Here is a 60,948-nt window from a genome sequence, read left to right as displayed (position 1 = left end):
CGGCCACCGCGCGGGAGGCCAAATGCTCGCCCGCAAAGCAGGTCAGGGATGGGAGTCGTAGAGCGGGGCCTCAAAAAAGGGAAGGATGCATTAATGAGACCCCGCCAAATCAATGTAACAACGCACGCCAGTCGAGGAGCGATCGGTAGAGTGTGTCGTCGGTGGTGTGCGGCTGAGAAAGCTGACGTTGAGACGGCCTGACAGGGTCTGTTTCTGTTCATGGCAAGACTGTTATCCAGAGTGACCGTGTTGTCTTCCCTTCCCTCCACAAAGGTTATGCCATTGCCAGCAGTCCACATGACACAATGGATGAGCCAGAGTCGCTGGAGCCGACAGACGCCGGTCGGGTCAGTGTTGGAGTGCGTGTGCCCGACCCTTGCACTCGATCCATAACGCATCCAATAGTCATTTATGGGTAAATCAGCATTGAATCCCAATAACCCCCCCTACACACTCACTTCGTTTACGACCTATAGTGAGGCTACGGCTGTGTTTTCTTCAGAAATGACGTGCTTGGTAATCGGGTGTGTTGGGCTGTCAGCTCAGGGTGCATGATCTTGCCAGCATGACTCAAGTCTGCCCGTGAGCTGCTTCCTGTGCCTGTGCATCTACTCCAGTTTGCTTGTATGATCTATTTTAGATTCTTTTGCCCAAGGATGTGTGTGTGTGTGTGTGCATCCTCGCAGCAGAGAGCCGGCGATATAAGAAAAAGAAGAGAATGAGGAGGAGGGGAATAGATCATGTTCAAATAATCTACAGGCAATCATGCAAATTCCCCAGACGTTGTGCACTCGGGGTTGCTGCACATAGGGGGTGCGGCCTCGCACAACAAATTTGGAATTATGCAAACGAAAAAAGGACGAGATCTCTATCGGCGCCTCTGTAGAGGCTAACACTGTGGGAGCTAACGTGTGACACGGCGAGGGCCATTTGGCTCGTAGTGAATTTTTAAAAAAAAGAAAATGATCACATGTATTCAATGGGATGAATTATAACTCAACCGTGTTCAACACGTGTGCGTCTTGACCGTGTCTGAAGGCGAGCAGAGAGCATCCCCGAGCGCCCGGTCCCTCAGATGCCACGCTCCTCGTGGCCCTCGCACACCAAGAGGGGCCAAGTCGAATTTGGCGTGACCCCGATGTGTCGTGTCGATTTAGACGCTAGTTCCCACGTCGGCCTGATATTCGCGTGCGTGCGTTTGTGTGTCTTGAGCGTGGATCTGCGATTGTTTGTTTTGTTTTTTTTGGTGGGGGTTTTATGCACGCAGAGAGAGAAAAAAAAATGTGGATCTCCTCTACATAATCCCACAAGAGCAAGCAGGCTTCCTTGGAAGGAACAGTGCAGCAGAAGCATTGTGGTCGCTGAATGGCTGGGTCTAATCTCGTGGAGGCAGTGGTCTTATTGGAGGGGCTTTTGAGCAGATTTGAGCCTGAGGGGTGAGAGCGGCAACGACCAAAAAGAAAGGAGGAGGAGAGGGGAAAAAAAAGAAAGATCTTTCTGTTCTAGTTTAAAGATTTGCGTTATGAATGGTGCTCAACAAATTCAAATTAGCCAAAGTGGAGGTAGACTCATTTCCATTCAGCCTTTAAGGGATTCTATTTTAAAGCTTTTGAATGTAATCATGGATGTATGCTAATCAGATACAATGTTACAAATACATAAATGCATCGACATACAATAATTATTCTTTTAAAAGAAGATATTATGTCATGCATCTGCAATGCATGACAGCAATGTCTTGCTCCCTTCACGTGCACGGTACATTTTCACATCACTAACAGAAACATTGAAAAAGAAGAAAAATGCTGCATCCATATCAATCTTCCCAGAGTGATGACGCTCATGTCTTTTGTTTGATCTCCAGGGACAATTTAGAGGGAGCCCGTAGAGTGGTTCAACGCCGCCATCTGCTGGTTGGGGAGGAGAACAACGAGCTAATCTCTGATCCAACTACAGCCTCGTCTCACAAGAATTATCAGTCACATTATCCCATTTCCATATCACATATTAATGCGGAGGATGAATGCTTTCTAGACCAATGCTTACGTCTGAATCAAACAATCCTCGTCGCTGACAATCCACCCTTTTCTCCCCGAAGAAGTAATGGCTTTCTCCCCGGCAGCAATTATCCCATCCTTTGTCGCCATGACGCCGAATCAACCGAACATCTAAAAAGGCCAACCGAGTCCAAAGAGGCTTCGACTGTGTAATGTCTGCGGGAAGACGTCAGCTGCTTGTCAAGAACACACACTCAGCCATAGGATATATCACACACACACACAGAGAGTAGAAATATAAAGATATTAAAATGTTTTTAAGACCATCGTGGAAACATAAATGTGTGATTCACAAAGAGCAAATAACTGCATGTACAAGACCAGAGGACAGAGACACCGGGACAAAGGGGGGGTGACTCATTACAGGAATATTGCAAAGAGGATAACATTTAAATATCTAGTATCTAAAGAGCAACAGTTCCTACTAAAGCCACTTTCCACCACACTGTAATCACAGATACAGTTTCATTCCACTCAACGTCCAATGCAGCTTTCTTTGAGACAAATAATTAATATGTTGATAAATCACTTAATTGTGTAGCTGTGGCAGCGCTGGTCCAATGGCGGTAGAGAGGGAGCTGTGACTCCTGATTGGAGAGCTCCAATTAGTGGAACCACTTCATTATGGACTCAAGGGTCCGCCACAAGACGGGTAATCTAATTTACCAATACAGCAGCACTATTGCACAATTTGAGAGATAAGCAAATGAAAACAACAACCAAACGCCGCCTATCTATCCCGACTCATTGTCTGCTAAATTAATTTCACTCTCATCACAGTCCCGGCATTCATGTCGGTTGATTACCGTTCCCCCTTAGCTTCAACTAAGATGGAGGCCATAAGACTTTTCATTGTCGACGTTTATAAAAAAAAAAGAATTAAAAAAAGACCGGCAAGCAAAACAATAATACAATATAGAGTTTTTCATTTGACATGATGACTGCAGTATGTCACATTTTACTTTGGAAAAAGAAACAAAAAAAAATTCTTAAACACGAAGGTAGGCATTTGTTTGTTTATTTGGAAGAAATTAAGTACAAAAAAGTGGCATTTTCTTCCAGAGAAATAAGGACAAAAGTGAACAAGTGTTACTTTTTCTCTACGTGGATGACACCTGAAGCAGGACCTTTCTGCAAACAGTCTTTGAGATACAGGTAGTCTAAATATAGCAATTAAATAACAATGGACTAATACCCCAAACATATTACTGACAAATCTACTTGTGTCAAACAAGCAGATTCCATGATAATCCCTAAAAAAAAAATCCACTATAGTACACACTAAACAAAGCTAAACAAACTCTTTAAACCGATAGCACAGAAGTCTTTGACGCTGCACCGAGAAAGTCTTTGATCAAAAGACTGTTGTGTTCCTGCACGTATTCATCGTCCGACAATTGTGGGAAAATAACCAACTTTTTAGAAAGATTTCTTAAAAACGCATGGTTTCGAAGATAATGAGCATCCATGCTACATACGAGTAAACTATTCTGAAAACAAAATATCTATGATCATTCCGCGCGGCGCAACGATAGTCTTATAAGAGTAAAATATGAAGACAGGGTGGTGTATGTAACAATTTTTAAACTGGAGAATATTAATACAAATGTAGGTAAATTGACATCCCCAAAAAAATAATCTGAATTTACAATACCACATCTTAAATCAGTGTTGACAAATAGGTTACGCTACCATGAGTAGAGGATGTCAGAAGGGTGAGAAATTAATTTGAACAAGAATCGACTGCACAAAAGAAACTGTAACCCAGAAACACTTCTCCAAAACATAAAGGAACATTTTGGCAGCCCCCACCATGACAAAATAAAAAAAAAGGACAAACATACTTGACGTGCTTGCTAAACTCAACTGAAGTGACTGACGAGTGTCAGACAATCACGGTGGAATGTTGTCGCCTACTTTGTGAAATAAGGACACCCATGTTTCAGGTGCATTTAAGTGTTAGTTTTAAAAAAAAAAGGGAAATAAGCCGCTCCGTCATCGAAGCAGCGGAGAAATCCTCCGTTGTTCTCGTTACAAAAAGACACAAATCCACAAAAAAAAGTTAGAATTCTGATGTCACCATGTTTTTGCCAAAAGTCAACATGAAACTATCGACGCGTTCCGAATAAATAAAGCCACTGCTAACAGACTGCTACCGAAGGTCAGATGTAGCTGTATTCAGTCATGTAGAAAGCTAGAACATCCAGGTCCGCAGAGGAAGAAGCCATAAAGCTTTTTAAACTGCATTCAGACAACCTTTCCAGAGGCTGTGATTTGTAGACGGGTGCTAAGATATACACCTACATATAGTCATGAAAACCAGATACAAAAAAATATATTGAGTACAACTGTACCAGCAGTGAGTATTTCTAAAATGTTACAGATAAAAAATAAATTCTGAGTAAATATATAGTATAGAATACGGCTTGTAATAGAAACCAGCTATTTGAAACATGCGTTCTAGTTAGACACATCTACTATGATTGATATTAGTTTACGAAGTAATCAGCCACAGTGAGCATATAGACAGGAAACTAAAATTATTCAGTTAACAGTGGATAAGTCCAGTTCAGGATCAGAAAGAAAACACGTTAGTGTCGTGTCTTCAGAAGGAGGGGACAGCCTTAATTGCATTGTCACAATTTCAAAAACACTCTTGAACACATTTGTCTCAACTGAAACAGGTAACCTGCTACCTACACGGTCAGAAACACGAATGAGACCCTGCTGTCTTTTTCAAGTAATATAGATGTTAAAAAAGAATGAAAGACAATACAGACCAGATATCTATGGCTTATATGTTGATGGTGAAATGCAGGGGGTTTCTTTGGCTATCAAGGCAGGTGAAAGGCAGGTAGATGAACTCCTGAACACTTTGTGAATCTCATTATCATTGCAAGATCAAATCTCTGATTGTACAATTTCCACAACTAACATCGTCAACCCAGCGACACCAAACTTATTTTTCTGTTGGTCAATAAAAAAAAGATGTTGCCAATTTCAAGCATTGCTCCTAAAATGCGCATGATGGATAATATGCAGGAGTCAAATGTTGGGTGTATGTACCTGTATGCATATGACCACTGAAGTAAAGTTTAAGTTAAGCTGAGTGTTCTAGTAAAAAGGTCGACCTCGAAGGAACACCATGTGAGCACCATATAATACATTGTTCTTGGCTGAGGGAAGTAAATGCTTGGCAAGAAATGACCGTGGGCAAATCTCCACTCTCATACTCAAACTCTAAAAAGGGAAGTGATTGTAATGTTTACTCCCCTCTGCTTCATGGATCTGCCTCTGGGGTTTGACGACCCCCATCCTTAGCCTTGATTTGAAGCCAGGCGTCTCCCAGGGCCTTGGCAAAGTGGTCGTCCACTGAGCCTGTGATGGACACCGAGTTGGACACAGCCTCCGCTTCCTTGTAGTTTTTTCCAAGGCTGCGACGGAAGTGCTCCTCAATCACAGGATCGCATTCTGTGTTCGCTGAAGCCGCAATATGTGTGGGGGAAGGAGACAAAACCCTGGTTAATACCAAGCAACGTCATACTACTTTGTCGGCGTTAGATTACAGAGTGCATATTGTAATTACCATTGGTCTTCATCTGATCAGCAGGTGGGCTGGGGGAACAGCCGTTCATGTGGCAGTGCGAGAGGTTACAATTGCGGTTGCTCGCAGGCGCACAGGTAATAACGGAGGGACGATTCTATAGGCGGGGAAAAATGCATACAATCAGCGAACAGACTCGAGTGTTGGTTACAGTCCCGTATTGAACTCCTTGAGACTTGGCATGTAAAAATACTCTCAATGAAGATGTCTCCAGGCATGCAGAAGGGGTTCACACATGCACGTTGGCAAACAATGGCGGCGTCACGACAGCCAGAAAAAACATTTGTTTGAACAGGAGAGAAGTCAAAAAGAGAAAATGTGTACGAAATGCCAAACAAAAGGAAATGCAGAAAGATGAGAGGCATACACGAGGTGGGTCATCAATAGCGACCATGAATAGTGCTTTTGTTTATCCAAATGATGAAACATTGAAAAAAAAAAAATACCTAATTTAAAGTCTTGTGCTTTCATTCTCGCCACTGTGACATCAGATATTCGTGCGTTGACGTACCTGCTGCCGCTCCACAGTCCCACTAATGACAGACCTCTCTCTGGGCCCGACGACCATGTCGTGGCTGCTTTTGGTCAGTGCCAGCGGCTGGTCCACAGCGTAGCTAGAAATGGAAGCGTACAGGTGGTTCCCATGGAGACCGTTGGGGGAGGAAGTAATGTGCTCCACGGGAGTGTGGCCGAGGCTCCAGTGCTCATTACGATTGTCTCCAGCAGAGGGACGGGCCCTGGACAAAGAGTACACAATTACATTTTTTACCACCAACGGTTTCACCTTTTCATAGACAATTCATGCACCAGCATGTGTGAGCAGATGTGTCATTTTTTGTGTGCATCCTAGTTTTTATTGTAGGCGTCTCTCACAATTACTTTATTATACGCATGATTTCCATCATGCAGACTTTTATTGTGCCAGTAATCTAAATTGTCTCTTAAAAATCATGACGCTTTAGAGCCTGCAGGTCTTTGCATTCCTCCAGAGTTAATATAAGGTTATGCTCAGACTTTTGTTTCATAATCTCAAACTAGACTAGGTTAGGCACTTACAGCTGGGTGGCAAACAATCTGCTCATTTTGGTAATGTGGTCATCGTCACAGCTGATTCGGTCGTCCATTTGTTCTTCGACATACTTCCGTTTGCTTGTGCAGTGTGGAGGAGGCCCAGTTGTCTTGGGCTGCGAGGGCGTCCTGGACTCATCTGTGGGAAAGGAATCAGCAGAAATAATTATCAATTACAAGTACAACACTTCACATTAAACATACACTACTATATCTTAACATGACTACAGATACATCATGACCGTATGAAAAACGTTCCCCTAAAGTGTTTTATTAATGCAACCGGGCCATACATTCACACACTCATTGGTTAACCAGATGTACAGTTCCTGGAAAAGGAAACTAAACTGTTATCCAGATCGCCCTGCTGACACCCAAAATATGGAAAGGTGAGCACTTCGTTTAGTTTTCAGAAATACAAATCGATTATTTAAGGCAGCTTTGATTGGAAAGTAAAATCAATTTAGCAACGTTTGTAAAATCAATTCCTGAAAATTATGAAATTATTATGTTATTGTCCATATATCTCTCTGGTATAAAAAAAACTGTTTGCAATAACTTTTAAAATATTTGACTGTGCAGTTTATAATTATAAATAAGAGGGTTTGAGGTCAAAACATATAATTTAGTATAGTATTTCCGGTATTAAAACGGTAACATTAAGAGTTACATATACAGATGTTAAACATATACACCAGGATCCACTTTACACCCAGTTAAATGACACCTTGCAGACTTATGTTGCATGAAAAATAAGAGAAAATGTGCGCTCGTCTTCAGCCGAAGAGTTGGAAAAAGTTAGTCGCAAACCAAAACACGGAGGAATTGACGTTGTTTGCGTCAATTACGGAAAGCGCAGCTTGTTAGTTCAACAAATAAGTTAAGTCAACAGAATAAACCCACAGGAACAACGATGAACTCACCTTCGTAGTGCAGTCTCCCGATGTTATTGTTCATCTTGTCCAGGAACTGAGAGTTCAACAGGTCCATTCTAGTGAAGAGCATTTACACGGACAGGCTCGTTGCTAACATCGGTGTTAGCAAGAGACACCAGCGACAAACAACCAGTTTATATCCTGGGGAAAGAGAAAAAGACCGAAAAACGAGATCGTAAACGTGGCTTTTATATGAAGCAAGTTTGATGTAAACCGTCCCCTTGACGTTAGCGGTTTACGTTAGCTGACTGACGTTGACGTTAGTGGTTAACGTTAGCTGGTTGACGTTGACGTTAGCGGTTTACGTTAGTTGGTTGACGTTAGCGGTTAATGTTAGCTGGTTGACGTTAGCGGTTAACGTTAGCTGGCGGACGTTTACGACGCTAGTTAGCAGCTACACACGTAACTTAGGTGTAAGCTAACATCCCCAGTGTTAAACTGCCGCCCTTTACTGCTCGCGTTATGCTATGTTATGTAATATTAGTCAGATAATAAAGTTACAACCGCTGACTTTGATGGCCTTTTACAATAGTTGTATCGTTACAGCGGCTTAGCTAACAAACTAGCCGGCTAACTTTAGCTACTTACGTTAGCTAGCAGTTAAGCTAACTTACTCCCCAACTTCGTAGCAAGTTAACGCAGGTTCGCTTGAAAGGTCCCAAATTCAACCGACGTTAACGAAGCTTAATAAACGTTGAACCAGACGTTAATGCACCCAGCTAGTCCGTGACAATAACAGAAAAACTATTAAAAAGAAGCGTAAGCCTTCAAAAAAAAATGAATGTTCTCTCACTTCATCAACAAAACTTTAGCTTTACGGCCACAACATCACCATGGTTAGCGCAGCTCGCCTTCACGCAGCGTCAGTCCTTCAAACAAAAGAGTGGAGGGCGGCCCGAGCGGGGACGGAGGCGAACAGGTGGCGGTCCTCCTATTATCAATGCAACCATAAACATTTACAATGAACTTAATCCAGCAGCAGAGCACTGCAAGAGTGGATCAAACAGTTAAATATTTAACTGAAACATAACATGAGCACCAACTATTTACCGACTACTATACAAAACATGATGTTTTTATAACTTTTAACTGACATTTTTCTCTTAGCAGCTGTAAGTGAATCGCACAAATGCTAGTTTGACAACGTAACACTTTGTCACAGTATTACAGTCGTATCTTATGTATATTCATTTTGTGTTCTCTATAATATTTTGAAATGTTATTTGTATACAGGTAGAGGCTTCAAAAAAGCCTCTACCTCTTTATCTCTGTTTGTGTGTGTTTTTTAAATTGTGCAAAATTAACTTAACTAAAATGCTTTGTTCTCATCTATCTGTAGACATCTGATTTATAAGTTCACCCAAGTGGAGGTTCAATTGGATGTTCACTACACCACTTCTACCAGCTGATGTCACCCTAGTACTCATGCATAAGATTATGCACATGATGGTGCAGCTTTTCTAAAGCCAATATGCCAGTACTATTTAAGACTGTCCTTATCGCTGTCTTTCATGACCAATCAAAAAGAAAATGGCGAGCATCTTCGTCCTATACTGATCTTCATATTAAAAAGTAAAACAGCATTCATTTTTATCCACAAAATAATCACAAATTTGCCTCAAAGGGTTTTACAATCTGTGCAATTTAGAAACAACAACAAAGACAAAATTCCACGTCTTTTTAACAGGAGAAGAAATTCAACAGATATTGTGTATGAAGAGTAACCAGGCAGAGTGACAGTCAAATTACAATATGAAGACACAGAATGACAATATTACAGTGCAAACATACAAGCTATAATTAACTGTAGTTTGTCATTGTCATGGATTCAACAAAACTCCACTATTCATGAGAGGCTCAGAATTTTTTTATTATTATGTTATGTGTGGATGATTTAATATTGTATTACCAATTCCATTTTCTGTTCCATTTGCGAGAAACAGAAGAGTTTCATCCCTAAATGTGTGATGTTACACAAATATACATGCAGATACATTTATTGGGAAAATATATAAAGTATGTATAAAATGTGCAGCATTAGGTTTAGAAAAAATAGCATCATGGGAAGCTAATTTAGGCAAAACATTAACTTTAATTTAAAGAGATCAAACAAATTCAAGGATTATATTTTGTGGACAATGCATTATATTTTCCATATATTTCAATGTCTTAGCTTTGGACCAAATATTGTTCATTAAGTGTCCACATGTTCAACTGTTATACAGTGTATGCACTGTAGTATCCTGATGCTATATTTACCACATTTTGATCTAATCACCTATTATCCAAGTGCAGCAGTGGCCTGTCAGTGCAGTTTAAATCTCCTGATGTCCGAGGGAGTTTGCTCAAAGATCAGCTTTTTTTTTTATCCTGATAAAACCTTTCGTGATGGCATCTTTCATGGTTGTTTGATCGAAAAATATTCATGCTGACAATTCACTATTTCATTGCCTTAGTAATAAGATGTATAACTCAGGTGTTCCAGTCTGTGTGTTTCAGATTTGCATGAACTGCTTCGACCCTTGACCAGATTTGTGGTAAGCGGGATTGAATCAATCTGTATTGATCCGTTTCCATCTCTTTACTGGAGACTTGGTGCTCTGTGATGGTTTCACCAGAGCGTTAGTTCCTTCATTTTCTTTGAATATACCAATTAAATCGTGAAGCAGCAGTCTATTCATGCATTATAAGGAGGAGTACCAGTGACTGTCTGTTTGCTATTTCATACAAATGTAATGAAGTTGTTCTTAACCCTTTTTCAAAGATATCTGCTTTTCATCTCTTTTTTTTGTGAAATAGCAGATCATTTAGTACCCCGAACATATTGTAAACAGGGACTTTGTGCTACCATTTAGATGTCATGTTTAAATGGAAACGTAATAACAGATAATGATACACTTTGCCATCCTCAGTGGACAAGTGCTGCTGAGGCAAAGCAGGATTTGTTTGTGGTTGGAAATTGTAATAAGTAACATAATTAGCTAAATAGGGATCAATAAATCAATTAAGAAAGAGGGTTTACTGCATGCATTTGTGTCTTGGGGGACTGCTGCTGACGTCCTCTCATTCAACATTGCCCACTAGTCCAAACAGCCATTTTAGATTTCACGGCTGCGTTTCACATGCAGAGAAGCACTATGCGTGGACAGAGGGCAGAGTGAAAAAAAACACGAGGAACAGCGGGAGCCAGGAGGAAGTGCTGATATGATGTAGTGCTCTATACCCCTCTTGCACTTACATTGGAAACTCCTCTATTTTACATGCAGCAGTGGTTCAAACAAGCATGACGCCTGTGAGGCAGTAGGAAATGGGGGAGGGGTGGGGAAGACAGGCACGCCAGTGAGAGTGGAGAGAGGAGAGAGAACGAGATGAGGGAGGAGAGACACAGCCTGGGTATCATGTGCAATGCTCGAGGAAAGACACAGGGAGAAGGGGATTGGTCGAGGGAGAGTGTCGCGTCACCATAGTGAGGGGGAGCTCTGAGGATGCTCGGCTGAATTGGGTGGGAATACATTCGCTGGTGCTTTGCATTGAGAGCTCAGCCATTATCAGCTGCACACTGGGAACGTGGGACTCCTCTCTGCAGAATCCTTTTTCCACACCCGGTGCTTGTTGACTCCTCTCCCCACTGAGCCGCAGCCATGAATTACTTGCGTCGGCGTCTCTCGGACAGCACGTTCATCTCCAATCTGCCTAATGGCTACATGACCGACCTCCAGAGGCCCGACAACGCTCAGCCCGCTGCACCTGCCTCCGTCACCCCTGCCAAGTCTCCCACCACCACCGGGCCCACTCCCCCAGCCACTTCCCCGGCCCCAGAGAGGAAACCCTCGTCGTCTCAGTCCACCGGAGCGGGCTTCTTCAGCTCCATCACCAACGTTGTGAAGCAGACAGCTGCCTCAGCAGGGCTTGTGGAGCAGAACCAAGTCACGACATCTAAGAAGTTCAAGATTCTCCTGGTAATCGACGAACCCCAGCAGGAGTGGTAAGACAATATGTTGCTCTACTCGTCAATTCTGGGCTGTGTGTCGCTTGCTTGCTCATCCTGAACGTGGATTTCTCTCCACGTGACTCCTTTGATGTAGCAGTGAGGTAAAGGGTTAAAGAACCACCACTGAAACAACATGCATCATGCGCCCTGCAGAGGAGAATGTGCACTGCTGCTGTGGTTTGATGGTACAGCATGCCAGTGTTACGGCAATACAAGGAGGCAGACGAATGCTTAAGCAGATACGGTCCATTGATTCTCAGCAGTAATGACATTACAGCAAGATGGATGATTTTTATTGTCCTTTATTCCGTCTGTGGTGGGGTGTGTGCTTTTCTGTGGCCTTGTGTTGTTGTACATATTGGAGAAATAGAAAGTAGGGTTTATGACAGCTGCCTTTAACAAATAAATACAAATGATTGTTAGTATTTTAATGTAATGTGGCATTTTGCCATAAAAATGTTTTAGTTAGATGTTCCACAGGTTGTGCATAAGTGGAATGTCCATTAATTATTCCGTAGCAATCTAAATACTGCAGTGCTTTCCCTTCATCAGTGGGGCTTCCCCCTGCTCGCTGATAGGTCACATGACATGCCCTGACATGGGGAGTGTAGCTGACTGCGGCGCATGCTGCATAGGGTTCCATTAGCTGATCATACAAGTGTGTGTGCAGGAGACGGGTAACTAGAAAATGAAATAGCATCATCCTCATGGTTGTATTTCTCATCCAGCTGGGAGACGGGACCATTGTGTCATTAGTGTTAAGAGTACAGGCTTACATTAAGGCGTTTAAGCCGTTGCACTGACAGGTAATGTCCTGGGGATCTTACTCAGAGGTAGCTTTAAACAAGCGTCTCTGTCAGTCTACTGTGCTGCAGAATTAAAGTGCTCTGAACGAGCACGCACACGGATTTAGAGCAAACTATTTATTTTAAGGGTGGATATCTGAAGTTATCTAAAGTAAAGAATATGGTAATCATACCCCCACACAATCAACAACACTTGTTTGCACAGCAGTGTGTGTGTGTGCGTACGTGCATGTGTGTGCTGAAGCCGTGCAGCTGGATATCACATTTGCCCAATCCGTCTATGTGACTTCCATTGCCTCCCTCCTGTTACGTAGAATTTATGGACATCATTATGCCTTACTTCGTTTATTGTATTTTAATAGTGCACAAGTGAGCAATATGAAAACAAAAAATGCAACACGACCAGCATGAAAACAAACAAGCCGAAACGAAAGAGCAAGCAACAACTGCAGCAGCGGCAAGAACAGGAAAAAAGAAAAGAAAACACACGCATGTGTTTAGTGTTTTGCGTGTGTTTTTGTTTTTGTGGGTGAATGAATGGATTTCCTGTGTGAAATATATATGAGAGAGCACTGTATTTACCATGGAGGATAGGAAGGGAAATAAGAGGAAGAAAAAAAAACCATTAAGCATGGGATGACATCAGAATACTTGGCAGCTGGATCTGAAGTGAAATCAACTAATGGGCCGTCACTCTTGGGATCCATCCATATGCAGGCTCTCACATCAAGGTGAATATGCCATTGCACTGATTCAGATACATATTCAGCTGAGATTGCCCCTAAAACCCAACAAATCCCACACATAGAAGGCTTCGTTGAGACAGGGTTCCTTGCAGTGTCCACTTATCCTGTTTATGTGTGCAGGGCCAGCCATGTATATACCGGCACCGTGGATCGATACTAATAAGATCAGACCGCTCGTCTGCGGGATGGATGCCGGCCTCTTGTTTCACTTGTTCCACATTTGTTGTGAGTGGAGAGGATAAGGATTGCAGTGGTAGTCCTGGCTTTAAACTAAAACCATGTCATTTACCAAAGGTCATTACAATTGAGAATATTGAGTGGGTCGGGCTGTGATTGGTATCGTTCTTTCACACTCCATTGTCCTCTCTGTCGGTATTTAACCACGTAGCGTCTCTGTTTGATCAAAAATGTCAAGTGATTTCCTGCGCTGACATTTATTGCGACGCCTCATCCAACGTGACGGCAGTTCATTGTGTTCACGAGCTCTGCAGACGAGCATCGTAACGGCTTCTCGCTTCCTACTTATATATAACACACATCCACTTGGGAGAAGCGGATAAAATGCCTCGTTCAAAGGGCTTCCTCTGTCTGAGTGATGCATCTATTTTTCATGGCTACTGAGTGGGGATGTTGAACACGAGGTTTGGTTTGTTTTGGTTGCGTTCATGCGACCTTTGACCCAGCGGTTGTAATTCATAGATGTTTTTTTTGTAGTACCGCTGTAGGAAAAGGTATTGTGCCATTAACTCAGTGGTTCTCAAACCTTTTCTGTCACACCCCACTTTGGAGGAAGAAAGATGTTCGGGCCGCACCGCCCCAACACAATTGGAACAAAATGGTCCAACTTTTTGTGACTCCTCCATCTGTGCCTTTTCAATTAATAGAAGAAGAAAACATTGAAACCCCTTTCAAGTAAACCAGATTGCTCCATCAGCCAAAACTAATAACATCACTCTGTTCGAACAATGCAAATAAAGTTCTATCTGTGCAAAAAAAAACCTAATATTTGGCAAACAAAATACTTATTTTGGCTCCAAATAACCTGTTTTGCACTGAATATATCTTCGAGATAATAACAGTAACGTTTAACCTGTGCAAAACAAAATGAGTGCAGATGTGTGAGCATCACGTTGTATCGGTATTATTTTTATTATTACCCCCGCGCCCCACCTGTAATACCTCTTCGCCTCACTAGAGGGTCGCGCCCCACAGTTGTTCGCGCCCAACTGTTATAGAAACATGAAATACCATGTGACTGATTCAGAGGAGAAAACCTCAGAAAAAATACAGACGTATTTCAAAAAGCGACATGCTTTGTATTCAGGTTTCACAGAGGCGGGACCAAAACGCATCAAATGGAGCTGCTGCAAGCTATAAGAAGATGAAATGCGTCTTTTATTTCCATGCAGGTTTTTGCAGAGTACCTATCCTCTGTAATGTTGGCACACCTTGAGTCTGACGGCTTGTTGAAGTGCTGTATCTCATTTAGTGACGGGCTGTGAAAGCCAGAGTGAGGAGCACCGGTGGCCCCGAGACACACAGAATGAAATCAGGAAAAAGTCCTTCACACTAATTGCTTCTGGCAGATGGCTCGACCGTCAACGTCTATTTTTCAGTTCAAATGAGTCAAATCCCAGATGATATGCATATCTAAATATATATTGAGAGAGATTTCCTCCAAGGAAATTACAATTAATTATTGGCGTTGCAGAGAAAAAATGTTACACCGGCAGTATCTTAGTGTCTGAGATGCTTTAATTATTACTCACAAACATGTCCAATTTTCACAGAAGATATCAAGAAAACAGAGAACATTAATATCAGTATTTGTTGTGTAACAGGTTGTGTTGAGCCAAATAAAGAACTGTGTGGTGATGAAATCTAGCGATTGCCAGTTACAGTGCAGATAGAGACAGAAGCCCTCCGTCACTCAGACAGGCTTTTCGCTTGTTAGATGAAGCCGCCTGTCTTCCAGGGAGGTTTGTTTTGTGCCGGGAATCCGGTGCTATAAATTGCTGGTATGACAGGAGGAGCAGATGTTCCACTGTCACCTATCAGACTAATGGCTGCCATGAACCGCCTTCTCATTCTCTCCATAAAGCTGAGCGATTTAAAGGAAGGGGCATATATTCCTTTTATTCAGGGGTCTAAATTAAAAGCGCACAGGGGGGCTGTCGTTGACGGGAATCAGAGCAGTATTTTTTTGCACTGTGAGCTTAACCTTATTCAAATATGACTCTCATGTGAGAGTGAATGTCAAGCAGATACTTAAAATTCTGCACGGACTCCCACTGGCCGAGCTCTCGGGTGAATCATCTGAATAATAAAAAAAAAGGATTTTGCGGTAATAAGTTGATTTGGGCAATTTGTGAAACCTGCAACCGTCAATGAAGTCGCTTCATTTATTTTCTATAGTCGATATTGACTCGTTTTTGTGTGTCTTTTTTGGTTTCTCATCTCATTTAACTCAAGTCAAGAGGACCCACATTGATTCTTACAAATTAATGACCCAAGTCAACGTCTCCATGAGCAGTTAGGCTCAGTGCCCACAGAGGATACCTCTAGTTTTAAGGCCGGTAAAATCAAATGATAAAGGCATGAATTATTGTTAATATAAAACAATAACGTCCTTCGTTTTTGGATGAAAGCTAGATTCCAACCGGAGAAGCAGGTTCCTGTCAAACACTAATGCATATTAATGAAATAGAACTAATGGCGTCCTCTCTGAGCTGAGCTCTGCAGAGTGAGAGATACAGCACCGATCAGACAAAACACTTTCCTCCATCTGCACAACCATTCCCCAATGCTGACTTAAGATAAAAATTTAAAAGGCGAAATAAAGTTTTTAGTGCCCCGCCTCTGTTTGCTTCTCTCGGCGGTGTTTCAGAGGCCCTGTCCCCGTCTACCCTCTTCATCTTCTCAGATGGAGCACTGATTCATATTTTAATGCTTGTTTTCCCTCCACTGCCAAAATAGTTCCCTGTAACCCAATTAGATTGGGAATGAATAATTCATCTTTAGCTCGGCGCTGCTAAATTGGCAATGGGATTGCAGCACACGTGACAGCGATGTGACGCGAGGTGAGAGGAGAGGCGAAGTGAGCGCTCCACGGCAGGTCGTCTAAATGCACATTCTGCAAATCCTGTTTGGGGAAAAATGTCCTTCATCACATCAATTTACACACACGGTTGCACCGCAGCAGATGGCTGTTATGAGCTGGAAGCTGTGGAAGGGACAATAAGAATGAAACCTGAATCTGAAAGTGTTTTTTTTTATACTTGATATTTTATTTAGGTATTTTTACAATTTAACAGAAATACAACCTTCAAAAATACGAAAGAATATAAGAAATGAACCATGCATCTGGCCAAGTAGGGCCTTAAAAAGAAAGAAATACAAAATGTAAGCAGCTAAATGAGTAAAAATAAGAAAACAAAGCAACCAACACAACCATGCAACACTTTCAAAGGCGTCGTCAGTCAACCGTAAATTCAAGCCAACATACGGATATGTTACAAAACAATATATTCAAAGAATTCTATTCACAGGGTTTCATTAACTTAGGTGTACTCTTATATATGGGGTTGCATCTTGATGAAACATTGTGCTTGTCTTTTTAAAGAGATACTGAGCTTCTCGAGCCAACAAAGTCCAGAAACCCGTGAGGTTAGGGAGGGCGAGTCAGTTGTCCATCTAGCTATGTCTGTGTCTTTTCTCAGTCTCAGAAGGAAGGTCATTCTTTCCATCTCGGGGATTTCTTTAATTATTCCAGTCCAGTTTTCTGTTGAGGTTGGGTCAGTTTGATTGCTTTTTTTGCTGTTACTGTTAATATTTTCAAGAGGCACCTGTCATTTCCTGTCATTCCTTCTAGTAGATCCCCCAAATAAAGTGATTTGCATGTAAATGGAATCTGCTGCCCCAGAATATGTTGCATAATTGGAACCTGAAAGGTTTTTGAGGCCTGATTAGTGTATTGACTATAGATTACTCAAGTAGTTTCTACTGCTAAAGCTTATGGTGTCAAGCGAAGAACGACGAAGAAATCAAACTCCCTGTTGACACAGATAATTATTGTGTGGCTTCTGCGGCTGATTTCCACTTCACCGGTGATTAAAGGGGGGAAAAATAATAATTAAAGGACCCGCATGTGTTATTTTTATTCAAGTCAGAAAGACGAGAGACGCTCTTTAGAAAAATGCTGAATCACAAGTCATGAAAAGTGAAGCCATTTTCTGAATAGGAATGTTACCTCACTGCATCGTCCTTCATTAACCCCACTGTGTGTTACTGCCAGTGGGACCAGGCGGTAATTACATGTGTGTGTGGGGGGTATGTGTGTGTGTGTGTGTGTGTGTGTGTGTGTGTAGGCTGTCGAAGGCTTGCCTTTAAAGATGATGCAGCCTGGAAAAGTGTTGTAATATTTTAGCGCTTCATCCTCCTTGCCAGATTGAAGGGGATAAGTGTTGGAGAGGCTGAGCATCAGCAGTTTGAAGAGGGAGCGTTTGTCTGCTCTGTCTACGCACTCAACATTAATTCATATTCCAGGTGGTTGTCAACGATTTAGATTAATACTTGGATTGGTGATTCATTAGAAATCTCTATTTCAGGAATTCCTCCTTCTGTTTTTTTTACACTGCGGTAATAAATTGCTTCTTTATCAGGGCCAAACTGTTCCGGGGAAAGAAGATACATGGAGATTACGACATCAAAGTGGAGCAGGTAGGTTTTCCCAAATTGCTCCCCGTTTTGAATACTTGTGTTACGGGACGTCCTCACACACATCTGGAATCGTTGACTCCTGCAGGCTGAATTCAATGAGATCAACGTGGTGGCTCATGCCAACGGGACATGCAACGTCAACATGCAAGTTCTCAGAAATGGCACCAAGGTTATCAGGTGAGACACACACACACACACACACACACACACACACACACACACACAGTCATGTTGTGTTTCCACCCGCAGTGCTGACTGATTGCCTCCACATTGCTATCATCACTTATCACAGTATTTTTTTCCTCTGCTATGATGTTCCAGGTCATTCAAGCCAGACTTTGTCCTCATTCGTCAACATGCCTTCAGCATGACCCTGAATGAAGATTTTCGCAACCTGGTCATTGGTCTGCAGTATGGAGGCGTCCCATGCATCAACTCGCTGGAGTCCATCTACAACCTGTGTGATAAGCCATGGGCGGTAGGACACTCAGCTGTACTGTTTCGCACTGCAGCGGGGACAATAATAATGACCTAATTATCAGTCTGAATTGATTGAATCTTTGACATGATTTATTCAACATTTTATATGTGATTTATTCACCTTTTTATGTCCCAGTTTGCCCAACTCATCAACACCCACAGAAAGCTGGGTGCGGAGAAGTTCCCTCTGATCGAGCAGACGTTTTACCCAAACTACAAGGAGATGGTGAGAAGACACTTTTCTATTGTTTCAAATGTGTTTGTGCTAAGATGGAAGTATGAAGCAGGATATAAGGCAAGAACCTTCTTACTTCAGGTGAGCATGCCGTCGTTCCCTGTTGTTGTGAAGATCGGACACGCCCACTCCGGTATTGGAAAGGTATGTATTTCTTCTTGCAGTAATATGAAAGAATGCACCAATGTGTTTTGCTATAAATCTTGCTTTTCTTTTGAGAACTTTAACCATATTAAACACTCCGCTAATTTAATTTCAACACATCCCAACGCGTGCGTCTGTCTTTGTGGACAGGTGAAGGTGGAAAATCACAGTAAGTTCCAGGACATAGCCAGTGTCGTGGCTCTCACCCAGACGTACACCACCACAGAGCCTCTCATCGACTCCAAGTACGACATCAGAATCCAGAAGATCGGCACCGACTACAAAGCCTACATGTATGTACACTGACTGACGCTTCTCCTTCTCCAGCTCAACACGTAAATGAGAAACTAAACCGATGCAATGTGTGCGCTTCACTCGCTGCAGGAGAACGTCTATATCTGGAAACTGGAAGACCAATACAGGCTCAGCTATGCTGGAGCAGGTGGCCATGACTGACAGGTGAGTGGAGAGGAATCCGATGGAGACGGAGCACGGCAATATGCAGAAACGCTTACAGATAGCTAAACACATCCGATTATAGCATGTTCAGAAATCTAGTTCATCTAAAACTGACATTTGGAGAAAATGCTTGCTTTTAAAGAATGTAGTTCTTGCTTCTTTGGCATGTAGGCAGTGCATCCCACCACGAAGCAGCTTTCAGGCATTTTTCTGCTTTTTGCTAGCAGACAAAAGAGACAAAGAGGCGCTCTTCACCCAACGCAAAGTCAATGGAGATGCAATGGGCCACTGTGGGCGGGACTTAAATGCACTCTGTCTCTCAAGAGTGGTGCAGGGATGACGCATTTTTGTAGGCCGACCCCAGAAGTCAGCATCGCCTTGGTTCCCTCGACAAAAAGCCAACTGGATTTTTCCCCAGTATTATTGCAGAAAAAAATAGCTCTGTGAGATTGAGTACGCAATGCGTCTGTGAAGGAGGACTAGACGGCGTGATGACGATTTGTAGTCTTACTTGTAGTTTAGCTTCTTGTTAGCAAAGACACGTAAAAGCGTAAAAGTTCAGAATATCCACTACTATTATATTATAGAACAAAATGTTAGAATACCTTAAGCTGGTGTCAACCACAGACTTATTTCAGGCCTCTAACCAAAAACCCATTCAAGTAACCACCGACTTCCAGACTAGGGAAGACAAAATGATTAGCTAACTCATTTTCGGGTTTTAGGATTCATTTCCTGCACCGCTTTCCACCCCAAATGTTTCAATTTGTTGGTTGCAAATGATCTCAGGTTCATTGATTATGTTGCATGTGGAATATTAGCGACTCCTGGTGTGTGTTGATAACTCATAACTCATGATGCTGCAGCTGGTTTTGAGTCATGCGCTCTGTTCAGGTACAAGCTGTGGGTCGACACCTGCTCAGAGATTTTCGGGGGCCTGGATATTTGCGCCGTCAAAGCCATCCACGGGAAAGATGGGAAAGACTTCATCACGGAGGTAGGAGTCTCGGAAAATCCTGTTTTGAAAGCCTGCAATGATTCAACCTCAAATATTTCAGCATATCAGAATTTAAAGAAATGAGTGTGACATCCTCTCTCTCTCTCTCTCTCTCTCTCTCTCTCTCTCTCTCTCTCTCTCCCAGGTGGTGGGCTCTTCCATGCCCCTGGTGGGGGAGCACCAGGCCGAGGACAGGCAGCTCATCGCAGACATGGTGCTGGCAGAAATGAACCGGTCGGCGGAGAAGGAAGCCAACGCTCCCCCGAGACCCACCACCATGCAGCCGTCCCAGGTATAGCAACACACAAGCTAAAAAAACATGGCGGCTCGTGTGTGTTTAGCATCATTGTTGACACACTATCGAATAGTCGAGCGATTCAAGATGCGTCGGTGACACTTTATAATAACTGCAGGCTATGAAGCATTAGTTAAGTATGAGTAAACACTTAATTCATCCTTCATAAATTATGGATTCACCATTTGTAAATGAAGTATTAGCTGTTAAACTAAACCGCATGCGTAGGTACCAAATCCACGGCCCGCCACTGCTCTAACGTGACCAAATAATACAAACACAAATAAACGGTAACACTTTATAACAGTGGTTCTCAAACTGTGGGGGAAGGTATTACAGGTGGGGCGCGGGATGCAGTTTATTTTTCTTTTTTATAATCTTTTAGTTATTATCTTAAAAAGATATTCAGTGCAAAACAGGCAATTTTTTTTGCCAAATATTAGTTATTTTTTGCACAGACAGAACTTTATTTGCATTGTTCTAACAAAGTTATTTGCAATTTTCTGGTTTACTTGAAAGTGATTGCAATTTTCTTTATTCTATTATTTGAAAATACACAGATGGAGCAGTCACAAAAAGTTATTTCAATAAAAATTCAGCATGGACCATTTTGTTAGTTGGGGCACGGACATTTTTCTTCCTCCAATGTGGGGCGTGACAATGAAAGTTTGAGAACCACTGCTTTATAATAACTGCATGCCATGAAGCATTATATAATACTTAATTTACAAATGGTGACTTCATCATTCATAAAGTGTGGATCAATGCTTTATAAATGATGAATTAAGTGTTTGCTCATGCTTAACTAATGAGCGTGCAGTGATTATAAAGTGTTACCGATGCGTTTTCCAACAGTCACGGTTGTAGTTGCGTGACTACATCATCTCTTTGTCATTTCAGGGAGCCGGCCAGAAGGGAGAGATCGGCGGCGATCCCGCTAAAAATGGCGCCGGGCACCCGCCTCAAAGCTGCCTGCAGTACATCCTGGACTGTAACGGCGTCGCAGTGGGTCCCAAACCAGTCCAGGCCAACTGAGCCGGTTCCAGGGGAAGAAAGTGAGGGAGTCTCAAAGTCTAGACAACGACAACGACGTAATACCTTAGCTGAACACAAGCGCAGACGTGTGTGTTTGTGGACGCTAATATAGAATGGGATCTCGGTGGCGTGAGCTCGGCGCTCGCCTGGACTGTGTTTTTAACTCTATGCAGTGTCAAAATGTACTGTCTCCTCGTCGACCTGTTTGTGTGCTTGTATAGGTCGCCATTGTTTCTGGTAGCTGTGGGTTTTTTTCTTCCTTTGGGGCCGTTGTTGATGATGTAAAAAGCAGATTGTGCCTACACTCCAGTGCTGCTCTGTGCTACCCGTCTGACCCGGCTATGAATCTTTTATTTGCCGCCCCTTTGCCCCATTTTTCTGTTTTCTATTTTCGGTGTGTACCTTTTTAGATATATTGTGTATATACCAGTATGTGTACAGTACGTGAGTGTGTATGGCTGTAGTGGTGATTATTTTTCATACTTATACTAATAGATATTTATTTTTGTTTTTTGCATGATTGATACAAAGGAAGGTGCAAAGTCAGTTTAATTAATGTCTGATCCAGTGGGATGTTCATGTTACATCGCTGTGTTGCCCCGGCTGTGACTCATGCATTGTGTATGTCTCATAAGAAATGCATATTATATTTAATATATATATACATACATAATATGATATAGTTCCACGGGATGCACGTATTCATTACCAAACAGTGTGTGTGCACATACGGCACAGACATACAGTATGTGGCCGTGAGTTCATTTTACATCTACATTGTCACAATGTCACCAAAATAAAGATTATTTAGAGCAAGGAAACTAATAGATGGACACATAATGAATAGTACAAATTAGATTTATTGAAGATTTTATTACGTAAGGATGTTGTGCAGGTGTCTGCACACACAACACGTAAATATATTGATCTCATTTTGAACCAAAGAATAAACAATTTTCTTTCAATCAGCCTTTGCACTACAGCAACCCACCATGTAAATACTGTTATTACTGCCGTTTGTCTCCGGGAGTGTGTGATCTCACCAGAACATTCCTCGACAACCCCGTCTGTTGTTAATCACACGGCCGTGAGCGGATGCTGTATTTATTTAGAATTAATTTTTTTGTGTTTGGTTGTGTGTGGAGGCAGACATTAGCGGCTGATAATAATAAAAAAAAGGTGCATAATGTGTGGCCCCCACCACTCTCACCCCGCTGTGGCCCCTCACACTGGATATTGGCTCCTGCTGGTGTTGCCATGACAACAATGCAAGTGTTCTGAGGTTTTCGGGTGGACGTTTGCCCATTCACGAGATTCAACGCTCTTCCTGTGAGTCGATGGAACGTGCAATACAGACCCTTTTTTTTTTTTTTTTACTCAATTATGTGTTTATTTTAAAACCAGATCTTCCATCGGATTAATTCAAAAAGCGATATTCATACGCACACTATAAGGTTTCGCATGAATGTGTCGCAATCACCCGGTTGTTGTCCGGTGGATTTTTCCGGAGGCCGATTTCATGCATCAAATACCCTAAATGGTGAAACAGCTAAAAAGCAACCAAATCAAACTGTAAAAAGAAAATCTGTACCGTTTTCCAACCACTTCTTTGTTATGGTAAAATAATATGTTCAGCAAGCTCTGTGTGCAATTCTTTTTCCAAATTGTTTAAAGTGCCATTGTATCTGTGAGCGTATCCTTGTAAAAGCCATGCCTGCGGCTTTATGGGTGTGTTGTTCTGTTAAATAGGAATTATGCCATGGCATTGATTTACAAGGGAGGCGCGTGCAGAGGAGCCCCGGCTGCATGGTTACACCTTGGCTCAGTGGTCGTGATTTGAATATCTGATGAGTTATATAACTGGACGTGTTTATTTTGGCCATTGTGTGTTGCAGGACTGTAACTATTAAGGGCCGTGGTAACTTGCTCAGTATATGTACTTTTAAAACCGGTGTTGGACTGTTTAAATCAAGATCAGAGTACAATATGTTGTGGAAAGAAAATTCCATTCTGGATATTTCCTCTCTGTCACTGGCAATAAAGCTTCCTTTGCAATATTTGGTCTGTGTCCTCATGTGTGTGATGTTGTGACAGTATTTCTTCAGGAAACACAAGTTGTACTATGCAGTGACCAGATCAACACACATTGCTTCAATGTGCATGAGTGCATATCTGTATTGTGATCATTTATTGCAGGTATGCTTATTACACTTCACATACATACTTTGTTTATCTATTGTTTACATTTAATTGCTTAATTAATGAATACACTCTGCAGCTGTACATATATTTCATTCCCGTTATTTGTATTATATATGTATTGTGTGTATATATATATATATATATATATATATATATATATATATATATATATAAATATATATATATATATATTATCTTTATTTATATCTTCAAGTTGTAAGGTGCTACTACGACAACAAATGTCCCCTTGGGGATTAATAAAGTATCTTTCTATCTATATATATATATATATATATATATATATATATATATATATATATATATATATATATATATATTGCATTGCTTTGTTTCTGTCTTTATTTTGCCGTGTCCGTCTTATTAAATTCCACCTTTACAATATAATAATGTTCCATTTTCGGTGTCAAATGAATATGTAAATATCAAATCCGTTTTGTTATTTAGATCGGCGTTAAGGTTGTGTTGTACTTGACTACATTATATAGAGAGGTGTTTTTCCAATTTGTTGTCCTCTTCATTTACATACATGAGGGGGCAGAATATCAGACGCTCAGAAATAAAAGTATAATTTAAGCCAAAGCTGTTCAAACCGTGTCATATCAGCTCAGCTTTTTCAACTACACAGAGTTCTGAAAAATCAAGCTGGTTTCCAGGAGTTTACTGATGCGGACGAAAAAGGTGGTTACCAAGAACATTGACATGTGCCAAAGCAAAAGCCATCAGACATCAGAGCGCTTTGGTTTTATCAGAGCGCGGTGGATCAGGAAGGGGAAGCTGGGTTTGAGAGAGCAGGCAGGTAAACCGGGGATTGGGGGATCAAGATCAGCCGACAGGTAGGAAGAGATCTGAGCTTGAAGAAACAGATTATTCACTCCGGGACAGAAACCACAGGAAGTCTCACTAAAACTATTTTTGGCCCACGACCGCAGCTACAGCTGGAGGAGAGAGAACGATCTGATGAAGACTGGGAGCAACGCCAGAGTTTAAATAGTGCACAGTTGTTCAGGCAGTGAGACTCAGGAGCACACACACACACACACACACACACACACACACACACACACACACACACACACACACACACACACACACACACACACACACACACAGACCACAGGAGACACGAGGGCAGAGACCATGACAAGCACTACAGTTATGTATTCAAGTGATACTGTGATACTTTTGTTGTGCCTCAATGACTGATTTTCATGGTTTAAGTACATAAACTTAAACTTAAATTATTGGAATATAAGTTGGAAATATTTTAAGGATGCCACAGATGACGTTTCCCCAGAATAAATGGCTCCATCTTTTCCATTTGTCTGTTTCTTAAAATGCCTGATAATATACGTCTAACGCATTAAGTTGGAATTAACACATCACGCAGTAGTTTTCCTTTGATTTTCCTTTATTATTTTTCAGTTACACATAATCAACACATAATGGATTGAAGTGACGCCGTGAGACGAAGCAGGAAATGAGTTTCTGACTCTTAAAGTTAACTAAATCCAATTTGATTAACTTTTTATTCAGTCATTGAAAGAACAAAATGGAAAGAAACAGTTTATTAATCACTTCTCTCGCATTGAACGATATCTCTATTGAATAGTTGCTCAGAAACTTCATCATGATATTATTTGTTCAGTTTTATTGTCTTATAATTTCCTCAAGAGACTTTGCATAGCAACCAAACACTTCCTCCTACCTGCTGGAGGCCGTATTTGAGTCTATTCTACAAAATGTTTAACGCATGATCAAATCATTGTCGGCATTAATAGATTGCTACGTTAACGCATTCATAACGCGTTAACGTGGCAAGACCTAATATATACACATGTATAAATATATAAATATATATATATATATATATAAATATAATATATATATATATATATATATATATATATATATATATATATATATATATATATATATATATATATATATATATATATAAATATGTATATTTAACTTTGGAAGCTTTAGTTGTAAAACTAAGAACAAAGAATATCATGCATCTCCAAAAATGAGGATTCTTTATATGAATTGTTTTGACAAACCGCTTCTCAACAGATAGAATATGCAAAAAATTAAGCTACACAACAGACTTCTTCCATCTATCTATCTATCTATCTATCTATCTATCTATCTATCTATCTATCTATCTATCTATCTATCTATCTATCTATCTATCTATCTATCTATCTATCTATGTATTCATCTAAATTACTGAGGCTGCTAAGACAACACATCTATCCGTGGGTACAATGACAATGTCCTGGTATGTATTATTAAATGTATTAAACTAGGCCATCACACTTAGTATTCAGACATAATTACAAACACCCCGTCTCATCCTTCAGGTGCTGAGTTGGTAATAAGGCATCATCTATGTCCACGGCCTCCAAAAGCTTCGTGACTGTCTCTTACTTTTACGCTCTAAGCATTACAGCGAGCTCAACAAAAATGAGAAACCAGTCCAGAATACACACATTTTGTAATGATTAGATAATCTGTGTTTATGTTTGTTTATTACATTATAAATTGTATTAGAGCTTTGTTGAAAGCTCTAATACAGTCTTCAGCGTTCAAACAAAAGACTGTTGCTAAGGACCAAGTGCAGACTAGACTAGCTTAGCCCGCGAGCATATAGGTTACAACAAAAATACAAAAATTCATAATTTTCCTCAAAGTATCAATGTATTTATTTTGGGAAGTATTGAGTGGGATACTCTTCAATGACTTACTTGGATTGCACAAAAACCTGAGGCTACCAACTCAAGACAACAGTTTCAGTACTTTCCAAAGACCAAAGTAAGGAAAGCTCAATTAAATAGTTATTAGAAAAAAAAGTTGTAGTTTTTGTTGTTTTTTAAGAATCTGCATCCCCCCACCTGTAATACCTGCGCGCCCCACTAGAGGGCCGCGCCCCACAGAATGTGTTAGGAATTCTTCTCACTGATTGGATGCCTTGGTTTACATCCGCTTGTTATTCATGACAGAGGGACCGGTCGGGCATCAGTACACATGAGTGGACTTGGAGGCCGGAGGGTTGACCCCATCATGTGACAGGTCATGAGATGTTATGTTCCCATAACAACCTTTCCAAGATGGCTGATCCAGGTTGTAACAGATCTGAAGGAAGTGCTCAATTTAAAAAGCTTGTTTTTCGTTGTTAAAGGTAAGATTTACCCGTTTAAGAATGAACATGACCTTTAATGTGTTGAACCTTCTGTGAGCACATTTCTTGAAGAAACTGATATAAAATAAATCAGATAAAAATCGTTGTGACACATACATCACATCGGGAATTTTACCTAAAGTACCCAGTGTGACATATATGCACAATACTAAAAATAATTATGATCTGCTCAGTTAATTTGGCTGATTCAATGATATTTAGCTAACATATTTTATATTGTTCAATCCAAAGCATATCAAACCAAATGTAAACCAAAAAAGCATGTTATAATTATGTAATTATTAATAAACACTAACACTTTAATCACTGTTAGACACTTGGACTCTTTATTCACTGTGGACACTTAACTGCACTCACCTGGTGCAATATAAATACATTTAAGTACTTTATATACTCTTATTCCGTCTGTATATTTCATTTAAAATTGGTACTGTACTCCTACTGTTTTTACTACTGTTTATTGTTATTATTTATATTACTTGATTGTATCTCTATTGTGTGCAAGGCTGCTGTCATCCTGCAATTTCCCCACTGCGGGACTAATAAAGGATTATCTTATCTAATCTTATACATTTATTTTGACCATTAACGCCCAATGTGACATATATGTAACATTTCAAAAAATGGGACACTATTTTGAAAACTATTTTGTCAGAAATGTGTTCTACGTGGTCTATGTAGTCTGTATTATGTCCCCCATCATTTTTCTTGAAGGAGAAATGGATCCAGGTTCTTATGGGTTAAAATTAAGAAGACACAATTCAATCAATTTCAATTCAACTTTATTTGTAAAGCCCGATATCACAATCTGTACAGCACACGAGATCCTCTTCTCCTTGGACCCTCGCTTCTGAAAAGGAAACACTCAACAACAAAAAACAGAAAACATTTAAAAAAAACAGAAGGGACCTCAGGGTCAGAGCTGAAGACGACGGCGTGCCAAAGGAGCTGCTCTGCACATGAGACCCGATGCCCTTTCGGTCTGGTCCACTCTCTGCCTCCGGATGACTCATGACGTCGCCGACGTGGCTGCAGGGACCCGTCCATACCGATGGGATGCTGCAGCTTGATGGTGAATCACACTGTAATTGTGCAAATTCAAGCTGTTTGCGTTCGAACAGATTTCTGCAAACATCTCCCACAGATGTTACATCTTCTGGATGCTTCCAGATGGTGCAGATGTTCTTCTTCTTCTTCCACGTGGCCTTGTGGCCAGTAAAAAGTCACAGAAGAACCCGAAAGGAGGGACGCTTCCGGCCCTGGAGCTTCCCCGTCTAGACTCCTCCAGCTGCTGCTCGACGTGAACAACTCGTGGCCTGTGGAGGCCCTCTGCACTGACCATCTGCTGTGGATCACAGAGGAAGAGAGAGAGGGCCTCCATCCCATAAAGAGGGGGGGGGGGGAGAATGTAAAGGTGCATCATTGCATCTCTTGGAATGTACCCGATTATTATTTCTGAAATAACACATTATATAACGAAACTTGTTGTTGTTTGTGGAACACCAAAAAAAAGATGTCAACACTGGTCGTGGCTTAATTCTGTAAACAACCCAGTGGACATACAGAGCTTCTTGCTGCCATCTGCTGGTAGAGCTGAAGCACAGAGGGCCTACATACAATATCTGTGTTATTGTGTTACATAATTAGACCCTTCAGCTGCAGCAGTGGGCCTTTAGTTTGCCACAGAATTGATGAAACCTTTGGAGTGACAATCACAGCACATGTACGTTGAGGTGTAGGTTAGAGTTACAGCATCATGGATGAAGATGCAGCCTTCTGCTGTAGGTATGATATATATGAATATCACCATGATGGGGGTTTTATTGCCAGAAAAAGTTGGAGGCCATAACAGAGAGAGGCAAGTAGCCATCTTGGCAGACAATATCAAATTGATCGCAGGACTCTTTTTATAGATCGGTGCCCAGCATTCGGGGCGTTGTCTTTGTCCAATTGCACAAGTATGGGAAAAGTCTGTTTCTTCCCTCTGATTTGTGTGGTTGTATATACACATTTACTCCATTAGTCATCTTACGACCCCTCAGTTGTATCTTGTGAACCTTCAGAGGGGCCTGAGCCCTAGATTAAGAACCACAGGACAAAACTACAGTAGTTCAAACAGTGAAATGCTGCTTCTTCTGCAGAAAAAAGTACTTTTACTTTTCATATTTTAAGTACATTGAGCCAATACTACTTATGTACCCAACTAAGGATTTGAATGCAGCACTTCTACTTGTAATTGGGGTATTTCTTAAATTGTCGTATGGGTTCTTTTACCCAAGGATGATCATTTAAGTACAGCACAGCCCTTGCAGGAGACTGAAGGAAGAAGGCTGACCCACATCCTGGAGGAACCCCCGCTAGATGGAGCTACAGCAGGCCAGGGCTGCACAGTGTTTTGGCGCCGTTGGTTTCATTTTTTCCAGCCAGAGAGGCTCGTCAGAAAGCAGAAATAGAACAGATAAACACATATAGCAAACCAGCTGTAAAAATAGACGACTAGTGGTCAGCCGATGGCCGTGCTCTCATTACGTTGCACCGCATCAGGTCTATTTCACCCCGTGATAAAGGCCTTTTGAAAGCCACTGGCTTCAAATTAAACATTAAGCTTATTCCCATCTTAGAGCACAGCAAATATTCCTCATATTTACTATAAATGTGCACTCAGGACTGAACCACGTCAGGACCTACACGTTGCAGGTTTACACTGAAACAAAATATAACCGTCCTCTTTCCACCGCATGTCCCTCCCTCGCCGAATGAGTGTTGTTCCACTGAGCCTGCCAGTGGCTGAGCAGCAGGATCCCCGGTGTCTGGACTGGATCCCCGGTGTCTGGACCGGATCCCCTGGGCGGTTACACCGTGTTGCCACTGCGACGGCAAACATTTCACCCTGCCACAAACTCTTGCACATGTGTGGGATGTTACCGCGTTAGTGAGATAATAACCTGGAGGTCAGCTGCCCACCTTGAAATGAAGAACATCACCAATACAGCAATCTGCATGTTAACTAGTTCATGTTTCATAATGAGAAGCAGGAAAACATAACAAACGTCTTTGGCAAAAGAATTTAACTTAATTTTATTAAAATATTGAATAGACAACTCTCTCACCAAAGTACACAATAACACGTTTAACCTCCTGAAAGAGACATCGAAAAGACAACGAATACAAATTAGTTTTCCAAATCATTTTTAAACATTTAAGACAACCGCCAAAATGTCCAGCTCGTGACAGCCTACGCATGAGGCCGAGGGCCGGTAAGAATGTGTGGGTATCTACAGACCGTTTACTCGGAGCCACGAAGCCAATGTGTAGACTGTTGAAACATAACCATTGCTTTTGCTAAAAATGTGCAAATTCAATTTATTTTTCCCGTCATCACTCATGCTCGCTTGCCCGACAGGCTATAAGCCTCCAAAATGACCCCCCAAAAAGTAAAGACAATTAAAGAAGAAGAAAAGAAAGAGAAAAAAAGACGACTTCCCATATCTACGCCATCATCATTTAAGACGATGCAAAATCTACTGTGCAACTAAATGGACTACATCCAACGGCTTTGTTTGTGATGACAAGAGGAGGTGAACTGTTCAGGATCTCAGTCCAGGCTTTGTTTCCTCTTAAGGCATATAAGCTTTTTTTTTTCTTTTTTTTTTTTTAATATATATATATTTTTAAAAAGGTCCTCTTCATCAGAACCCAGGACGGCCGGATAAAAGGGTGTGCTTCACGTCACCGAACCCAAACCAAGAGAGACGTGCATCCGTCTTCCTCTTGAGCTTCCTTCAGTGTCCATTTCCTCGTTGTCTTAGGTACGTGTGCGAGCGTGTATTTACAACTTTTTACCAAATGCATTGCCACCGTGGAGCCTCTGCATACTTCTTAATACGTGCAGTGATAAGCAAGGCGCCGCCTCCGTGTGTCTTAAGCCAGCCTCTTCCCGTGTTCGTCCCACTGGAATCGCTCACTTCCCTTCCTTCCTCATCCCTCCCTCCCTCCCTCCTTGCGTATTCTATTGATTAGCGCGGGTTTATGTATGATTGCGTGTACATGGTTACATCTACATTTTCATCATCTGTATGTAGAGAATTTGGTGCGTCCTGAGCATTTTAACTCAAAAAGGAGGAGGGGAAACGCGAGGAGGAGGAGCAGCTGTGCCGTCTGAACCTCTAGAAAACAGGCAGTCTGGAGGAGGTCAGAGTACAGATATTGATATCCTCAGTGTGAGAGGCTCTGTGCAGGGACGGTTCTGAGGTACTGCGGTTTATCTTAGGTAGGGCATGCTGGAGAAGCTCAATGGTGGACAAGATCTGAACCAAAAAGAAAGATCATCATTAGAGATTTAAAAAGAATAAAGATGAATTAAAGAAAAACCCTTTGTTCAGCTTTAGGTCTACATTTACCTGAGGGAAGAGTGGCCTCTCGTCTTTGGACTTCTTGATGCAGTCGACCACCAACCGTTTCATGGCTTTGGGGCAGTTTTTGTAGAGCTTGCTGAGGTCCGGGGACAAATAGCCTCTTCCCACCATGAAGATAATCTGAGAGAAGGGAGGAGTCAGACAGCAGATGAGACAGAGGGATTGTGTGGAAGACTTGAAAAATACTTTAGCGTTGACCTATTGATCCAAGTCAGTGCAACAGTAAGACAAGCCTGATGAATCCTAAAATCAGCAGTCCAATCTCCGAGATATTTTTAGAAATGCAGCCAGTGAGTCGAAGTGACAAGAGTCTAAAAACCCTGCAGCATGACGCTGCAGGGATAAATGCACGATGGGAGTCCTCCATGTGCTTGCAAGTGTGGCGGTGGATCACGACAGTGTTTATGGGCGACACTTTGCGCGGCGACTTCGGCCTATTTTGAAAACAGACGCAGTAAACAGAACCGAACAAGGAGCCAAGGCGCGATCCAGACCAGGTCTCGCGGCCGTGCGTGAGGACGAATAAGAAAACGCAGACGCACACCCATGCACCCCTTTTCTCACACACAAGCAGGGTTGTGTTACGGGGGTTCTAAAATTAGGCTAGTGGCTCCAGGACGCCCGCCTCTGTTCCGTATTGGGCCTTAGGCCAGCGCCACAACCCCCTTCAGACAGCAACCCAATGTCTTCCCAGAACCTCCTGGCTCCGGCTCGCAGCCCGACACCGGGACCCAGGCGAGGACTAGAGCTCCGGCACTTGTCTCGACTGTGGGTTACTTCTGAGTTTTATCTGACCAGGCCTAACAAGGTAGCAAAAACCTGCAACCAAACTTGCAAGTTTGCACAAATTGATTATGCCAAATAAAACAATTACTGAGTGTATGGAGTCACAGTATGTGGGATCCTCATTAAAGCGGCTTGATGTCACCTATATGCACCGCTGTGTATCCTTTTAATTGTTAAGCAAAGTTTGAATTAGGCGCATTTCCATCAACTAGTTTGGAGCGAATAAACTGGGCTATGGCGTAGTTTGGTCAGACGTTGCCGCTAAAGGCTACGCATGTCTGAAGTCCACAAGTAAACAGAACTGAAGATGTGTTGAACTGTCCACTTGTCGTCATGTACGAGAGAAACCAGGAGAGAGGGCTTCAGGGATTTGTTTCGATTTGGGTACCGTAAAAGTCAGGTTACAAGCCTCTCCTACCTCCGATCAGTGTCCCCACTGTAGCAAGCTAAGAGCAGCGCAAGCTAGGAGCAGCGCAAGCTAGGGGCAGCGCAAGCTAGGGCTGCCGCTAGCTCCCCGCTGCTGCTGCTATTGCCCGCATCCCTTCTGCCCAAGTTGGGTGTCGAGTCGGGGCTGGTCCCGCTACCTTCGGTGGTTGTCGGGGAGCTAGCGGAAGTTAGCGCAGAACTAGCGGAGCACTAGCAGGAGCGCTAGCTGGCTACAGCGGGGAGCTAACGGGGACACTGACCGAAGGTAGTAGCGGCTTGTAACCCGACTTTTACGGTACGTGTTTGGGTTATACGCTCTTTCGTGTCAGCTAGTGTTGGCTATGTTTCATGTCGTCCGGAGTCGAAAACAAGCATATATGCACCTAATGGGAATATCCGAAAAGTACGCCGACAGCAGTAACAGCCGATTGGCCATGGAAGTTAAACATTTCCTACGCCGGAATTGATTCAGCTAAGACGTTTCCACATCAACTATTTTTTCCGACTAAAGCTAAAAGCCCTCAAGCTAGCGTTATTTGTTTTCCCTACACAATTGAGGACGTTTTATCGAAATGTCATACTTCAAAATGAGCATAAACTCTGAATGGCAAACTAAATGGTGGGACTTTACCTGATCTCTCGTTGCTATCAGGGAGTACGGGAGCTCTCCAGTCATGATCTCGAAGAGAACAATTCCATAGGAATAGACATCAGACTGGAAGCTGTAGGGGTTGTTGTCCTGCATCCGAATAACCTCGGGAGCCTGTGAACAAACGCAAGGAATTTTCTTTCATTTTCTTGTCTTGTCTTATTTGCTTTGGTGAAGTCAAAGCTGCGTTTACTCACCATCCAGAGGATGGATCCGGAAGGCTGCTCCACCTGATGTGAGCCGCTCCATCTGGCCTTCACCGTCGCCAGACCAAAGTCCCCGATTTTCACCGTTAGCCCTTCGTGCAAGAAGATGTCTACGCCGCTGTCAAGGACTCACAGCCAAAGCCCACTGACGAAACACAGGTCCTGACAAGTGCGTGGATTAAAGTGCACTGAGTGCTTTTCCCTTTCACACACACGATAGAAAGGATACTGTTGGACTTCATGTCCCGATGAATGATGTTCTTTGCATGCAGATAGCTAAAATTGAGAAGGGAAAAAAGAAATGTGATTATTATTATAATAATATCGACATCTGGGTTCCCATAAATTCAGTTTATAAAAATCAGAAAGTCTCCACTCGTTAGGACTCACTCCATGCCCTGAGCCGTCTGCCTGGCGATGTCTATGAGCTGGATAATCTTGAAGTTTGTCTCCAGGACGTGAATGTGTTTGTAGAGGCTGCTGCCTTCACACCACTGGGTCACAATGGCCAGGTTGTCCTTCGTCATGTAGCCCATGAACAACAGGATGTTGACATGTCGTGTCTTCCTGCGACCAGAGACAGAGAGGGGGAAAAGTTCAAAGTTTTGCAAAGAAGATGATTCAACAAAAAAATAAATCAATGACATTCCTTACCTCAAGACTGCCACTTCATTCCTGAAAGCCTGGAACTGCTCTGGTGTGGGTTCAGTCACCTTTAAAATCTTCACTGCTACGTCACCTACAAACAAAAAGACTCAGCTTTAACCCCAAAAAAATCCACTGAGCCGAAATGAGAAGCAGTGCTGCATGCAGGGGATCATTTCCAACAATTTTAACGAGTCAGGGAACTCTTTTGAAAGTGTTTAGTTAGTAGTATCAACACAGGTGGGTATAAACCAGTTAGATTTACTCCCTTACATGTACTCAAATAACTATTTTTTGTAAATTGTACGTTTAGTTAATGGAGCATCTTTTTTTTTAAGGTTACTTTAGAAGATGAGGAAATCATTACTTTTATTCCGGTACGTTAGGATGCATTTATTGTGCGACTTTATTTATTATTTTGACACAGCGCTGTGGAGGCCTGGCTTTGCAAGACTAACTGGTTCCAGATCTGCTGGCGCTATCGAAGCCACAACCCCACATGACCTTCTGCTGCATGCAGCATGGCTGAAGCAGGAGAGGATGAAAGCGATGGAGTTTTTAGACACATTATGTGAACGGGCCCTCACGTTAGCAGCAGCTAACGTTAGACGAGTGAACAGCGCACTGTGCAGCTGGCTTCGGTTGTGAGCGCTGGTCTGAAGTAAACACAGAGAACCGTCTGTTAATATCCTAAAAATACACACAGTATATCAAGCTTCAAAACTCTTGCTTTCTATCGTAATCTATCGGTGTGTATTCAACATGTTTATTAGTGTAACCTGATGAAGAGAGACTGAAAAGTAGAGACCAAATTATGCACACACACAAAAAAAAAAAAAGGCATGCTTTTATTTCATGTGGCCATAACAGATAATGTTTCAACTACAGATTGTCTTCCTCAGGTCAAAATGAAGAAGTGACACACCTGTATTTAATGGCCCCCCAATTAACCGAGTCATCTAATGCGAGACAATTTCAGAAGGAGAAGAGACCGATTCGTCCACTTCTCTAATCTCAATGTCCTCATGTGATTGTGACCTGTGGATGTCTGATGAAACTGGGACTTAAAGACATATTTACTGGAGTGATCACTACTCAAGTGGTTTTTTTGAGTATTTTTGTACTCTCACTTTTAGCCATTTTGGTGACTACTTTTACTTGAGCACTTAAAGTAACACTACTTTTACTCGGGTACAGTTTTAGGCTATGTGACCCACCTCTAGTCTGAAACGGGAAAGTGCTCGTGGTTACACCTGAATGTGCCCTGCCCCACCTGACATGCATTCCTACCGTGCCATTTCCCTTTGTACACAGTCCCAAATGAGCCTGAGCCGATGCGGGAGTTCAGATACACCTCACTGGCCTCGATCTCCCAGTAGTAACTGGAGTCCCGCTTGTCCCGAGGCCTCTGGAAGAACAGAAATCAAGAAGGTGCGACGCGGTTATTGCCAAGTATGTTGCACGTATGCAGAATTTGGCTTGGTGACGTGTGTGTGATGATAAATAGACATTCTAAAATGTCACATTTTGTGTATTTAAAAGAGTAGCGTTGTATAAGGATGTGTAACTGGAAGTAATTGTCCTGAGGATGTGATTGTCCGAGTCAGTGGGAGGAGGAAGCAGGGACTTAAGGAGTACGATAAAAATGTTCTAAAGTACCAAAAATGACTTCCGAGATGTAGCGAATACTTTGTAAAACAAGTCTTATCTGTATAAAAAGGCAGAGGACTTACAATTTTATTTTTCTCATGATTGTTGAAGGACGAGGCCCTCTCTCGCTGGGCGGGTGCCGGCGCTTTGGACTGGGACCAGCCTGTCGGGCTCTGGCTGGGGGAACTCCCCCCTTCGGGAATACAGAGAGAAGGAGGCAGAAATTTAGGATGTTCGGTTTGTGTGTGTGCAAAAAACATGTACTAATCACTGCACAGGCAATGCTATGTAGATGATTAGACAAGTGGGTGAAACCTCACAGCTAAGAGTTATCTTATAGGCATTCAAGCAATGCTAGAAAGAAGAAATACACTACAGAGGTGACATAATGCTGATTATTGATCAATTTAGGACACAATATTTCACTTTGTACCAGTTCTCCTCCTTCATGCTTGCATCAGTCTTAGCCAATAACAACAGACGTCACATTTGATGTGCACATGAACAAATGAATACTAATAACAAAAAGGTCTGTAGAGCAGTTTTCTCTTTAATGGACTGTCACGTGCAGATTAGTCTTACATTACCACCTCTACTGCTCATCTATTTTTAATGTCTATTGAATATTATGGGAGGAGCTTAATGTCCAGAATGATACATTTCCATTGTGAAACGGGATCAGGGACAACTAGACAGTCATTTAAAAAAGGAAATAAGGTTTGAAAAACAATATTTTGTCTTTAATGAATGCACAATGGGGGAGGATTTGCATCGAAGGCTGAAGAGAAGTGTGATGTGAATATGACGAAATGCAGAGCGAGCACTTACCCGAGTCATGATCACGCATTGCATCCTAGAGAGACCAAAGAAAAAAAAAAAAAAGAGAGAGAGAATAACCCCGTCAGTGTGTTCAAACGGTAAACCGCACGCTGTGGTTTGACTGAAGATGTGAATGCAGATAGCCTGTTTGCAATGGCATGCCATTCAGACCGCACACAGAACGCTCCGCTTTCTAACCTTTTCGGGACTCTCGGATGAGGCCTCGACAAAAGACTGGGAGAAGTGCACAATACCTACTTTCCTCTTCAGCCAGAATCTATGGCACCAGGAGCTGGGGGAGGCATTCAGGCAGTCTAGCTACTCCCCAGCAGGGTTCACAATACAACAGCCCAGGGAGGAGGACAGGAGGGAAAAGGAACACAGTGAAGGAAAGTAAGGAAGGGAGGATGAGGAGAGTGATGCTCAGGTTACTACCTGGGCAGGAACACAGAGAAAGTATTCTACAAAGCATGCCAAAGTGAAAAGCAGAAACAGAGCGGGGAAGTAAAGTGTGGGAAATGTAGAAAACATCGCTAAAATCAGATGCCATCAGGGGAATGGCACAAAACAGGCTCAACCCCGTCCAGGTGGATAACTTAAGAGTTACATAAGAAGTGGAAAGAAGCGCGACGAAGAGATATTTGGAATGCCTAAGTACGTAGGAAGGCAAGATCCCTCTCAGGGCACGGGATATTTTGGGCGCGGCTTGAACCTACAGAAGTACCCAAGGGGGAGGGGCTGGTGTGTAGTTACCTCAATCATGCTGCAGTCGACAGGCATGGTGGTGCTGACCATGTGGACGTTGGGCGTGGAGGTGGAGCGCTGCCTCTGGGAGAGCCAGCCGCCCGTGGGCGTGTACGGCGGGGCGTAGTTGAAGGCATGAGGGGTGGAATACCGGTGGGCCGAGCTGTGACGGTGAACCAAAAACATTACGACAGAGCGGCGATGCGTTTGTTTGTTTGTTTGTCTATGTCTGCTCGCGTCCCTGCGTTTGAGACGCAAAACACTGAAATCTGTGACTTCTGTCAAACTGGTTAACGCACTCGTTTCATTTCCTCTCACTTTTCGCATTCAAGCATCATCTGTTTATGTTGTGCCCTCAACCAACTGCCAGCCACACATGCAGAAAGAAAAAAAAACACACAAAAACAAAAGTACAAAGTAAAACTGTGAGGAAGCAGTTATTGTTTAATTCTATTGTGGCCTTGTGCTTATCCCATTTTTTTGGCTAACTTGCTTTCGCCGTTTGCCAAGATCTTGTATTGGCTCAGCTGAAGAGTACAAAGCTCACCAGCCAAATTTGTTAAGTCGGCAAACAAACCGAATGTTAGCGTGATCTAGTCCAAACATACAACAACAAAAAACATGTGCACAACAACAGCCCTGTTACTGGATTTATAGCTGTGCAGTGTCCGCCTGTTAAAATGGGGACAGTTGGAGCCGAATGACGTATATAAACTGAGATCATATTTTATTTGTTTAAATCAGTTATGATCACACTCCTTGAGACCAATTCCCCTTCTGGCAATGCAGGACTGCGTTTCAAAAGAGCATTTGAGATCTCTGCCTGGAACAACTTGATACTTTGTGAGCGCTAATTTGGCAGCTCAGAGTGCTTTTTAACCATTTTAAGTGCCCCTGAAACAACAGGCCCTTTTCACGCCCCTCCTTACGTCAGCACTTGGACTGGTAAGCCCCCATAAAGCCAAGGACGTCATTAACAAAAAAAACAGGTTTAATTCCACTCAGATTACGATACTTCACACATTAGAGCTACGGCGGTTTTGCAGTCAAGCAGGACAAATAGCTGAAGGGGACAAAGGTCCTGGCTCCCTAAACCGGCCCATGCATCTCCACCTTTTCTACAGCGTGCTCATACGATGCCTCAACTACTTGCTAGCATGCAGAAAAATATGTAAACAATAAAATAAAGCCGTCTCATGCAGGAACTAGTTTTCTTTCAACAAATGGCTCATCTTGTGTAACCGGAGCCCCACAAGCAGAGCGTCATAGAGTCCCATCATATCGGAGAGAAGGCGCAGATAACGCTATGGCCAATATCTCACAGCAAAACTATATATATATATATATATATATATATATATATATATATATATATATATATATATATATATATATATATATATATATATATATATATATATAGAACTACTGGTAAAAGGGGAAAATATGTATCTTTAGAGGTGAGGTGTCCCTTTAAAAAAGACAAACATTCTGCTTCGCAGATGTTTCATGTGGAAGGAAACGCATTTTACACATTTGTTCGAGCTCAAGGAGACACACTGTGTAAACAAAACTTGTGTTTGTTTACAAGAAAACTCCACAGGGCCCGTCTAAGAAAGAAGCAATGTCCCTCTTCTTCCTCCCTCTGGTCACACAAAGAAGAGGGCTCACTCAATTCAGGAGTTGCACAAGCACGTATATGCTCCGTTTCTAGAACGTAGCGTGATTTGCACCTGACAATGTGTTCGCAATAATAAAGATGGGTTATAGATTGATCAAACAAAACAACAACAACAGCGTTCCCCTTACCTTGGAAACCGTGTTAAGGATTCTCTCATTCGCCGGGACGTCAGCGGGGGCAGTGACGGGGCGCCGCTGTCACCGGGCGTGGGACACAACCTGGAGATAGAGAGCGGATCTAGTTTCTCACAGTGCGTGGGGAATGGATGCGTGAGCGCTTGATCAAACGGCAGCTGACTGCTTGAGACTACAGTGGTTTATAGGTGAAAGGGCTTAGCTCATCAATGCTAATGATCTTTCGATGATCACTATCTGACCTGAGGCCCCGCATGCAAAGCAACACCAGTGAGCTTCTCTTCTCAAGGCAAGTATGCAAATCCATAAGTACGAGCCTCGACCTGTAGTATCAACAGAACTCGCTTTCCCTGTTTATCTCAAAACACTCGGATTGCTGATGCACTAATCTCAAATTTGATTTCAAATTATAATATTCATGATGTAATGTTTTTCCTTTTTCAGAATGCATTTGCAAGTTACTGATGATCTTTTTGCATGACACCTCCCCCCTCCATCTCAAGGTGACGACACTTACAGGAGTTGTCGGATATTGCTCCAGTCCACACACATGGTGGGCACTTTGGTGCTACAATGCTCATGGAACTTGTAGCCGCACGTTTGGCAACGGAAACCATTCAAGAGAAACTTCTGGCAGATATCGCAGAACGCCAGTTTCAGATACGTCTTCCGGACCTTAAAAAAAAAAAAAGAAGAAAAATGCACAAGATATTCCAGAAACTCCACGGTGACTACATCTGAAAAATAGCCTCTTGGCTAACTCTGGCGCATTTACTGAAATGTTTTTATTAATGAGCACTGTCCCCGTATCAAATAAACCATTTAACTTGAGTGTGAGGCATGAAGCAAATGCGTCGGGTACTCACAAAATTATGCGTCGTCAAAGGAACGTGATCTAAAACCTCCACCAGTAGCTCCTCTCCAATCAGGGAGGTGGAGTCAGTGTTCCAATCCATCCGTGATTTTTTACTGTGGGGTGGGAGACCAAAAAAAGGACTTTGCATGAAAGGAAATATGAAAAGCAAGCGCAATAACTGCAGCAGGTTAGAATGCGGTGCGTGAATCCTCGGGTTCGTCAAAACAGTCCTGAGCTCACCTCCTCTGTCCCGGATGCAGCCTGAAGACGGCACAGCACTGAGGCTGCAGGCCTCTCACCTTTAACGCTTTAATCAGGCAGCTGTGCAGAGTCATACCTGGTCGTACGTTGACCTGAGGGACACAAAAAAATATATATATATTAATTCCTCTCACCTGCCTGAGTGGAAGAAGCTCGTACTAGTGTAGTATTTCAGTATGCCTCCTTTAACCTGCAGGGAAAGATAAATACATTCAAAAAATTAACTCACCACAGTGCGCTGCTGGTTCGGGAGGTAGACGCGGATAGTGCTGCTAGCCTTGGAGTCGGGCATCTTGCTGTCATCGGAGGAGCGACGCTGGCAGGGAAAGCCCTGGACCAAGGTCGGCGAGAGGCACGGGCCCTCGAACGCGGAGTCCTTCATGCCGAAGCCGTTGCTCAGGGTCTTCCACGCTCCCTGAAGGTGCTCCATTAGTAAAGCCAAGTGCACTCAATAGTCTGAGAAGAAGGGGAAAAAAGAAAACACGCAAGTAGTAGTCCAAATGCTTGAAAGCTCACATGAAGAATTAAAATCGATGTCACTCTCGCTCTCTTTCTTCTTTGTGAGGATATTGGTGGTATGCACACTCAGTGTCAAAGAGTAAAAAAAAAAAAAAAGACTAGTCTAGTGTTTTTCATAAACATAAAAAGGTATTTAAGTCCTCATTGTCTTGAATTTAAATAGATATTCTTTAAAGCTAGTTTTGAAAAGTAGCTTTAAATGGAATTTATTGTTTGTCTCACTGAAAAAAAAGCAGCTGTGGTCAGATTCCAATGGTGAAAGGGTTTTTTTTGTTTTGTTTTTACAGACAGGAAAGACAAAAGTAACAAAAAGATATGTTTGGGTTGTGGCATCGAGAACTCGTTTGACGCAATCTCTAAACATAATCTCCCACCCCAGAGTAACCGACCCCACTTCTTGCACGATGCCGTGATTCGGGTCGTTTCAGGGTTATGTCGAAACCGTTCAGAGGTGTGACAGGAAAAGAGGAAGAACATGCATGATCCGAACCGTTCAGTGGTCTTATGTGCTTATTAAACTCTCAGCTCAACCCCGACACTATAATCACACAGCAGTGGCAGTTTTAAGAATACCACATGTGCTTTTTTTTCTTTATGGGGGAGGCATACGTCTAGAAATTGTCCTTTCCTTTGGAGAGGGAGCTGCAGTGCAATGTAGACAAACAAACCCACTCAGACCAGGAGGATCTCTGAGCACCACAGAGGTCACTCGTGTTATTTACAGTATGTGCTTTCAACAGACTCACTTTCCTGCATTGTCAGGCAATCGACAACTAAAACTCAGCAACTTCTAGATAGATAGATAGATACAGAAGAATAACTTACTATAATAATACTGGTGAAGTAAATAAAAGCATCTGGAATCCTTGAAAAACCATGTCATTCGTCAATGTGGCTTGAAAAAGACAACAACAAACCAAGTTGGACCTACCCATCAGTATTAAATATGCACCCAGCCTACATAGAATATAGATAGTTTCACAGATTCCTTTTCAGTGTGTATACTTACTCTGCAAAGCTCCTAATTCACTCCGATGTGTCCTCCACTAAAGCCCTATTGGCACACTGAGGAGATGATTTACTGTGGTTTAGTGGTTAGCTGTCACATCACCGGTGTGTCAATAGTACCGAGAGAAGAAAAAAAGCCACAAAAAAAAAAAACAGGAACTTTTGGAAGATTGGGTCTCCCACCCTAAAAACCCACCACCACGTTGCAGGAATAGTGTTCACAATAAGTGCTGGGATCGATCCATAAAAATACAATTATAATAAAAACTCATTTAAAAAAGAGAAGACGTTATGTGGAGAATAATTAGACTCCGGCTCCACATAACAGGTCAGTCAGCTTTAGGAGAGTTTTCTAAAAAAGTCTCTCTCAAAATGTAGGTAGGTGAGAGTCGGCAGGTTAGCATGCAGTGTTTTTTGGGAGAGGGAGAGAAAGAGAGAGAGAGGGAGAGGCCCGCTAAACTGGCTTTAAAAACGCCTTCATTGAGTTCTAATTAAATCCAACTTCTCGCTAAACGGAGGCCTGCTAGTGAAAGCCTACCTACTGGTGAAACGCGTTACACAGAAGCCACTAGCAGCTACGTGTGTGTGTTTTGTGTTTAAATAAGGCCTGGTAAATCTAGTTATTGCTGTGAAATTTGCCTGTAGGCCCTGAAAGAGGCGAACTCCTGTCGTGAAACTTCTCAGCTCTGTTCTGCCTCCATTCAAATCTCACTTGTTCGAGCGATGCATGTCGCGGTCATGCGGCTTATGGACAAACCAGTTGTAGTTCGCTTTTTTTGTAAAGAAAAAACGTTTTCTTTAGTGAGTAGCGACGGTAAGAGCCAGCAAGCTGTAAGTGTGTGTGTGTGCGTGCGGGTGAGAGTGTGTGTGCTTACCAAGAGAAGTTAGAAAAGTTGGGCTCCGCCATAACTTCAGGAAAAAGTGGCGTCGGTGACATCATCATATTTGCAACGCATTCAAAGAAAAAGGGAGAACAGAAAAAAAGTCGAAATTGTCGCAGACCGCGTGCGACTGTATCAAATAATCGCGAATCCGGTAAATGTAGCAATAATGTTAAGACGTGAAGGTCATATGCGGGTCTGTTTTTACGAGCCACCACATATATAATAGAGGAAAAGTTTTTTTTTTTTTATCTCCTTGTCGTGCTGAATGCGAAAAAAAAAAAATCCGTCGGACCCTCAAAGTGACACGGCAAAAAAAATGGATATTCTTAAAACCCCGTGAGGCACTTTCAAACTAAAACTCCAATAAATTGCTCGGTTCCGCCTCGCTGCTTTTTTTTTTTTCCTCTCTCCCTCCAATCAATATTTTGACGTTGTTCGGGAGAAGGTGGAAAGGTTTGAGTTGGTGTCGTGCGTCCGTCTGACGCCAGTGATTGAAACAGGACCTCGCAGTCATAACAAGAGTTGCAAGAATCACTCACACTGCGCATATAGCGCACATTTAATCCCTCCCACTTCGGTGAAACCCTGGTTTTTACGCATTAAAAATGAACTGCGCGTGTTTTAAAGTGTTGTATTCGTAATATATTTCATATAATGTACATATATAGTGCGTTTAAAGTCCCTTCCTGTGGCCACTACGTCACCGATAAACTCATACTGGTTATTTTTCTGCGTGTGAAACATTCATATATATATACATATATATATATTTAATGCACATTAGTTATAATAAAAGTTGCAACAGTATCTTTTGAAAAGTATAAAAAAAAAGAAAGTAAAGTTTAAAAAAAAAATCGTCCCACTACCGGTTTGAAGTCATCCATTATTAACTCCTCGTGCACCACCATCTGGAGATTTGAGGACAGTGCAGCGTGGTGGCCAAGCCTTCCTGATATTCATGTATGATTTTATTTATTAATTGTATCTGGCCAAAAAGACAAAGAGTCGATTCATAGGATGGCTTGTAGGCTCCAGAAGAAAAGAAAAAAGTTAAATCTGTATTAAAGCTGAAGATTCTTTCTTTTTTTAAATCAAATTGACAGAAATACATCATTCTTTAGTTTATACGGATTTAAAATGTTAGACAGATTTAAACATACGCTTATGTGAGCAAAGAACACTGCTTTTTTTATTTTTACCCAAACTGGCCCTGAAACAGCCAAAGTGTGAAACCTCATACACTCACCATGTGTTCAGCATCGCCGTGTAGCATCCTGGTCCCCTGAGGTCCCCCAATTACAGATGGCTCATAGGTCCTTTCAGCCAGCTGGAGTTGACTACAATCTGAGAATAAAAACAGCTTCATCAACATCCCGACATCAATATGTCCTGAAGGGTTCAGCATACATTGGTTCCATGAAGCAGCAGCAGAAAATGTCAGCTAACAACCTAAATCAGAATGCAAATTCTCAATTTTAACTTTCCTTCTACACGTCTAACTCTCACTCATTTTGTTCTTCTTCTAACAGATATTCCATCTGACAAATAACTGAATGCCAAATACTGTTTCTGTGAAGATGAGGGCAGGGCTTTGTCATTGTGGAGCGTTTTAAGGTACCCCATAACACATGCAACAGCACCACTGTATTTCAGTAAGAGTGCGATAATATGGGGGTACAACTTTGTATCAATTTAAAATTATGCACCACAGGTGAGGATATTTCCCATTGTCTTGTATTGAAGGTTCTGAGCTGCAGAATGAAGACCACATTACATAATAATTGCTATCTCAGTGCTTTGCCACCAAATCCACCTTAAGACTGAGTTAAACGCATCTTTCCCACTTATTGATCTGACTGAGCACTCAGGCCAGTTAGCTGAGATGCTTGCAACTCCCATGGAATATTGTCTCTAGCTGTCCACTTGTATTCAAAATATGATGCAATCAGGACTCCTTCAGCAAGAAGGGTCTGCTTCTGCGTTATTCAGTCTGAAACACATGTTGTTGGATTATGTATAGGCCTGTTTACACTCTCATTCCAATTCTAGTTTTTCCAGATGTGTTTCAGGTTTGTTTTATCAGTTTAACTTTGGGACATTCACAAAAAAAATAAGCCTATAAATAGTACTTTCAGGTGTTTCGGGTGTTTTAAGAAGTGCAAAATGATGAAAAATAAATAAAACATACTTCCCAGTGCTTTAAATATACCTATTATTTACGAAATGAATATTCATCAAAATACTGCCCTTGTCACAAGTGATATGGGCCTTGCATTTAATTAATTAAATTAAATTAAAAATTGTGATGTTGCTTGTTACTTTAAATTTTCATTAACATGTTTTTCTGCTTTGCTAATTTGAACCTTTATGGCTTATTTAGAACCAGATACAGACATCTCTATACAGCTAATTTGACTGATTATGTAAACAAAACTATACCCTTCATTGATTTCATTAACTAAAACTGTAGATGTATTGGGAAAGCAAGATGAACAGGTCTACTGAACATCAGAGCTTAGAAAAGTCACTGTACAACCTCTGCACAATATCCTATGAAATCATTTAAATTGTTCTCTAAATTGATGTATCAATAGTCTGCATTGTATATAATGTATTCATCTTGTGGCTCTTACATATCCCATTTTCTTATTTTTTGGAAACCATGCTATACATTATTTTTAATAATAATACTAGTATCACTTGTAGTTGCAGTAGTAATACCAGTTGAAGTATAAATATATAACATCCCTTGATGTTTTTAAAGAAGTGGGACAAATAAGGCCAGTCGATTTAAGGAAAAGGACTGGTCTGTATCCGTGATTGGCTGATTCCCTGAGGCGGTGTCCAGAGATCCTCGCGTTTGATTGGCTGCTCGCGGGGCCTGTGACCAATGAACATCTTGTATTTTTCTTACTGGATACTGTGAATGACAATTCGGTTACTCCTGTTCACACCGCATGTAGCGCAAAGAAGGAGGCAGAGCTAAGGTAGCCAGCGAGGTAAGCAATATAACGGCACAAAAAATATGTATTTAACCAACCAATGTGTCGATGTGGTGCGTGATAACGAGTGAAACGTGCGGCTTTGAAACTGATAAAAGCATAATTTGTGTCAACGTCTAGTCGGGGTTTCCTTTGAAACAAAAAAAACAACGCACTGGTTTGGTCAGATAACGGTACAGCAGGTTTCGAGTCCGGCCTGCTCGCCACAACCACTCGGTGCGCCCTGCGCGGGAAATTGTCTTTGTTTTTGTGCTCTCTTTATCCGCACACCCCTCTGAAAACATCATGGCGGCGAACCCGCATCGCAGTGACAGCCCAACCGGCGCTTTCTTTGAGAAGAACGGCGCTCGGTCGTCGACTGAACCGTGCTTTCTTGGTCACGATCGTGATGCGGGTGTGCTAACATGTGCTAGCTAGCTAGCCAGTCAGCATCAGCAGCAGCAGCAACGGCTGTGTCTCGCGAGCACGCAGGGAAATCAACGCGACTAGGCCGACGTTAGCGTAGCTTCAACCTTTGGCATTTGTTTCAGCTCCGGGGGGGGGAAAGCACGTTGTCTGGTGTTCTCATGCGGAGTGTATTCTCCGTAGTTTATTCTTAATTTCCGCCGAATTGTATTGGAGCTATTATTAAGCTGCTGCTATATTAGCCGATGTTCATCACAACAATGCGATGAGGGAGAATACTGTATGCAGCTAACGGCATGCTTTCATGGCCATTTCTGTAGAAACAGTAGCAACCATGTTGGCCCAAATGATAGAAGATTGTCTTAAAATAAACTGTTTTACTCCAGTGGACGCAGAGCTCCTTCATTGGCCATTGGAGATGAATTATATCCGCAGCGTTATTTATTTATTTGCATTATGTAAAACCCAAACGGTTGAGGCCCAGTCAACATTATAACGACCACCAACGGGTTTAATCAGTTTATTTAAATGTTTCGTTTTCTTAAAATACAACTGCCCTGCTTTTGTTTTCTTGAGTAGTCTTTCTGGGTACTTATTGCGAGGAGCTTGATCACTCATTAACTCACATTCTTCCCGACTTGATGTCTTTAGCCCGGTCAGCAAACAGAAGTTTGGCCCTTTGGCGATCACAACATGATTCCATTGAGCAAATCATGTAAGTTTAGCCTGGTAGAAACCAACCTGATCGCAAACCAACCTGATAGAAACCAACCAATATAGCCCCACCCACCCCTTCTTTGATAAAATAATCATAGATTAGTTCCCCATGGTAAATATAGTCATGATAAACTCGCTCTTTTTAATACTAGTGTGTTAGTTGTGCATTGATATCGGGCCCAGATTGTATACTTAAAATACTTTGACGTCTCCAGGGATTGCATAGATTTATTGACAGCCATGTAAGAATAATGTTGATCTAATTATGTCCATGATCAGGCTATTCTTGGTGACATGGCATCTTGAGTACCGTACACGGGCCTCCCCCGGGTTAAATGCAAGATGTATTGATCAATAGGCTTTCACACCACATATGAAAAAGTGTCTAAATGTGTGTTTGTTTTAGCGCTCAAGCGCATTGTGTCAGTAAGTCTGTTTGTAAGTAGTCTAAACTGATTTAGCTGTTAGTCACCAGAATAGATATGCGTGTGTGCTTTTATGTTGTAATGCTAAGCAGCTTAATTGTTCAACCAGAGGTCAATTTCTAAGCTCCGTTTGAGCCAGAATGTAGAAAATGAAACAAATGCATCCTGGCACCCATATTCTCCCAATTATTGTCTTCCAATTCTAATGTACACATGCATGTCTGGGTTACACAATATTGGGAATTCTCCTCGTAGGAAATCAAGATGGTGCATATCGTGTCATTTAAACTCTGTGTATATAATACTTTGTGTGTTTGCTGTGTAAGCCCGGCACAATGTAAGGCTGTACATCGGTGTGTGTGATTTTTCAATAGGCCCTGTAAAGATTTCTTTTTTTAAACAGACTTTTATTAACTGCCATCTGTCATGTTTTGTTTAGGTAATGGATATGAGCTGCAGCAGTGAGTGCTATCAATGTGGCCGCTCTGGGCACTGGGCAAAGCACTGCCCTAATGGTTCCAGTGGTCCACGTGGACGCGGCGGCAGCGGCAGGGGTCGGGGACGAGGCAAGGGTACTATCTACTATTCAGGCCACACCCAGTATAGGATGATTATCACAATAACCTGGATTATTTTGTATTTACTTCACTTGACATGTCATTCACGTTTAGTTGTAGTATGGGATTACATATGTGTCTTAGTGCTGCACGCCCATTGGTACACATTCATTTGTGGAGAAACACTTGGGGAATCCATAAATTAAAGCATGGCTTGCTTTCATCGTTGCATACTAATCTTTCTGTTGTTGCAGAACTGTTCTGTTATCGGTGTGGAGACCAAGGACACATGGCCAGGGACTGTGACCAAACTGAGGATGGTGTGCATTGCAGTTCTAATTCTTCCATTTCAGTTCTAGTTAGTTGATGTGAAGTGGTGTTTCTTAAACCGCAGTTACTGAAGTAATTACATTTTGATTTTAATGGTACACAACAGTAAAGTATCTAAGATTTAACATGTATTTACAACTAACTTTTTCTTGCAACAGTAATACATTTATGGCCACCTTTCCCCTCCACTGTTCAGCGTGCTACAACTGCCACAGGAGTGGCCATATTTCCCGGGACTGCAAGGAGCCCAAAAAGGAGAGGGAGCAGCTCTGCTACATCTGCAACAAAGCTGGCCACATGGCCCGTGACTGTGATCACGCACAAAACCAGAAGTGCTACTCCTGCGGTGGGTTTGGTCACATCCAGAAACTTTGCGATAAAGTGAAATGTTACAGGTGAGGGCTGCCTTTTTAAAATCCCTGTCATATAACATTACAGATGACTTGTATTTATTTCATTCATGTTTTTTATTTCTATTTATTGCAGTCACATTCCGGTAAGCTAACCATTGCCGCTCTGCTTTTGTCTCGATTTATCTTAGATGTGGCGATATTGGCCACGTTGCTGTCCATTGCGCTAAAACCAGCGAGACGAACTGCTACAACTGCGGAAATGCGGGCCACCTGGCAAAAGATTGCACCAATGAAGGCAGCGCGTAATCAGTGCCCTCTGTTGCCCCTCCTTTTTTTCAGATTGATGGTTGGTTGTATTATTTTCTCTGAATCCTCTTCACTGGCCAAAGGTTGGCTAACGGAGGCTAGTCCCAGGCCAGTGTGCCTCTCGACATGTAATACAATGAAAGGGGTGAAAAAAATATCTTTCTGCATTCAATACAAAAATGTTTTAGTTTGGTAGCGATGTTATGTATAATGCTTTGTTAAAGAACCCCCCCTTTCCAAGCCACTGGTGATCAGAGATGAAGAATGGGACTAAACATGGGAATAAATAGGACCTCTGAGCTTGTGGCAGTGAGCCTCAATAAAATGAGAGAAGAAGGGAGTAAATGGAAACCGAACTTCCATGTATGGTTATTTTGGTTTGTTTTAGTGAGATATGAGTTGGCCAAGAGAGTATGACATGGAAACCGTTCATAACATGATGCATTTCAGCCCTACAAGCAGCTAAGTGGGCGATAACAAACTACATGTTATATTGTTAAGATATACAAATTTTGGAGTTATTAAAAGAAACGTGTTCTTTTATAGAAATCTGTTTACAACTTAAATATCACTTGGTAGTCCAAGGTAGACTTTTCCTTTCAAAAACGGCTTTTGAATTTTTTTTGTTTTTTTACCTTGGTCAAATTTAACATCAAGTGCAGTTGTCAGAACAGCAGAATTAGGAGTTATTTGGGAAAGAAATGTTTTCACAGAAATCAAAATGTTATTTTTGTACAATATCACTTAGACTACTGTATAAATACCATTTGCTTGTACTCAGTTTTTAAGTCGGAAGGAAAGTGCAACTGAAGTCCTAGAAAATAGAAATGTAATTTTAAACTATCAATAAAGCTGGAGGAGCACGGGGAGGAGCTGTTGTGTGATTTTATTGATTGTCCTAACACGTGTGTTTTTTTTACAGTCCATTCTCAAATTATCTAATTAAAACTCAATGAGTCTTTAAATAAGCTACAATGGGCTGCTGTATAACAAACGGATGCAGTAGCAATGCTGTACATAGGTTATGTGTTTAAAAACATGTATGGAGCCTGTTAGAGAGGAGGTGTTTCTGGTATTTTCGACTGGGCGGGGTAAGAATTCCCTGTCAAATTCCTTCTGCAGCATTTTTTGTTTTGTTGCCACCCAGAGGCGCGTAAGGGCAGACAGCTGCACGTGACACCGTGCGCGAGGCGCTGGATGCTCACGGTAAAGTACGCGGAGCAAAATGGAGATTTAAATCGTATCCATGTTGGACCTACCGCACGTCCGGTATAAAACGCACACGTAAAAAAACACTGGTGAAGCTGTGGTGGACGAGCGCGCGTGCGTGTGTGTGTGTTTGCTTCTGCAGCAACGCTCCCGTCGATTCGACGGGACGCTCGTGCGTGTGTGTAAGAAACCGAAAGCTCCACCTCGGTGTCTAAAATGGCAGCGGGGGTTGCACTGCAGATGTAGCCCTCCATCTCCTTCCGGCAGAGCTGCAGCAAAAAAAAAAAAAAAGACCCTCCTACTCCCGAACGTGTGACGTCATCGGGTTCTCGCCCAGTCGGAATTCATAAGCGAAGAAGAAGAAAAAAAACAAGCCGATCAGCAACTGCCAGCGCGGCCGGACCGAGCCGGCTCTCGCCTTATGCCGGGTCGTTTTCATTCGTATTTGTTTTAGTTTTCCTCCTTTTTCTTTTAAAAAAAACCCGGTGATAAACAGAGGAGATGAGGGGACTCCTGCCGTTGTACCGGGGCTCGTGCACCCTGAGTAACCGTCAAGCCAGACGAAAAGCTGCGGTTGTCGGTTCTCGGTGCGGGTTTTGCGGAACTCAGTCTAACGGCAAGGTACGGTTCTAGCTGTTGCTGCGCCGGAGAGCTCAGGCGCAAAGCAATGCGTTGTTGACGAGGCGCTACTCTGCAGCTCTTTCTTGATTTTTTTTTTTTTTGTTTTGTTAAAATGTATCAAGAGACGTTGCATGCAACTTTCTCAGAGATGGACACAACAGGGTGTCTGCCATCAGGGACCAGAGCAGATGTAGCGTACTGCGATTCCCCCATGAGAATTAACAATGTGCGATACATTGTGTTCCCAGTTTGTTTTTGTTTACGCCCCAGTAACCGCAAAAAAACATTGAAAAAATAGCCTTTTACATTTTCTGTTTGGATGTATTTCAGATTATTTGTAATATACTAACAATATAACCAAATACCCCTATATATATATATATATATATATATATATATATATATATATATATATATATAGCTTTACTGCTGTGTCACCATAGGATTCTCACTATAGACTCTGTGGCTGACCCGTATGTTGCCAAAATAATAAAGGGCCCACATTATGTCATACTCTCTCTAGTCACTAAGATGTCATTATAAATACACTATGTTGTGTGGAAACAATATTCACAGACGTTACACATAATGTACATTTAAGTCATTTCATTCATTATTTAATTTTCTGGAGAAATTAAGTCTTTGATTTCGTGGAGGGTTAGAAATTATCATCTCATATTTCACTATTGGCCACATTAAAGTCTGATACGAATTTCATGAATCACAATTTCGCCCTAGATGTAATCATATTGACCAGGCATCAGTTACCCTCATTTATCCACATGTAAAAAAAGAGTCAGAAACCCATCTCTCCAGTTTGGCTGATTAACCAGTTTTTTGTTGTTGTTTTTGTCCTTTTCCGTCTCCAGCCGCAGCCCAGCTTTGGGCTGCTGTTCGACATCGATGGCGTGCTGGTCCGGGGAAGGCAGCCGATCCCTGCTGCGAAAAAGGCGTTTGAGAAGCTGGTCGACTCTCGGGGACAATTTGTGGTGCCGGTAGTTTTTGTTACAAATGCAGGGAATTGCCTTCGACAAACAAAAGCCGACCAGCTCGCCCACATTCTGGGAGTTCCTGTGAGTTTAAAACTGTGACCGGATGCTTCACGGTCTGCTCTGTGTAGATTGAACGAACAAAACACGCACTTAATTTTTTCGCTTAGGAGGAATTAATCTTGTGTCCCCTGGGTCCTGACCCCTCTGCTTATTGACCTCTTCTAACCCTTACATCTATTTCCAGATTACACAAGATCAAGTCATCATGTCCCACAGTCCCCTGCGGATGTTGAAGAAGTTTCATGACAAGTGTGTGCTGGTGTCCGGACAGGGACCCGTCCTGGAAATTGCAAAAAAGTAGCCTTGAATCTTGCTTTTTTATTATTTTTTCTGTTTGCGATCAACTCAAATCAAGTGAGCGTGACACATCATTTGACCTTAACCCTCTGTGTCTCCAGTGTGGGCTTTAATAACGTGATCAGCGTTGATATGCTGAGGGAGTCCTTCCCACTGCTGGACATGGTGGATCACAACAGGAGACCCAAACTGCCGGTGAGTTATTGAAATGCGGTGCAGAAGTTGGATTGTCAGTCATAACGAAAAAACATCACACTGCTCTTTAGTCGCATACGGCATGTTTAGTTTCTCTTCTTTCATTACAGTCCAATCCTGTTGCCAACCTTCCTAAGGTTGAAGGTGAGAACGTGAAATCCTCCTATCACTGGAATTGCTTTTTGTCAGACGAGCAGGCGGTTGACGGCAATCTTTTTCACTCCACTCGCAGCCGTGGTCCTGTTCGGGGAGCCCATCCGATGGGAGACCCACCTGCAGCTGATCGTTGACATTTTGTTGACCAACGGTAACCTCAGCAGTGTTCACCAAACCCAGAAGATGCCTCACCTCCCGCTGCTGGCCTGCAACATGGACCTCATGTGGATGGCCGAGGCCCACTCTCCACGGTACCCGCCGTTTAAAGAAGGGTTTCATTCATTAGCGCTGACTGAACTTGATGAAACTAACTGTGATCCCATTTGTTCAGGTTTGGCCATGGCACATTTCTCGTGTGCCTGGAGAACATCTATAAGAAGATAACCGGTAAAGACCTGAAGTACGAGGCGCTCATGGGGAAACCCAGCGAGCTGACCTACCATTTTGCAGAGTACCTCATCAGAAGCCAGGCCATGCAGAGGCAATGGAAACACCCCGTCACTTCCCTTTATGCTATTGGGTAAGGCGCCATGTTTCTTTTCACTGTATTGCAAATGTAGTTAATTGTATATAATAAGTAAATGGACACAGTTTGATGGCAATGCATGTAAGTAATGAAAAAGTACTGAATACTAACATTGAGGTGACCTGACTTTTTTATTTACCTCTTTTTGAAACTGTGTTTGCGCACATTTTAACTTGTTTGCGACTTTAGCAAACAAGTTAAAATGTGTGTGCTGAGGTGTTGCGCAATTAACTGATGAGAAGAGTCACATGACAATACAGAACTCCTCTCTTTCAACTGCCCCGCGGACGTGTTTTCTTCTTCTTTTCTTTCTTTTTTTCACACCTCCCTCTCAGAACTTGCAAGTTTCACTTCATCTTTTTCCTCACGATTGTGTTTTCACAGCAACTGCTTTGATGGGCCCGTTTCACAGCGGCCAGCACAGGTGTTACTAATGACACTAACGATGGCTCTGCTGCTGCACTCCGTTTGAACTGGGGAGTCGGTATTTTTTAAATTCTGAGTTCGGAAGTCGGATTTTACGTCTTCAAAAGTCTGACAAAACCCCACTAACCCCAACCTCGAAATCGCAGCTGTAGTAAATTGCTGTTTATAAGCACTTATGTCTCACATGTGTCGCATTAAATCAGTCATAGACACAACACATACCGCCGTTATGTGTTGTTATCAACTGGTATTGCTGACAGTGGTTGACCTGGAAGGAGAAAACCTCAATACTCAAAGCTCCTAATTCCTATTTCCGAGGTAAAGTGAATGCAGCATGCGCTGTTTAAGTGTTCCGGTGAGAGTGAGCCAGATACCAGGAACCTGAAATCAATGCAGCTAAATGGAATTCAGCCATCATTCCTTTCATTATTTACACCTGTGCTTTTCCTCCTTGACAAATAAAGACGTCTTCCTCAAAGAAAGAAAAAAGAAAAGGGCCTATTGTTCTTAATGCTACTGCCCAGAACACTGAATAATCTCTTCCCCTTTCTGCTCTCGAAGGGATAACCTCATGACTGACATCTATGGCGCCAATCTATACAACCGCTACCTGGAGGAGAGAGTTGCTAGAAAGAACCCCAAAGCCGTTGCTCAGATGGTCTCCGCCGCGGGGTCCGCCACTGCAGTGCCCCAGGAGGAGCAGAGCGACAACCTGTGGGAGAGCGAGCTCGCGCTGCCCTCCGCCACGTCCTGCAAGTCTGTCCTGGTGTGCACGGGGGTCTACAACCCCAACGTGGAGGTGCCGCCCGACGCAAGCCACTGCATCAAAGAGACCGTGTTCCACGGGCACCGGGACTTCCGGTTCGACCCCGCGCTGGTGGAGCCGGACCACCTCGTGCAGGACGTGGCCGACGCCGTCCAGTGCATCTTCGAGCAGGAGAAGTTCGTGCCTCAGTAGAGTCGAGCCAATCACGGAGGTCCGAGTGGAGAGCATTAAACTGGGTGTGGACGCCTGACGCGTACACCTGAAGGAGCCTAACACTGTGGACTTTGTGTTACTGCCCGAGAGGGCGTTGACAAATGTATAGGTCAGCTTCTAAACTTTAAAAATTGGGGAGGGGTGGGGGGGAATAACGTTAGAGAAAATGAATGGTGTAACTGTTACTCTCAACCGCTCTTTTATATTGTTTTCGTGATGGTCTTTAATTACCTGTTTTCATTAAGGAAACGTTTAAGGAACTGCCTTATTTGACCCGACTAAGTATTTTTTTAGACGATAGTAATCTTTTAGATAATTGCAAATCCTGAAATCATCCTATATTTATTACAAGAATTTCCCAGTGTTTTTAAGAAGCATATTCAGATGTCAACGGTTGCCCTTTATTCGCAAGGTGACTTTTTATTATTGCATTTTTAGTCATTTGTTAACCCATTTATCCTGTAAAATCTATGCATGAGAGTAATACTTGTACTGTAAAAACAACTGTTTGATGTGCAGTAGGCCTATTGTCCTCTGATAGTATTATCCGTCTGCATTGTGTCTCGTTGTGAGAGCCATGAGTATTTGCACAGATCAGAGACTTTGATTTTTGTTAAATGTTACCATATCTTCCTGCCATAACTTTTATTTTACGTTTATTATAATGTAGAAATACATTTGTATGCTTTCAAATTATAATTCCAGAAGTAAAAGCTGTATAGACGTTTTTTTTTACAATGGCAGTCAAAAACTTGTATCATCATTTGTGGTATTTTTGTCATTGTAAATACCTTAACGTCAGAAAATATAAGGAACCAGTGACACATGTTCTGCAAATTTTGTGTTTTTTTTATGAAAAACGGTCGACCACTTATCAGAGATGGCCACGGTATTAATCGCTCTACTCGACTCCTTTTCTTTTCGTAAACATAGTTATGTATTTTTGTTGGAAGTTTAGGTGGAGGCAGAATAATAGAGTGCTGCAGTAAAGAGTCCTAAAACCTGGAAATGAGTTAGCATTTTGGTTCCCTCGTCTTAAAGGCAAGGTTTTTTTTTAAATGGGTTTTAGGTTTGATGCCTGAAAGAAGCATAAAAGATTTAAACATTTGGTTCTACAATATACAATACGTCATTAAATACCCCTCTCAAAAATATTTTATAAAGCAAAAAGGGATGAAATTGATCTATATATTGACTCACCTCATAGGCAGAATAATACCTCTCTTAAACGTTACTTAAATCATGTAATTTCTCATATTTTGCTTGGAGTCCATTTCAAATGTTTAGTAATAGTACTGTAATATCTTCCCTGCGCCTCAAAGCAATATAAATATAAAAATATGTTTTTGAATTTGTACTTTCAGGCCATGGTGATCAGGGGGAACATTGTAACACAGATACACATTATTTACATTAAAGAAGAATAACTATATCTCTGTACAACCTTAGCAAAAACACCTTACAATACTATCCAAGAGCACAAAAGATAATCTACACACTATTTATAACACCCAGATGATGCATTCCAAGGCCAGAGAAGATACACAATCCATCCAGAGTGTTCTGGGTCCATCGCTGGGCCTTTTACCTCTTTTAACCCTCTAAAGGGAGCTTCCTCCGCTGGCCCCCGTTTTTATGTGAAGGAGCAGCTCCCTCTGTGTCTGAGCTCCTCTCACTATCTCTAAGGCTGAGCCCGGACACCCTATACAAAGGAATCTCTTTTTGGTCACTTATATCCGCCAGCTCATTCTTTTAGTCACTACCCAAAGTTCACGATCTTAAGTTAGGGTTGGAGTGTGGAAGGGCTGGTAAATTGAGAGCTTTGCCTTCCGGCTCAGATCCCTCTTCACTACAGCAGTCCGATGCAAAGCCTCCATCACTGCTGATGCTACACCGGTCCGCCTGAGCATATCGCAACACCCTGAGATAGTTCAACTCCTTCGCTCGGAGCAGCGACTCACTCCTAACCCAGAGGGTACAACCCATCATTTTTCGGCAGAGAACCATGGCCTCTGACTTGGAGGTACTGGATCTCATCCTGACCACTTCTTTTTAAGAGTATATTATGACATTTTTCAAAGCATACTATACTATGATATTTTCTATGACATTGTTAATTATATTGTTATGGCATAACATACTATGACAAGTGTATGGCTTTCTATACTATTACATTTCTCATGGAATATTCATGTTTTGGCATACTTGATATTTTCATGCCTTTTTGTATACTAGGACATGTGTTATGCATTTTTTATGACATATTACACTATGATATGATATGTGCCTTCATTGTTATGAAGGCATAGTTTACTGGGACATTTCTAGAAGGCAATTTATATCATAATTCTGTCCTGGCATACTGTAATATGCTTTTTATATAAAATGTTATGGCATTTCTTATGATTACTATATTCACATATTTTACAGTATATTATACAATGTTTTTTTTTATGACATTTATAATTAAAATCATAAATTCTGTCGGGAACCTGAGCGGACACCATCCCTGCATGTCTGCAGTACCCACTCAGTCTGGCAGTAACCCTACAACGACACAGCTCCACTGCGCATGCGCACAGTCGTCATTCAATAACCGGTACAAACTGTTTTGCTCGGAAATTATTAAACTGCGTGGTCGAGTTTCATAAAGACATAATGGAGCAGACAGTTGCATCTCTTTTCTCGAATCGGTAAAAACTGAGGCGCCCCTACATACTGACGTTCACGGTGAACGCATTAAAATCAAGATTTACATTTTAAACGGCCCAGACCGGAAGCTGGCAAAGAGGGGATGGAGAATAAACACGTGACCGCTTCCGGTTTTCAAAATAAGGTTTTAACAAATATAAAAACATGCACATATGGAAATAGGATTGATTGGTTTATGGTCACAAGACTGCACGTTACCGGTATCCCTCATCAGTAAAGTGAAAATAGCTCTTAAGTATGAGGGAAATACGTTATTACTAGTTGTTTGGTGTGCTGGTGAAATAATAAAGTAATTCCTGACAACGACTGATTCATTTAAGTTGAGGAACTTCTGTACATAAAGACACCAAATCTAACATTCTTAATGTGTCAAATTAGAGATTTTACAAAGTAAAAGTCCCACATTTTTACCTTAAACAAGACCTGTTATGCTCTTTGTCAGGTGCATATTGTTTTATCTCAATTTACTGTTACAACATGTTTACATGCATTACCAAAACAATAATTTCTGGCTTGAGGTGGTATATAAAAGAAAATGTCTCCATAATTCCAGACAATGTCATCATATTGCCAATTGTGGATATGAGTAATGTGACTTTACTTGGCTCGCTGAAATTAAAGTTATAACTCGTAGCAATTGGATGGTACACATCTGAAAGGGGAGTTTTTCCAAGTAATAATTATACTGCATATCCAGGATTTTCATAGATATCAAACGTGTTTTTGATAAGGCGGATAATGCAATATATCCAGTCTAAATGTTAAAACAGACACTTTTTATGGACTTCACTTCTTAAATTTAGAATATTATTTTGGATATCTTACCAACACCTTGACATAATCATGACGGTGGCACTGAAAGGGTGTTTTAGGCATCTGTAACAGATAGAACCGTGGAGATTGTTTCTACAAGTTATGCACCATCTCTATTCTTTTTAAAAGTAGCTCAATCCTCTCGTGAGAGTCCTGTACTGACAGATCAATTGTAAAAAACAAAGATAAAGCATGAACAGACTGATGAGTATTTAGGCATTACCAATACAATGTAAAATCCAAATAGCCTTTTATGTTTTCTAATGTTAGTGTATCTGTATGTTCTGCCTAAATTAATAAAATGTCACAGATTAACATCAGGTTGCATTGTAAGAAACCCAGAAGAAGTTGTGTTAGCAGTTTAGCATTAAAAACAACTTTATTACAAAAAATGACCTCAACTTTATTTTCCACTTGTAGTGTTATTGTAATCCCGCTGCAGCAGCAGGTCGCTTAGATAGCCTTTATCTTTATATTGTGCTTCGTGTGCAACACGTCCAGTACTTGTGGCAGCAGCTCCATGTCGATAAGTGTCTTTTCTAGGTCCAGTGCACAAGTGACAGACTCCTCGCTGACCTCGGTGTGCAGCCTCCTCCTGTGTTTGGGCCTCAGTGAGCGCAGAGAGTCGGCCTCGAATCCCAAATGTCTCTCATATATGTACAGCGTGACGTTAGACCTTTTGGCCAGTCTCAAGCTCCACAGAAGCAGAACAATGAGGCAGCATAGCATCACTCCCAGCACGGTGTTATAAGTCCCACCGGTGCAGCCTGCAGCGGCGCAGGAGGAGAAGTAGTCATCACCGAGGTCAGCGATGGCTCTCTGGGCCACAGAGCTCGGACTGGCACAGGTGGGCTCCACGGAGACGACGGCCCTGTTCTTCAGTAACCAGTTCCTCAGGTATTGGATCCGACAGTCACAGTGGAAAGGATTCCCAGACAGCGAGACCTTTTTTAGGCCGACCAGCCTGTCGAAGAGGCCTGGAGACACCGAGGTGAGCCGGCTGTCCTGCACATGGAGCTCCGTGGTGTCTGACGGCAGGTGAGGAAGCTCCGCGAGGTTTAGAGAGCTGCAATTGACCTGCAGACCGGCAGGCATGAGGGCTGAACACAGGCAGGGTTGACCAGCAGTGTGCACGCTTAATGTGGCCCAGACGAGGAAGACAGCTACGCTTAAATCGCAGAGCATCCTGCAGGATGAGGAGGAAAAGGTTATTCCTTTTTACTGCACTGCAATTTCCTGTTTGCATGATAAATGGGAACAGGGAGGGTGGGGCTCACAGTGCAGCACTCAGCAAGTTGTTATATTGGATATTTCTAAAAGCAGACAATGTCTATAAATGTTCATTAGAACAAGATTAACATTAAGCAACAACAACACAAATGAAGTGTTGATGCCAAATACATCTGAGGTGAAAGATATTTAATATATCTGTGGATCCTTAAGCTGTAATAAGTATAGCTAAATGTAGAAATCTCTTCTTTTCTAAATCATAATTTAAAAAAAGAAAACATACCTTTTAAAGTCACGCCCACGTGGAAGTTACTTCTTGCTGTGCCAGTCATCCCAAAAATGTTATTACAAAGTTCTCCTTAACTCAGGGATTCCCCGTTTTGTTCCTCACCAAAGACAGAGCAACGTCGGTGTGAGGAGCGCACCAATAACACACTGCACTGTCATGGCGCATTCGACATGAAGGAACTCCATCTGCTCATGGAGATAAGAGTTTATCTATTATAAACAGAGGTGCAGGGGATCCGAGGCTCTCCCACACAAACAGACATCTACTGCAGTGCTGAGGGCACTTCACTGCAAATACAGGAGCAGGTACAGATTTATGGGAATTAAAATGTACACTTTGAAAGCCAAATACTGAATGAGACTTAACGCTATTTTTAAGAATATGGTTGCACTTTATAATAACTACATGCTATTTAGCATTAGCAAAACATGAGTAAACACTTTATTTCTTCATAAAGAATGTTGGAAAAACATGAATACTCATTAGTAACTCATTAGTATGAGATAAATGATGGATTCCCCATTTGTAAATGAAGTATTAAGGACTTATAGATGATTAACTTACCTGCTGAGTGACTTGAGTGCAGACTCTAAAATTCTGAGCTGCAAAGCAGAATGGACATGTAACCAATATAATCTACAGTCTATCTATATCTCTAATTACAGCTTCAGAGAAGTGCTTTACATCTGAGGAGTTTAAATAATCATGTTCGCTGGCTGATGCTCGGTGCAGCTGTGTAGCAGGTACACTTTCCACCCATAGATGGTGTAATGGCACAGATTTTCATTTTCATTTGCTAGCACTTCGATACATGCCCTCTGGTGGAAATGCTGCAGCACTAAGTAATGGAAAGCAATGCTGGAGCCTGGAAGTGGAAGATACGGGAAACTAAAGATAAGGGTCTAATGTAAAACGCATTATACCAAAAGGAGGAAATAAAAAAAACAATCTAATTTTCCCTTTGATTCTCACTGGCAGCCGACTCAGTGCTCGATGATTTTCTTCGTATTTTATATACACACTAGAGAGCAAAAACAACACATGTGTATACCATAAGTCATATATTTGTTTATTTTGCGTTCTCAACATTGTCACAGTTGGAAGTTTTACAATAACTGGGGTCTTACTGACTCACTACTCACTGTACAAACAGAATGCACATATAAATGAGGCCATTCTAGTCTTTTCCTCTTTTTAAAATGTGTCTCACGCCAGACTGAACAGCTTGCAGCAGGATGTGTGTAGGTTTGCCTGTGTGTGTGTGTGTGTGTGTGTGTGTGTGTGTGTGTGTGTGTGTGTGTGTGTGTGTGTGTGTGTGTGTGTGTGTGTGTGTGTGGAAGGGGGGCATGTATGAAGAAGAAAAAAAAGAGCTGGATGTAAATGGCAGCGAACCTTCTAACAGTCTGTTTTTGATTCCTACAGCAGGTATCAGTTCATGACAGCTGGAGGCCGAAGACAATCGATATGTTCATATATCGCCCCTCTAATCCACGAGGTGATGCGTATGCATCGTGATCTTAACTGCAGATATCATATACACATTATGTACAGCTGCTTTAACCCGTTGGTCTCTCTCTTGGTCCCTTTAGGGCTTCGTAAAAGATAAACCCTCCTTCCAAGCAGTTCATCCGTTTGCACGCTCAAAATCCCATATTTACACGATGAAAAG

The 60,948-nt window shown here is 42.1% G+C and overlaps 6 protein-coding genes across 9 annotated transcripts; 3 read left to right on the top strand and 3 right to left on the bottom strand.

Annotated features, from left to right (window-relative positions):
- Positions 1 to 5,337: 5,337 nt before the first annotated feature.
- Positions 5,338 to 7,734, bottom strand: LOC306743501 (transcription cofactor vestigial-like protein 4; the record flags this gene model as incomplete). Its single annotated transcript, XM_079226016.1, has 5 exons — positions 5,338 to 5,537; positions 5,644 to 5,758; positions 6,173 to 6,398; positions 6,718 to 6,868; positions 7,653 to 7,734. The coding sequence occupies 5 exons, from the start codon at positions 7,732 to 7,734 to the stop codon at positions 5,338 to 5,340; spliced, it is 774 nt and encodes a 257-aa protein (XP_079082142.1).
- Positions 7,735 to 11,305: 3,571 nt separating this feature from the next.
- syn2a (synapsin IIa) lies at positions 11,306 to 21,571 on the top strand (the record flags this gene model as incomplete). Of its 2 annotated transcripts, none has more annotated exons than XM_079225543.1 (11): positions 11,306 to 11,649; positions 17,869 to 17,926; positions 18,012 to 18,103; positions 18,248 to 18,404; positions 18,543 to 18,632; positions 18,723 to 18,785; positions 18,936 to 19,078; positions 19,170 to 19,244; positions 20,139 to 20,241; positions 20,387 to 20,527; positions 21,437 to 21,571. In XM_079225543.1, 11 exons carry the CDS (start codon positions 11,306 to 11,308, stop codon positions 21,569 to 21,571), a joined length of 1,401 nt encoding a protein of 466 aa, XP_079081669.1. The 2 variants fall into 2 exon arrangements, with proteins under 2 accessions (XP_079081669.1, XP_079081668.1); XM_079225542.1 differs by having other exon boundaries at positions 20,387 to 20,533.
- A 9,028-nt stretch (positions 21,572 to 30,599) lies between these two features.
- On the bottom strand, positions 30,600 to 40,698 carry raf1a (Raf-1 proto-oncogene, serine/threonine kinase a; the record flags this gene model as incomplete). Of its 2 annotated transcripts, XM_079226284.1 has the most annotated exons (17): positions 30,600 to 31,303; positions 31,397 to 31,531; positions 33,255 to 33,386; positions 33,470 to 33,588; positions 33,708 to 33,754; positions 33,869 to 34,045; positions 34,133 to 34,217; positions 35,414 to 35,531; positions 35,857 to 35,966; positions 36,602 to 36,626; positions 36,791 to 36,910; positions 37,346 to 37,499; positions 39,146 to 39,235; positions 39,669 to 39,826; positions 40,018 to 40,120; positions 40,248 to 40,360; positions 40,498 to 40,698. In XM_079226284.1, the coding sequence occupies 17 exons, from the start codon at positions 40,696 to 40,698 to the stop codon at positions 31,163 to 31,165; spliced, it is 2,028 nt and encodes a 675-aa protein (XP_079082410.1). In that variant the 3' UTR covers positions 30,600 to 31,162. The 2 variants fall into 2 exon arrangements, with proteins under 2 accessions (XP_079082410.1, XP_079082411.1); XM_079226285.1 differs by lacking the exon at positions 36,791 to 36,910.
- Positions 40,699 to 45,643: 4,945 nt separating this feature from the next.
- Positions 45,644 to 49,641, top strand: cnbpa (CCHC-type zinc finger, nucleic acid binding protein a). Of its 2 annotated transcripts, none has more exons than XM_079226248.1 (5): positions 45,644 to 45,678; positions 47,668 to 47,794; positions 48,040 to 48,105; positions 48,312 to 48,510; positions 48,657 to 49,641. In XM_079226248.1, the coding sequence occupies exons 2-5, from the start codon at positions 47,671 to 47,673 to the stop codon at positions 48,772 to 48,774; spliced, it is 507 nt and encodes a 168-aa protein (XP_079082374.1). In that variant the 5' UTR covers positions 45,644 to 45,678; positions 47,668 to 47,670; the 3' UTR covers positions 48,775 to 49,641. The 2 variants fall into 2 exon arrangements, with proteins under 2 accessions (XP_079082374.1, XP_079082373.1); XM_079226247.1 differs by having other exon boundaries at positions 47,668 to 47,800.
- Positions 49,642 to 50,484: 843 nt separating this feature from the next.
- LOC306743711 (haloacid dehalogenase-like hydrolase domain-containing 5) lies at positions 50,485 to 54,338 on the top strand (the record flags this gene model as incomplete). The annotated part of the gene is made up of 8 exons (XM_079226260.1): positions 50,485 to 50,604; positions 51,474 to 51,677; positions 51,841 to 51,953; positions 52,055 to 52,148; positions 52,259 to 52,292; positions 52,381 to 52,555; positions 52,636 to 52,824; positions 53,818 to 54,338. The coding sequence occupies 8 exons, from the start codon at positions 50,485 to 50,487 to the stop codon at positions 54,212 to 54,214; spliced, it is 1,326 nt and encodes a 441-aa protein (XP_079082386.1). The 3' UTR covers positions 54,215 to 54,338.
- A 3,860-nt stretch (positions 54,339 to 58,198) lies between these two features.
- On the bottom strand, positions 58,199 to 58,945 carry gp9 (glycoprotein IX platelet; the record flags this gene model as incomplete). The annotated part of the gene is made up of 1 exon (XM_079226471.1): positions 58,199 to 58,945. One exon carries the CDS (start codon positions 58,943 to 58,945, stop codon positions 58,214 to 58,216), a length of 732 nt encoding a protein of 243 aa, XP_079082597.1. The 3' UTR covers positions 58,199 to 58,213.
- Positions 58,946 to 60,948: the final 2,003 nt, after the last annotated feature.

The sequence above is a fragment of the Taurulus bubalis genome (assembly GCF_910589615.1).
Source record: "Taurulus bubalis genome assembly, chromosome: 11".
Classification (NCBI taxonomy): domain Eukaryota; kingdom Metazoa; phylum Chordata; class Actinopteri; order Perciformes; family Cottidae; genus Taurulus; species Taurulus bubalis.
The sequence above is the reverse complement of the archived record's forward strand: the minus strand, read 5'-3'. Positions and strand labels throughout refer to the sequence as shown.

Coding starts and splice junctions, on each gene's coding strand:
- cnbpa (XM_079226247.1), top strand. CDS start 47,671: ATGGATATGAGCTGCAGCAGTGAGTGCTATCAATGTGGCCGCTCTGGG. Junction 47,801..48,039: donor GGGTCGGGGACGAGGCAAGG/GTACTATCTACT, acceptor CTGTTGTTGCAG/AACTGTTCTGTTATCGGTGT. Junction 48,511..48,656: donor GATAAAGTGAAATGTTACAG/GTGAGGGCTGCC, acceptor GATTTATCTTAG/ATGTGGCGATATTGGCCACG.